Source organism: Pleurodeles waltl, chromosome 4_2 (genome assembly GCF_031143425.1).
Source record: "Pleurodeles waltl isolate 20211129_DDA chromosome 4_2, aPleWal1.hap1.20221129, whole genome shotgun sequence".
NCBI lineage: Eukaryota > Metazoa > Chordata > Amphibia > Caudata > Salamandridae > Pleurodeles > Pleurodeles waltl.
In genome coordinates, this window is record NC_090443.1 from 654,758,087 (window position 1) to 654,830,175 (window position 72,089).

The window sequence follows — 72,089 nt, forward strand, 5'->3', positions numbered from 1 at the left end:
AAACGAATTTAGCAATATTTCACTGTCAGGACATATAAAACACTTTACTACATGTCCTACCTTAACCATCCACTGCACCTTGCACATGGGGCTACCTAGGGCCTACCTTAGGGGTGCCTTACATGTAAGAAAAGTGAAGGTTTAGTCCTGGCAAGTGTGTACACTTGCCAAGTCGAATTTACAGTTAAAACTGCATACACAGACACTGCAGTGGCAGGTCTGAGACATGATTACAGAGCCACTTATGTGGGTGGCACAACCAGTGCTGCAGGCCCACTAGTAGCATTTGATTTACAGGCCCTGGCACCTCTAGTGCACCTTTCTAGGGACTTACTAGTAAATCAAATATGCCAATCATAAATACACTTTAGCACTGGTTAGCAGTGGTAAAGTGCTCAGAGTTCAAAAACCAACAGCAACAGGTCAGAAAAAATAGGAGGCAGGAGACAAAAAGATTGGGGATGACCCTGCATAAGCAAAAAAGTCGAACAATCTCCCTAACCCTTTCTCACAGACTCTTCACTCCTCCATATCTCCTTTACTCATCCCAACCCTCATCCTATTACTATAAACTCCCAATTAGCACTTCTAGATTCTTCCCTTTTCTATCCCTCCATTACTCTAGTCAATCCAACTAATAAACTCACATATTCTCTGCTCAAATTAACTCATAAAAATATTAAAACTGAACTCATATTTCCCTATACTAATACACCACTAATTTCTCTTGGGCTCCGAAGTAGCGTGCTACTCGCCGAAAAACGCTTTGATGCCTCAGGGATCAATGGTAGGAAGCGCTAAATAGTATTATTACAATACAATACAATTACAACACAATACTTTAAGGACCTAGTGTAGGAGGCTGGCATGGTTTGTAGTGGGCACCTTGGGTACTTACACCTTACACCAGGTCCAGTTATTCCTTATTAGTGAAAATTAGTAGTGTTCTAGCAGCTTAGGCTGATAGAGGTAGCTATAGCAGAGCAGCTTAGGCTGAACTAGGAAACATGCAAAGCTCCTGCAATACCACTTATAGTCACACAGTAGTTATACACAAGTAAAAACAGCACTCAGTGTTACCATAAATAAAGGTAGTTTACTAGGGTGACACAGTACCAAAAATACCTTAGAGACAATACTTCTTCTGGAGGTAAGTATTATACATAATATATACACTAGATGCCAAAATAAGGTAAGTTATTAGACATAGGATAATGCAAACAATAGGAAATGCCATAGAATGCAATGGGAGAAAACAGCTCTGGGGCGACACAAACCATATACTAAGAAAGTGGAATGCAAATCACAAATTACCCCCTAGATAAGTGTAGTGTGTGCAGAATCACTGGGAGAGTAAGAAAACAGTAATGGTAAGTAAATTACCTCACCCCAGAGCCCAGAAAAGCAGGAGTAAAGTTCTGCAAGTTTCTTTAGGACGCACTACAAGTCGTGATTAGAGTTATTGCAAGAACCAACCAAGTCTGCAAACAACAAATGGTGGATTTCTGGACCTGAAGACCTGCAAAGGAAGGAGACCAAGTCCAGAAGTCGAAAGAAGTTCCAGGAAGGACAGGAGCACCTGCCAACCCAGAAGAGAGTGCAAAAGCAATGTCCCTGGTTGGACAAAGACTGCAGAAATGCAGCCTAGGAAGATGTCAGTGGGTTCCTACATGATGCAAAGGATGTCCCACGTCATGAAGTTGGATGCAGGTGAGTTTTGGCACTGGATTCCTCCAAGAAGCCTTGGTTCTGGTAAAGTCACGTTTTCCATCAAGTGGGCACTATCTGGACCCAGGAGGGAGGAAGAGGGGTCTCTCAGCACTTCATAAAGCCCTTAGAGCAATAGTGCTCCGAGGTCGCAGGAGGTGAAGAAGACGCGGTGCAAAGGGGTACTGTCGTTCTGGGGGAAGGCAAGGCCTTAGCGCCTCCAAATTGAGACAGCAGGACCTCAGGACAGTCTGTGTCAAAGGTCCATCCTCTGTGTTCCAAGGAGTAGGCTTTTCGCCAGGAGAGGAGTCCAAGAGAACTGGTCTTCAACTTAGAAGGTGTCTGCTTCAGCAGGGGAGTGACACCGTCACCCTACGGGAGGTTTCTTCGGTCCTTCTGGTGCAGGGTGAAGCCAGGAAGTCCTCAGAGCATGCACACTGTGGAAACTGTTGCAGTTGCTGGCTGGAGCTGAAGTTGCAGAGGAAAATTATCCCTTCTGGATACTTTGTTGCGGTTACAGTGGTTCCTGTGGTTGATCCAAGGTCAGAGGATGAAGTAGTAGTTGCAGAGGATTCCTGCTGGAAACTTGCAAGTAGAATCTCAAGAGAACCCACAGGAGAGACCCTAAATAGCCCTGAGAGGGGGATTGGCTAACTTATCAGGTATGGACTTATCAGGAGGGGTCTCTGACGTCACCTGCATGCACTGGCCACTCAGAGTCCTCCAGAGTGCCCCCACACCTTGCAAAAGCAAGATGGCTGAAGTCTAGGACACACTGGTGGAACTCTGGGCACCACCCCTAGGGTGGTGATGGACAGGGGAGTGGCCACTCCCCTTTCCTTTGTTCAGTTTCGCACCAGAGCAGGGACAAGAAGTCCTTGAACCTGTGTAGACTGGCTTATGCAAGGAGGGCACCATCTGTGCCCTTCAAAGCATTTCCAAAGACTGGGGGAGGCTATTCCTCCCCAGCCTGTAACACCTATTTCCAAAGGGACAGGGTGTTACACCCTGCTCCTAAATGAAATTATTTGTTCTGCCTTCCTGGAACTGAGCTGCTTAGACCCCAGGAGGACAAAACCCTGTCTGTGAGGTGGCAGCAGCTGTATCTGCATTGCAAGCCTCAGAGAGCTGGTTTGGCAGTATTGGGGGTCCATGGTGGAGCCCCCAGGATGCATGGAATTGGCTCCCCAATACCATATTTGGAACAGGGGACAATTCCATGATCTTAGACACCTTACATGACTATATTTGGAGTTACCATTGTGAAGCTACATGTAGGTATTGACCTATATGTAGTGCACACGTGTAATGTTATCCCCACACTCACAAAGTCCTGGGAATCGGCCCTGAACTATGTGGGGGCACGTTTGCGAGTGTAAGGGTGCCCTCACACTTAGTAACTTTGCACCTAACCTTCATTAAGTTAAGGTTAGACATATAGGTGACTAGTTATTTAAGTGCTGAGAAAATGGCTGTGAAATAGTGTGTGCGCTCTACCATGCAGGCTGCAGTGGCAGTCCCGTCAAAGGGTTTGTCTGAGCTCCTTATGGGTGGCAAAAGAAATGCTGCAGCCCACAAGGATCTCCTGGAACCCCTATTCCCTGGGTACCTAGGTACCATATACTAGGAACTTATAAGGGGGGTCCAGTGTGCCAATTGAAATTGGTAAATGAAGTCACTAGCCTATAGTGACAAATTTAAAAGCAGAGGGAGCATAAGCACTGAGGTTCTGATTAGCAGAGCCTCAGTGACACTGTTAAGCACTACTGACAACACACACATTAGGCCACAAACTATGAGCACTGGGGTCCTGGTTAGCAGGATCCCAGTGAGACAGGCAAAACACACTGACATATAGGTTTTTATCTATGAGCACTGGGGTCCTGGCTAGCAGGATCCCAGTGACACAGTAAAAACACACTCACAAACACTCACAAACAGGCCAAAAGTGGGGGTAACCATGCTATAAAGAGGCTACTTTCTCACACCTAGTAAGTTGTGAGTCCTCTGGGATACCCTCGACCTACCTAAATGTGCTTCTCACAAAAACAGAAAACTATTTACTAGTGAGGAAGATCATCATATAAGTTACCTATACAACTTTAAATCATGCAGATGGTAAATAGGAGTATCCATACATGCATATGTATTTGTAAAGTAAAATCCTAGCTCGGCTGTGAGAGACCCAGCACAGATAAGATATTGTCATCAAAAAGGGGATACACAGTGTGGCCAGAGCTAAACGCTTCTGTCCAGCCAGGGACCTGGAAAACCCTCATTATGGTTGGCGACTGCTCCTTTGGCAGATAAAGTGCATGAAATATTAAATAATGATTGAGAAAGATCAACCGTGATTGCACTATATTTATTTATAGGATAAATCACATAGCACCTCAGGTAGGCCTAACACATTGCCAATGCTTTGCATAAAAATTGAGTTGGAGATGATAGGGATTATATTGTTCTTCATTGGAACATGCTAAATCAAGAAGTCATCTTCATACAATCCTTCCAAATTAAGAGTTTACTTTTAAATCACAGCAGTGGGAAGGGTCATCTCCAGCACATCAGCAGTTCATTTATCCATTTTGATTTTATAAAACCATCGTACATAGCGACAAGGCTAGGCTTTATCCGTCAGGGTAAATGCTAAAATGGTGAACCATAGTACATTCAGATAGACTGACAATTTAGCAAGATTCAGAGAAAGTGACAGCAGATAAAGGATAAAATTATTGGTTGACAACAGTTCTATGGGGAAATAAAGAAAACAATGAGCTGAAAAAAAAAATGAATCCACAAGGTATTCAATATTTTTATTTGTAAATAATGCCCCTTCTAACAATGTGTGTTACTGTTACCTCAAATGCATTGTTTTTTCCGATCATGAAATCACCACCCCTCTCACTTCCCTCCTAGTATTATTTTTACTTTTGGTGCTAATTACATCTCCTGTCAATGTACAGGGCATGTACATGTAGGATTCTCTTAGCAAGCCCTCCTTCTCCTGATCTTGTTTTGCCTCCTCCCCACTCCCTAAACGGCAAAGGTGTCCCGCCATTTTCTGCCAAAATGCTTGCAAGGATACCTTCAACATAGTATAAATTCAGTAAATATTATTGCATTAACATTTTTACCATGCAAAATAATGCATTAAAAAACATGAGTGTGCTTGCTCTTATTGGAGTTTGACACTACAATCTGCTCCATCCTCATACTTCCTAGATACGCGCAAAATTAAAATGCTATTATGTTTCTTCCTTTCAAGCATTTGCTAGGGTCCACCCGAGAGGTGGTGGTATAATGAAAACATATGATGTATTGCGAGGTCATCATTCACAGACTCTAAGCTATGAGCAAATTATTTTTTAGGCCTATTATTTCTATATCATGAAAGCCCCCTCCTGCAACCTTTCTCAAATTAAAAAATAGTTACACTGTAATAAGTGATATTTGTTCCACTGGCAGTGCTTTAATCCACCTTCCAATTAATTGCTTCAGATCTTCAGTCTGAGTAAAATATATTATTACAGGGAGTGAATGACATAAGAGCATGAACAAAAGACAAACATTTTGGATGTAGACATTATAGCAGAGAAGCACTTTCTTACACAACCCATTCAATTTCTACTGTGCGCTTAATGACGTTGTGCAAATAAGGAAGTAGAAATATTAGACATTTGTGAACTGGTTGATATATGGTGTAGGGAAAACCCAACATCAAGGGAATGCACATGTACCTGTGCTGTACATAATCATAACCTAGGACTGGCAATTGGCTGTCACTAGAGCTGTGGGCTCCTGCTTGATAGCAGCTAATCACATGACTCAGAGACTACTGAAACATTCACAAGGGTTTCTCAATGTACCGTTACCAGGTACACAATGTAATATAGACATATAGGGGGTCATTCTGACCTAGGCGGAAAAAGGCGCTTACCGCCGGTCAGAAGGCCGCCACAACACCACCACGGTCGCGGTAAACCGCCACGGTCATTCTGACCCTCAAGAGGCAAACCGCCAAAAACCCGACATCCACACAAGTCCGCCACACCAACGGCCAGCGTTAAACTGGCGAAGACCAAACCTCCACCGTCACGCCAACAGAAATACGCCCATTCCATTACGACCCACGAATCCACGCTGCGGTCTTTCAACCGCGGTATTCCATTGGCGGTACACACCGCCGCGGTCAAAATACACACACACTTACAAAACACAGCCACATTGGACAATTTGAAATACACACACCTGATACACATACACACAACACTCCCACACACCCAATCCAATATAAAACACACACCCACATCACCCACAAACCCCTACGACCACAAATCAGAGACGAAGCCCAGAGAGAGACAGCATAGAATACAGAACACCATCACACATAGGCACACTACACCATCACCCACACAACAACCACGCACAAAACACCACACACCACTACACTCACCACACTCATCACTGCAAACACCACCCCACACCTCATCCACACCACCCCATGGCACCCCCAAGACACCCAAGCTTCTCAGACGCAGAACTCAGGGTCATGGTGGAGGAAATAGTTCGGGTAGAGCCCCAGCTCTTCGGGACACAGGTGCAGCACACCACCATTGCCAGGAAGATGGAGCTATGGCAAAGAATAGTGGACAGGGTCAACGCTGTGGGACAGCATCCACAAAATCGGGACGACATCAGGAAGCGGTGGAACGACCTACGGGGGAAGGTGCGTTCCATGGTATCAAGGCACAACATCGCAGTGCAGAAGACTGGCGGCGGACCCCCACCTACTCCCCCAGAATTTACAGCATGGGAGGAGCAAGTCTTGAACATCCTGCATCCTGAGGGCCTCGCTGGAGTAGGCGGAGGAATGGACTCTGGTAAATCTAATCCCAACTACTTCATCCCCCCCACCCACCAGCATGCCAACTCATACCTCCACCCTCCCCCCACCCCCATCACACATCCTCCCTGCTAATGTCTCACCATCACAACCCACCCATCCCAACACCAAACCATGCATGCCACCACAAACCATCGACACCCATCACCTAAGCATGCCCACTGCACATACCCATCTCCCCCACAAACCGCCGTCACAACAGCCCCCACAAAGGAATGCCAGCACTGGGGTACACGGGCACCCACCCATTGCACGCTATGGCACACACAGAAGCAATAACCATACTCTTATACCCCTGCAGGACTCGAACGCCACCACACCGCCCAGGAGGGTCCAGAAATGTCCATTCCACCCCCAGAAAAGGCCCCCAGTGATGACAGCAGCTCTGTCTCCCTGGACCCAGATGACCAGCCCGGCCCATTGGGGACCTCGGGACAGTCGGTTCCCCTCAGACAGCTACAGGCCACAGCAGACCTACCCCCCGCTGGGAACACCAGCACAGCACCCACCCAGCGGGCCCATGCCTCTGTCTCCAGGACACGTCAATCAGCGGTGTGTCCACCACTACAGGGCACCCAGGTTAACCCACCACCCCAACAACAACAGGGACCTGGGGCATTGGTAGTGGGCACACGGTCCAGGGGACAGAGGCCCAGGGAAACAGGGGAACTGGGAGGTCTGCAGTGCGACAGGGGGGGGACAGGCCCAGGGAACCCACTCTCCACGAGGCCCTCACCTCCATCATGGGAGCATACCACCACTCCCAGGAGACGATGGCGACGGTCCTGGCCAGGTTCCAGGAGATCCAGGTACTGCAGGAGGAACAGTTTATGGGGTTCAGGGAAGAACTGAGAAACATTAGTTCCGCAATGGGCACCATCGTTGTGGCTCTCAACCAGATTGTCACCACATTGCGGGACCATGTGGCGCCACAAAGGGCCCCTGTCACTAGCATGGACCAGGAACAGGCTACCACCTCCGCCGGCGCTAGTGGACAGGAGGCCCCGACACAAGAACAGGCAACCAAAACCCCACCTCCTGCAGAAGAAGAACCACCCCGCAAGCGTGGCCTGAGATCTAGGAAGAAGACAGAGTAGGATGCCAAGACCCCCGCCAGGAAAGGATACCCCCTGATGTAATCCCACTGTCCCACATTGTCACCCTGTCCAACCTAAAACTGCCCCTGCTCCACCTTCCACAGGCATATGGACAATGCACCTGTGAGACTGAAAATCTGGACTCTGCCATGGACATTCCTCCACCATCACCCATCACCGATTTTCAACCATCTCCCAAAATTGAGCACTTTAATAAACACCCTTATTGCACACAAATAATCTGGAGTCTGCCTGTATTTTTGAAAATATGTATTAGACATAAACGTGCCAAAATGACCAGTTACATTGTGATGCCAACATACCACTGTCAGACAGCTGTAGTCCATGGGCAAACAAAGCAGAGGTCATGCAGTGGGGCCCACAGCTCTGAAATTGGAAGGGAAAGTCACAACTCTGTTAGCATACACTGGGTGAAAAGGACAGACAGGAGAGAGGCAGGAGACTGTAAGTAAATGTAAAATGCCGGTTTTGATTCTTACCTGTGTGTTATTGAAAATACTGCTGTATCACTGTGTCCCTGTTGTCTGTGTCGTCCTCTTCGTCTTCCTCCTCTTCACTCTCCGCAGGATCCACAGCTGCTACAACACCACCATCTGGACCATTTCCTGCAGAAAAGGCACCTGGCGTCGCAAAGCCAGGTTGTGAAGCATACAGCAGGCCACGATGATCTGGCACACCTTCTTTGGTGAGTACATTAGGGATCCACCTGTCATATACAGGCACCTAAACCTGGCCTTCAGGAGGCCGAAGGTGCGTTCGATCACCCTCCTAGTACGCCCATGGGCCTCATTGTACCGTTCCTCTGCCCTTGTCCTGGGATTCCTCACTGGGGTCAGTAACCACGACAGGTTGGGGTAACCTGAGTCACCAATTAGCCACACACGGTGTCTCTGTAGTTATTCCATCACATAAGGGATGCTGCTATTTCGCATGATGTACGCGTCATGCACTGACCCAGGGAACTTGGCATTTACATGGGAGATGTACTGGTCAGCTAAACAGACCACCTGGACATTCATGGAATGATAACTTTTTCTGTTCCTGTACACCTGTTCACTTTCTCGGGGGGGTACCAAAGCCACATGTGTCCCATCAATGGCACCAATGATGTTGGGAATATGTCCAAGGGCATAGAAATCACCCTTCACTGTAGCCAAATCCCCCACCTCAGGGAAAACGATGTATCTCCGCATGTGTTTGAGCAGGGCAGACAACACTCTGGACAACACCTTTGAAAACATAGGCTGAGACATCCCTGATGAAATGGCCACTGTTGTTTGAAATGACGCACTTGCCAAAAAATAGAGTACTGACAGCACCTGCACTAGAGGGGGGATCCCTGTGGGTTGGCGGATGGGTGACATCAGGTCTGGCTCCAGCTGGGCACACAGTTCCTGTATAGTGGCTCGGTCAAGCCTGTATGTCAGTATGACATGTCGTTCCTCCATTGTCGACAGGTCCACCAGCGGTCTGTACACGGGAACATTCCTCCATCTCCTCGCAAGTCCCAGCGGACGGTGCCTAGGAAGGACAACAGCGAGCACAGAGTCAATCAACTCACAGGTACGTTCCCACAGCTTGCACAGTACACGATTCTCAATGCATTGAATGGCTGGTATGAGTGTTGAAGCAAGGCCTAGGCATGTGTGACGCATTAGAAATTAAGCCATGTGGGCCCTTGAAATGGCGGCTGCCTGACCTGTGAAGTGCGACATTGGGATGTGAGGTCAATGCGCTGGCGTGGCACACCGTGGCAGTAGGCGGTCGAAGACTGCGGCGCAAAGACGCATTGGTTAACATTGAACCCTATGGGTTTCAGGAGCCAATGACGAAGTGCGCCGGCGGTCGTGGTACGCACCGCCGCGGACGTGACCGCCATTTTCTATCTGCTTAATCACTCGAGACCTGATCATCCACAGGAGAGGACCTATACTGCAAGTGCTGCTGTGACCTCGGTCTGGAAGATACAATGGCTGCTGCGACTGGGGAAAGGGCCCCTGCCTTCACTTCTGAAGAATTGGAGAAACTCGTGGATGGGGTCCTCCCCCAGTATGCGCTACTCTACGGTCCTCCAGACCAACAGGTAAGTACACTGGGAGCATGCTTTGGGAGCAATGCCTGGGTTGAGTCGGGTGGATGAAAGATGGTGGGGAGGGGAGCAATTGAGGCATGCATCAAACGACGGATGAGAGCATGTGCCACATGGCAAGGGTGGGGATGGTGGGCCACTCACATCGAGCATGCTGAAAATTATGACAATGTTATTTCTCCCCCTGTACTTGTGACATAGGTCAGCGCCCATCAGAAAATCAACATCTGGCGTGCCATCGCCAAGGACTTCCGGACCCTGGGGGTCCACAACAGACGGGGCACCCACTGCCGCAAGAGGTGAGAGGACATCCGCCGCGGGATCAGGAAGACCGCGGATGCTCTGCTGGGGATGGCCTCCCAACGTAGGAGGGGTGCCACTCGTCAATTGACCCCCCTGATGTCTCGGATCCTGGCGGTGGCCTACCCAGATTTGGATGGGCGCGTGAGGACATCACAGCAGACACAAGGGGGTGAGTACCAGCACATTCAGCTATCTTAGCGCGCAGTGGAGGTGTCTGGGTGGGGGAGGAGGGATGTGGGTCTCCCTAGGCCAGGGCGATTTCTGTAGGCTAGGCCCCTCTGTAAGGCATGGCCCTGTGCCCCCGCCCCCCACCTCTGTAGGGGGCCAAGTACAGCTATCCTTGGCCCTGTGTCACCTATGTGTGCAGTTGTCGTCCATTAGCTTGTAGGCCAAGTCCCAATGATTGAGTAGTGTACCCCAAGTGCGCGGCGTAGTGCAGGGGGCTTCTGTGTCTGCCCTCTCCGCCAACTGTGTTGCCAATGCATGCACTCAACATGTCTTTATTTTCTCCCCCCCCTTTTTTGTGGTCTTCCTGTTCATGTGGTCATTAGCATCATCAGGCGGAGGAGAAGTGGCATCGGAGCACGAGGGAGCTGCATCTCACATGGCCCTGGAGGGCCATGCAACCGACTCGGAGTTCACCAGTGAGACGGAGGGCGAGGGGAGCTCCACAATGGGGACACGTGGAGACATCAGCGACACAGACACGTCCTCGGAAGGGAGCTCCCTTGTGGTGGCGGCAACATCCGTGCCCACCGCAACAACAGGTACAGCCGCCACCCAGCGCACCAGCTGCGCCCTCCAAGCAGCCCCTCAGCGTTCGCCCCGTGCCCGCTCACACACGAAGGCGGGAATCTCCTTCGCCCCAGGCACCTAAGGCCCTGCCCCAGTTACCCCTGCTGCCCTCAGTGAGGAGGTCATTGACCTCCTCGGGACGCTCTTTTTTGGGCAGTCTACCCTTTTGAATGCCATCCAGGGGGTTGAAAGGGAGGTGCACCGGAGCAATGGATACCTGGAGGGCATTCATTCGGGTCAGGCTGCCCATCAGCGATCGTTCAACGCTCTGGCCTCAGCACTGACGGCAGCCATTGTCCCTGTCTCCTGCCTCCCTCCTCCAACTTCCTCCACCCAGTCCAACTCCCCTGTACCTCTGCCTATCCCAGACACACCTACAGACCAGCCTGCACACACCTCAACACCCAAGGGCAGCTCATCCAGACATAAGCACCACACATCACAGAAGCATTCACACAAGCAACAGGCACATGCAGACATACCAACAGCCACTGCCTCCTCTGTGTCCCCCTCCTCCTCGTCTCCCTCCTCCCTCCCTGTGACGTCTCCACTCACACTTGCATGCACAACATCATCAGCCACTACGTCCATCACCAGCACACCCACCAGAACACTCCGCACACGTGCAGTCACCACACCCACTGCCATTTACACGTCCCCTGTGTCCTCTCCCAGTGTGTCTGTCACCCACTTTTCCAACCCACCCAACAGCCATCCACCTCACGACAGCCTCCGTCACAAGCACCTGCACCCAAAGACACCAGACTTGACTCTCCTACAACCACATCCTCTTCCTCCACTCCCATACCCACTGCACCTACCCTTCCCACTGCTCCTAAAAAGTTTTTCCTCTCCAAAATTAACCACTTTCCATCACCTGACCCACCCCCTCCATCTCGTAAGAGTCCAATCAGCACCTCAGCCACCACAACCCCTGGACCTACAGGGACCATAGTACAGGGATATTGGAGTCCACCACCTTCAGGGGCAGCTACATCGGCCAGCAGTAAAGGAACAGCCAGCCCACCTCCTGGGAAAAAATCCAAGAAAGGCAAGGGCCGGCGCGAGAGGCCAGAGACGGCAGCCTCCAAAGGCACTACCCTGGCACCGTCAGGAAGTGGGGTGCCACCTGGCACATCTACAAAGGGAGGCAAGGGCCACAGAGAATCACGGAAGGATGGCAAGGGCAGCACGGCCGACAAGTCCGGCAGCAGGCGAGCTGCCCAGGAGGGCCCCACCAGCCCCATTCCGGGTGTGAAGGAGGACACCCACGGGCCCGGGACTCCAGCACAGGAGGGCCCCGCAAGCGAGAAGTCGGATGGCGAGTGAACTCCATATATTGCCCGGATATGGTGCCCTGGAGACACATGTCAAGAACCGCTGAACAGGGCCCTTCAAGACAAGAACCGCTGAACAGGGCCCTTCAAGACAAGCACCGCTGAACAGGGCCCTTCAAGACAAGAACCGCTGAACAGGGCCCTTCAAGACAAGAACCGCTGAACAGGGCCCTTCAAGACAAGCACCGCTGAACAGGGCCCTTCAAGACAAGAACCACTGAACAGGGCCCTTCAAGACAAGCACTGCTGAACAGGACCCGTCAAGACAAGAACCGCTGAACAAGGCCCTTCAAGACAAGAACCGCTGAACAGGGCCCGCCGTCTCAAGAACCGCTGAACAGGGCACCGCCGTCTCAAGAACCGCTGAACAGGGCACCGCCGTCTCAAGAACCGCTGAACAGGGCACCGCCGTCTCATGAACCGCTGAACAGGGCACCGCCGTCTCAAGAACCGCTGAACAGGGCCCTTCATCTCAAGCACCGCTCCGCTGGGCACCGCCGTCTCTGCACTGCTCCGCTGGGCCCTTCATCTCAAGCACCGCTCCGCTGGGCCCTTCAACTCAGGCACCGCTCCGCTGGGCCCTTCATCTCAAGCACCGCTCCGCTGGGCACCGCCGTCTCTGCACCGCTCCGCTGGGCCCTTCATCTCAAGCACCGCTCTGCTGGGCACCGCCGTCTCTGCACCACTCCACTGGGCCCTTCATCTCAAGCACCGCTCCGCTGGGCCCTTCATCTCAAGCACCGCTCCGCTGGGCACCGCCGTCTCTGCACCGCTCTGCTGGGCCCTTCATCTCAAGCACCGCTCCGGTGGGCCCTTCAACTCAGGCACCGCTCCGCTGGGCCCTTCATCTCAAGCACCGCTCCGCTGGGCCCTTCATCTCAAGCACCGCTCCGCTGGGCCCTTCATCTCAAGCACCGCTCCGCTGGGCCCTTCATCTCAAGCACCGCTCCGCTGGGCCCTTCATCTCAAGCACCGCTCCGCTGGGCCCTTCAACTCAGGCACCGCTCCGCTGGGCACCGCCGTCTCTGCACCACTCCGCTGGGCCCTTCATCTCAAGTCCTGCTCTGCTGGGCCCTTCATCTCAAGCACCGCTCCGCTGGGCCCTTCATCTCAAGCCCCGCTCCGCTGGGCCCTTCATCTCAAGCACCGCTCCGCTGGGCCCTTCAACTCAAGCACCGCTCCGCTGGGCACTGCCGTCTCAAACACCGCTGGCCCATTGGCAGAAGGGGCAGGCCCAGATCTGTGTCGGTGTAGGAGGCTGGACAGGCTTGTAGTGAGTACCTAGGGGTACTTGCACCTTGCACCAGGCCCAGTTATCCCTTATTAGTGTATAGGGTGTCTAGCAGCATAGGCTGATAGATAATGGTAGCTTAGCAGAGCAGCTTAGGCTGAACTAGGAGACGAGTGAAGCTCCTACAGTACCACTTAGTATCATATGCACAATATCATAAGAAAACACAATACACAGATATACTAAAAATAAAGGTACTTTATTTTTATGACAATATGCCAAAAGTATCTCAGTGAGTACCCCCCAGTATGAGGATAGCAAATATACACAAGATATATGTACACAATACCAAAATATGCAGTAATAGTATTAGAAAACAGTGCAAACAATGTATAGTTACAATAGGATGCAAGGAGACACATAGGGATAGGGGCAACACAAACCATATACTCCAAAAGTGGAATGCGAACCACGAATGGACCCCAAACCTATGTGACCTTGTAGAGGGTCGCTGGGACTATTAGAAAATAGTAAGGGTTAGAAAAATAGCCCACCCCAAGACCCTGAAAAGTGAGTGCAAAGTGCACTAAAGTTCCCCAACGGACATGGAAGTTGTGATAGGGGAATTCTGCAGGAAAGACACAAACCAACAATGCAACAACGATGGATTTCCAGTCGAGGGTACCTGTGGAACAAGGGGACCAAGTCCAAAAGTCACAAGCAAGTCGGAGATGGGCAGATGCCCAGGAAATGCCAGCTGTGGGTGCAAAGATGCTGCTACTGGACAGTAGAAGTGTAGGTTTCTGCAAGAACGACTAGGGCTGGAGACTTCTCCTTTGGATAACGGATCCCTCACGCCGTGGAGAGTCGTGCAGAAGTGTTTTCCTGCCAAAAGACCGCCAACAAGCCTTGCTAGCTGCAAATCGTGCAGTTAGGGTTTTTGGATACTGCTGTGGCCCAGGAGGGACCAGGATGTCGCCAATTGCGTCAGGGGACAGAGGGGGCGTCGAGCAAGACAAAGAGCCCTCTCAGCAGCAGGCAGCACCCGCAGAAGTGCCAGAAGCAGGCACTACAAGGATGCATGAAACGGTGCTCACCCGAAGTTGCACAAAGGAGTCCCACGTCGCCGGAGAACAACTTAGGAGGTCGTGCAATGCAGGTTAGAGTGCCGTGGACCCAGGCTGGACTGTGCACAAAAGATTTCTGCCGGAAGTGCACGGAGGCCGGAGTAGCTGCAAAAGTCGCGGTTCCCATCAATGCAGTCTGGCGTGGGGAGGCAAGGACTTATCTCCACCAAACTTGGACTGAAGAGTCACTGGACTATGGGAGTCACTTGGACAGAGTTGCTGGATTCAAGGGACCTCGCTCGTCGTGCTGAGAGGAGACCCAAGGTGCAGTTCTTTGGTGCCTGCGGTTACAGGGGGACGATTCCGTCGACCCACGGGAGATTTCTTTGGAGCTTCTAGTGCAGAGAGGAGGCAGACTACCCCACAGCATGCACCACCAGGAAAACAGTCAAGAAGGCGGCAGGATCAGCGTTACAGAGTTTCAGTAGTCGTCTTTGCTACTATGTTGCAGTTTTGCAGGCTTCCCGCGCGGTCAGCAGTCGATTCCTTGGCAGAAGGTGAAGAGAGAGATGCAGAGGAACTCGGATGAGCTCTTGCATTCGCTATCTAAGGAATCCCAAGAGACAGAGACCCTAAATAGCCAGAAAAGAGGGTTTGGCTACCTAGGAGAGAGGATAGGCTAGCAACATCTGAAGGAGCCTATTAGAAGGAGTCTCTGACGTTACCTGATGGCACTGGCCACTCAGAGCAGTCCAGTGTGCCAAACCACTCTGTTTCCAAGATGGCAGAGGTCTGGAGCCCACTGGAGGAGCTCTGAGCACCTCCCAGGGGAGGTACAGGTCAGGGGAGTGGTCACTCCCCTTCCCTTTGTCCAGTTTCGCGCCAGAGCAGGGCTAAGGGTTCCCTGAACCGGTGTAGACTGGCTTATGCAGAAATGGGCACCATGTGTGCCCATGAAAGCATTTCCAGAGGCTGGGGGAGGCTACTCCTCCCCTGCCTTCACACCATTTTCCAAAGGGAGAGGGTGTAACACCCTCTCTCAGAGGAAGTCCTTTGTTCTGCCATCCTGGGCCAGGCCTGGCTGGACCCCAGGAGGGCAGATGCCTGTCTGAGGGGTTGGCAGCAGCAGCAGCTGCAGTGAAACCCCGGGAAAGGCAGTTTGGCAGTACCAGGGTCTGTGCTACAGACCACTGGGATCATGGGATTGTGGCAACTATGCCAGGATGGTATAGAGGGGGCAATTCCATGATCATAGACATGTTACATGGCCATATTCGGAGTTACCATTGTGAAGCTACATATAGGTAGTGACCTATATGTAGTGCACGCGTGTAATGGTGTCCCCGCACTCACAAAGTCCGGGGAATTGGCCCTGAACAATGTGGGGGCACCTTGGCTAGTGCCAGGGTGCCCACACACTAAGTAACTTAGCACCCAACCTTTACCAGGTAAAGGTTAGACATATAGGTGACTTATAAGTTACTTAAGTGCAGTGTAAAATGGCTGTGAAATAACGTGGACGTTATTTCACTCAGGATGCAGTGGCAGGCCTGTGTAAGAATTGTCAGAGCTCCCTATGGGTGGCAAAAGTAATGCTGCAGCCCATAGGGATCTCATGGAACCCCAATACCCTGGGTACCTCAGTACCATATACTAGGGAATTATAAGGGTGTTCCAGTAAGCCAATGTAAATTGGTAAAATTGGTCACTAGCCTGTTAGTGACAATTTGAAAGAAATGAGAGAGCATAACCACTGAGGTTCTGATTAGCAGAGCCTCAGTGAGACAGTTAGTCATAACACAGGTAACACATTCAGGCACACTTATGAGCACTGGGGCCCTGACTAGCAGGGTCCCAGTGACACATACAACTAAAACAACATATATACAGTGAAAAATGGGGGTAACATGCCAGGCAAGATGGGACTTTCCTACACAACCCCCCCAAACGAAGGACAATAAGACTAGCCATGACCTGATGAGTCTTCATTGTCTAAGTGGAAATATCTAGAGAGTCCATCTGCATTGGAGTGGCTACTCCCAGGTCTATGTTCCACTGTATAGTCCATTCCCTGTAGGGATATGGACCACCTCAACAATTTAGGATTTTCACCTTTCATTTGTTTTAGCCAAAGTAGAGGTTTGTGGTCTGTCTGAACAATGAAGTGAGTGCCAAACAGGTATGGCCTCAACTTCTTCAGTGCCCAGACCACAGCAAAGGCCTCCCTCTCAATGGCAGACCAACGCTTTTCTCTAGGGGTCAACCTCCTACTAATAAAAGCAACAGGTTGATCCTGGCCCTCAGAATTAAGTTGTGATAGGACTGCCCCTACTCCTAATTCAGATGCATCAGTTTGGACATAGAATTTTTTAGAGTAACAAGGGCTTTTCAGGACAGGTGCAGAGCACATGGCCTGCTTCAGCTCCTCAAAAGCTTTCTGACAGCTAGCTGTCCACAATACCTTTTTAGGCATCTTTTTGGATGTGAGGTCATTAAGAGGGGCTGCAATGGAGCCATAGTTCTTAATGAACCTGCTGTAATACCCAGTGAGGCCTAGGAAGGCTCTCACCTGAGTCTGAGTAGTAGGGGGAACCCAATCTATAATAGTTTGGATTTTCCCCTGAAGTGGTGCAATCTGTTCCCCACCAACAAGGTGTCCAAGATAAACCACCTTCCCCTGCCCTATCTGGCACTTTGAAGCCTTGATAGTGAGGCCTGCCTTTTGCAGGGCCTCTAAAACTTTCCATAGGTGGACCAGGTGATCATCCCAACTGGAGCTAAAGACAGCTATATCGTCCAAATATGCTGCACTAAAAGCTTCCAGCCCTTGCAGGACTGTGTTCACCAACCTTTGAAAAGTGGCAGGTGCATTTTTCAATCCAAAAGGCATTACTGTGAATTGGTAATGGCCTCCAATGGTTGAAAATGCAGTTTTAGGTTTAGCATCTTCTGATAATTTGATCTGCCAATACCCTGCAGTCAAATCAAAAGTGCTTAGATACTTGGCAGATGCCAGTGTATCTATGAGCTCATCTCCCCTGGGTATAGGGTGAGCATCAGTTTTGGTTACCTGGTTGAGACCTCTATAATCTACACAAAACCGCATTTCTTTCTTTCCATCCTTTGAATGAGGTTTAGGTACAAGTACCACAGGAGAAGCCCATGGACTTTCAGAGTGCTCAACCACTCCCAGTTCTAACATTTTCTGCACCTCTTGCTTTATGCAGTCCCTGACATGGTCAGGCTGCCTATAGATTTTACTTTTGACAGGCAAGCTGTCTCCAGTATCTATAGTGTGCTCACACCAAGAAGTGGTACCTGGCACAGTAGAGAAGAGTTCAGAAAACTGACCCAGGAGATTTATGCAATGGTCTTTCTGCTCAGCAGTAAGACAATCAGCCAAAACTACACCTTCCACTAGAGCATCTTGTTCTGTGGAAGAGAAGAGATCAGGTAGAGGATCACTGTCTTCTTCCTGTCCCTCATCAGTTGCCATGAGCAGGGTGAGATCAGCCCTGTCATAGTAGGGTTTCAGGCGATTGACATGGAGCACCCTAAGGGGACTCCTGGAAGTGCCTAAGTCAGCTAAGTAGGTGACTTCACCCTTCTTTTCAACAATTATGTGGGGTCCACTCCATTTATCTTGGAGTGCTCTTGGGGCCACAGGCTCCAAGACCCACACTTTCTGCCCTGGTTGGTACTGAACCAAAACAGCCTTCTGATCATGCCATTGCTTCTGGAGCTCTTGGCTGGCCTGAAGGTTTTTACTGGCCTTTTTCATATACTCAGCCATCCTTGATCTGAGGCCAAGTACATAATCCACAATTTCTTGTTTTGGAGCTTTTAAAGGTTGTTCCCAACCCTCCTTGACAAGTGTTAGTGGACCCCTAACAGGGTGTCCAAAGAGGAGTTCAAAGGGGCTGAAGCCCACTCCTTTTTGGGGTACCTCCCTGTAGGCAAAAAGGAGGCATGGTAAGAGGATATCCCATCTCCTGCGGAGTTTTTCAGGAAGTCCCATAATCATGCCTTTGAGAGTTTTGTTAAATCTCTCCACCAGTCCATTTGTTTGTGGATGATAGGGTGTAGTGAACTTGTAAGTCACACCACACTCCTTACACATGGCCTTTAAGTAAGCAGACATGAAATTGCTTCCCCTGTCTGATACTACTTCCTTTGGGAAGCCCACCCTGGAAAATATTCCCAGGAGGGCCTTTGCCACTGCAGGCGCTGCAGTGGTCCTTAAAGGAATTGCTTCAGGATATCTTGTGGCATGGTCCACTACCACCAAGATAAACCTATTGCCTGAAGCAGTAGGAGGGTCAAGGGGGCCAACTATGTCAACCCCTACCCTTTCAAAGGGAACCCTAACCACAGGCAGTGGAATAAGGGGTGCCTTTGGGGTGCCACCTGTCTTGCCACTGGCTTGACAGGTTTCACAGGACTTACAAAACTCTTTTGTGTCCTCAGACATTCTAGGCCAATGAAACAAGGGAACAAGCCTGTCCCAAGTTTTCATTTGTCCCAGATGTCCAGCTAGGGGAATGTCGTGGGCTAGAGTTAGGAGGAACTTTCTGTACTCCTGAGGAATCACTAACCTCCTGGCAGTTCCAGGTTTAGGATCCCTTGCTTCAGTGTACAAGAGGTTGTCCTCCCAGTAAACTATGTGAGAGTCACTGACATCCCCATTAGCCTGTTTGACAGCTTGCTGTCTTAGACCCTCTAGTGTGGGACAGGTATGCTGTGCCACACTCAGCTCCTCCCTGGCAGGCCCCCCTTCACCCAAAAGCTCAGCAGTGTCTGCTTCCAGCTCCTCTGGTGTAGGTTCTGCACAGGGTGGAAATTATTATTCCTCAGAAGTAGAATCCACTGTAGAGGGAGGGATAGTAGGAAGTGTTTTACTTCTACTAGCCCTAGCTTTAGGGAGCACTTGGTCCATTGTTCCAGGATCCAAGTTTCCCTGTCCTTTTTGCTTTTTGGCCTGAGCCCTGGTTAAAGCAAAAATATGCCCTGGGATGCCCAGCATTGCTGCATGGGCCTCCAACTCCACATCTGACCAAGCTGATGTCTCCAAATCATTCCCTAATAGACAGTCTACAGGTAAATCTGAAGCTACCACAACTTTCTTTGGACCAGTAACCCCCCCCAGTTGAGATTAACAACAGCCATGGGGTGGCTAAGTGTGTTGTTGTGAGCATCGGTTACTTGGTACTGGTGACCAAGTAGGTGTTGTTCAGGGTGGACCAGTTTCTCTATGACCCTAGTCACACTGGCTCCAGTGTCCCTGTAGGTCTGAACCTCAACACCATTTATTAGGGGTAGTTGCTTGTACTTATCCATGTTAAGGGGACAAGCAACCAAGGTGGCTAAATCAATAGCCCCCTCAGAGACTAACACAGCCTCTGTGGTCTCCCTAATCAGACCAACCCCAACTAAGTTACCAACAGTGAGCCCAGCTACTCCCTTGGATTGGCTATTAGTTGGTTTTCTCCCACCACCACTGCTATTAGTAGGGACACTAGGTGTAGCAGTAGGGGTTGTAGTGGTAGGAGGCTTGGTGCTTTTCTTTGGACAACTGGGATCTGTTGTCCAATGGCCTTTTATTTTACATAAATAGCACCATGGTTTCTTTTCTTTGTTTTGATTAGAAGAGGATTTGAGCCCACCACCCCCACCAGAGTGTTTTTGTGGGCCTGATGAAGACTCATTTTTAGATTTGTCCCCACCCTTGTCAGAAGACTTACCATCCTTCTTCTTGTTGCCATCTTTGTCACCCCCTGTATGAACTTTTCTGTTCACCCTTGTTCTGACCCATTTGTCTGCCTTCTTTCCCAATTCTTGGGGAGAGGTCAGATCAGAGTCCACCAAGTACTGGTGCAACAAATCAGACACACAATTATTAAGAATATGCTCTCTCAGGATCAAGTTATACAGGCTGTCATAATCAGTAACTTTACTGCCATGTAACCACCCCTCCAAGGCCTTCACTGAATGGTCAATGAAATCAACCCAGTCTTGTGAAGACTCCTTTTTGGTCTCTCTGAACTTTATCCTGTATTGTTCAGTGCTTAAGCCATAACCATCCAGGAGTGCATTCTTAAGAACTGTAAAATTATTGGCATCACTTTCTTTCACAGTAAGGAGCCTATCCCTACCCTTTCCACTAAATGATAGCCATAGGATAGCAGCCCACTGCCTTTGAGGGACATCCTGTACAACACAGGCCCTCAAGTGCAGCAAACCACTTGTTAATGTCATCCCCCTCCTTATAAGGGGGAACTATCTTGTGCAGATTCCTAGAATCATGCTCTTTTGCAGGATGACTATTGGGAATACTGCTGCTGCCACCATGGGTTTCTAAACCCAGTTTCTGTCTCTCCTTCTCTACTTCTAAGGACTGTCTATCCAAATCCAGCTGTTGCTTCTTGAGCTTCAGTCTGGTTTGTTCCGCTCTCAATCTATTGAGCTCCCTTTCTAACAATCTGTCATCAGGGTGGGTGGGAGGGACATGTCTTGAAACAGAAGTATGGTGAGAATGGACAGAAGGAGACCTGTCCCTTACAGAGGGCACCCTAACAGCTTGGTTAACAGAAACATCACTTCTACTGTGGTGAGAATGAATGCTCTTGCTATGATGTGAGACAACACTATCTGTATGGTGTGACTCTACATCAGTACCAACTATGCTAGACTGTCTAGTAATGGGCAGGCTCTGAAGTTTCTTTCCTGAATCTTTTCCTAGGGGTGTCCCTGGATCAGATTGGGAACCATTAGCTACTTTTTCAACAGATAGGGCCCTTCTGGCCTTATCTTGTTCTCTAAGCATGTTAAGCAATAATTCCAAGGAAGGATTCTTCCCTACACTCAAACCTCTTTCTACACAGAGACTCCTTGCTCCTTTCCAGCTAAGGTGGTCATATGCAAGTTTGGACAGATCAACATTTTGGCCTGTGCCAGACATTTTAGAAAGAGTTTAAGTGACAGAAAAAGTGATAAAAAAGTTTTTAGAGCTTTTAGAAAGACAGAAAAAAACACTTTTTAAACTTTTAAGAACTTTTAGAAAGTTTAGAAGTACTTTTCAGCACTTTAGAAAAGAGTGAAAAGAGGAAATGCTAAACTTTTTAGTTATGTGTACATACACTGAACTTGTTTTGTATATTTTTCTCTTATGAAAAGTACAATGACAAGAGTGGTAAGTAGTCTCAAAGCACTTATCCCACCGCTGCACAACCAATGTAGGAGGCTGGACTGGCTTGTAGTGAGTACCTAGGGGTACTTGCACCTTACACCAGGCCCAGTTATCCCTTATTAGTGTATAGGGTGTCTAGCAGCATAGGCTGATAGATAATGGTAGCTTAGCAGAGCAGCTTAGGCTGAACTAGGAGACGAGTGAAGCTCCTACAGTACCACTTAGTGTCATATGCACAATATCATAAGAAAACACAATACACAGATATACTAAAAATAAAGGTACTTTATTTTTATGACAATATGCCAAAAGTATCTCAGTGAGTACCCTCAGTATGAGGATAGCAAATATACACAAGATATATGTACACAATACCAAAATATACAGTAATAGTATTAGAAAACAGTGCAAACAATGTATAGTTACAATAGGATGCAATGGAGACACATAGGGATAGGGGCAACACAAACCATATACTCCAAAAGTGGAATGCGAACCACAAATGGACCCCAAACCTATGTGACCTTGTAGAGGGTCGCTGGGACTATTAGAAAATAGTAAGGGTTAGAAAAATAGCCCACCCCAAGACCCTGAAAAGTGAGTGCAAAGTGCACTAAAGTTCCCCAAAGGACATAGAAGTCGTGATAGGGGAATTCTGCAGGAAAGACACAAACCAACAATGCAACAACGATGGATTTCCAGTCGAGGGTACCTGTGGAACAAGGGGACCAAGTCCAAAAGTCACAAGCAAGTCGGAGATGGGCAGATGCCCAGGAAATGCCAGCTGTGGGTGCAAAGATGCTGCTACTGGACAGTAGAAGTGTAGGTTTCTGCAAGAACGACAAGGGCTGGAGACTTCCCCTTTGGAGGACGGATCCCGCACGCTGTGAAGAGTTGTGCAGAAGTATTTTCCCGCCTAAAGACCGCCAACAAGCCTTGCTAGCTGCAAATTGTGCGGTTAGGGTTTTTGGATGCTGCTGTGGCCCAGGAAGAACCAGGATGTCGCCAATTGCATAAGGGGACAGAGGAGGAGTTGAGCAAGACAAAGAGCCCTCTCAGCAGCAGGCAGCACCCGCAGAAGTGCCAGAAACAGGCACTACAAGGATGCGTGAAATGGTGCTCACCCGAAGTTGCACAAAGGAGTCCCACGTCGCCGGAGAACAACTTAGGAGGTCGTGCAATGCAGGTTAGAGTGCCGTGGACCCAGGCTGGACTGTGCACAAAGGATTTCCGCCGGAAGTGCACGGAGGCCGGAGTAGCTGCAAAAGTCGCGGTTCCCAGCAATGCAGTCTGGCGTGGGGAGGCAAGGACTTACCTCCACCAAACTTGGACTGAAGAGTCACTGGACTGTGGGAGTCACTTGGACAGAGTTGCTGGATTCAAGGGACCTCGCTCGTCATGCTGAGAGGAGACCCAAGGTACCAGTGATGCAGTTCTTTGGTGCCTGCGGTTGCAGGGGGACGATTCCGTTGACCCACGGGAGATTTCTTCCAAGCTTCTAGTGCAGAGAGGAGGCAGACTACCCCCACAGCATGCACCACCAGGAAAACAGTCAAGAAGGCGGCAGGATCAGCGTTACAGAGTTGCAGTAGTCGTCTTTGCTACTATGTTGCAGTTTTGCAGGCTTCCCGCGCGGTCAGCAGTCGATTCCTTGGCAGAAGGTGAAGAGAGAGATGCAGAGGAACTCGGATGAGCTCTTGCATTCGTTATCTAAGGAATCCCAAGAGACAGAGACCCTAAATAACCAGAAAAGAGGGTTTGGCTACCTAGGAGAGAGGATAGGCTAGCAACACCTGAAGGAGCCTATCAGAAGGAGTCTCTGACATCCCCTGATGGCACTGGCCACTCAGAGCAGTCCAGTGTGCCAGCAGCACCTCTGTTTCCAAGATGGCAGAGGTCTGGAGAACACTGGAGGAGCTCTGGGCACCTCCCAGGGGAGGTACAGGTCAGGGGAGTGGTCACTCCCCTTCCCTTTGTCCAGTTTCACGCCAGAGCAGGGCTAAGGGGTCCCTGAACCGGTGTAGACTGGCTTATGCAGAAATGGGCACCATGTGTGCCCATGAAAGCATTTCCAGAGGCTGGGGGAGGCTACTCCTCCCCTGCCTTCACACTATTTTCCAAAGGGAGAGGGTGTAACACCCTCTCTCAGAGGAAGTCCTTTGTTCTGCCATCCTGGGCCAGGCCTGGCTGGACCCCAGGAGGGCAGATGCCTGTCTGAGGGGTTGGCAGCAGCAGCAGCTGCAGTGAAACCCCGGGAAAGGCAGTTTGGCAGTACCAGGGTCTGTGCTACAGACCACTGGGATCCTGGGATTGTGCCAACTATGCCAGGATGGTATAGAGGGGGCAATTCCATGATCATAGACATGTTATATGGCCATATTCGGAGTTACCATTGTGAAGCTACATATAGGTAGTGACCTATATGTAGTGCACGCGTGTAATGGTGACCCCGCACTCACAAAGTCCGGGGAATTGGCCCTGAACAATGTGGGGGCACCTTGGCTAGTGCCAGGGTGCCCACACACTAAGTAACTTAGCACCCAACCTTTACCAGGTAAAGGTTAGACATATAGGTGACTTATGAGTTACTTAAGTGCAGTGTAAAATGGCTGTGAAATAACGTGGACGTTATTTCACTCAGGCTGCAGTGGCAGGCCTGTGTAAGAATTGTCAGAGCTCCCTATGGGTGGCAAAAGCAATGCTGCAGCCCATAGGGATCTCCTGGAACCCCAATACCCTGGGTACCTCAGTACCATATACTAGGGAATTATAAGGGTGTTCCAGTAAGCCAATGTAAATTGGTAAAATTGGTCACTAGCCTGTTAGTGACAATTTGAAAGAAATGAGAGAGCATAACCACTGAGGTTCTGATTAGCAGAGCCTCAGTGAGACAGTTAGTCATAACACAGGTAACACATTCAGGCACACTTATGAGCACTGGGGCCCTGACTAGCAGGGTCCCAGTGACACATACAACTAAAACAACATATATACAGTGAAAAATGGGGGTAACATGCCAGGCAAGATGGTACTTTCCTACAGTTGGGCAGGGCTGCACGAAGCACTCTGGGCACCATGCCTCCTCCAGAACCAGTGGAGTCTGTAATCCACTTGAGAGACTGTGGCTTTGCACTCCCCAGGATGGCACAGTGGGCAATCCACCCACTGTAGAGACTTGAGAGACTGTGGCTTTGCACTCCCCAGGATGGCGCAGTGGGCAATCCACCCACTGTAGAGACTTGAGAGACTGTGGCTTTGCACTCCCCAGGATGGCGCAGTGGGCAATCCACCCACTGTAGAGACTTGAGAGACTCTGGCTTTGCACTCCCCAGGATGGGACAGTGGCCATGGAGGCCCCTCGTGGATCTGGCGTTGTGGACTCATGTGGCTGAGGTGCCTCCCCTTCCCTTCCCCCTGAGGTGCCTGTAGTTTTTCTATCTGATGCCCCTGCAGTGTTCTCTCCAATGGATTCGGGTCTCCTGTGTGGGCTTTGCCCATGTGTTGAGGCCCATTGGCCCACGTACAATGACTGAAACCCAATTTGGACAGGACAATTTACATATGTGTATATAGTTATAGATGTTGGAAATAATTTTTTACTTAGCCTTACAATATATTTGAATTTCATGATAATTTTATTTTGTCTTGGCATTCTTCCGGGGGGTTTGGGGGGTGTCACTCTGAGTTGTTGCCCTGCATTGATGTGTAGGTAGTTGTGGGTGATGGTGGGTGTGTCGCGTATGTGTGTGCCCGTAATCTTTTCTCCTCCCCCCTCCCCTGTGTCGTAGGTGCAGTACTCACCGTTGTCTTCTGCGGCGGCGTTCGTGCTCCTGGTAGAGGAGCAGGTAGACAATAGCTGGTAGGATGTGTAGTTCTGGTTCCATGCTGTCCAGATTCCTCGTGGGGTGTGTAGAGGTGAGCGTTTTCCCGTTCGTAGTCTGTTTCCGCCGTGTTTTTATCGGCGGGGCTCCCGCCCCGGAAAAGGTGGCGGATTGGTGAGTTGTGATAGGGTGGGCGGTACATTGTCTCCCGCCTGTCTGTTGGCGGTGACCGCTGCGCGGTTTGTTTGTCCCACCGTGGCAGTCGTTGTGTTAAAGTGGCGGTCTGTGTTGGCGGTTTCCGCCAGGGTCAGAATTCCATTTTTTTGACCGCCTGCCTGTTGGCGGGTTGGTCGCCGCTTTAACACCGACCGCCAGGGTTGGAATGACCCCCATAGTGCCTTCCTGCTGGGGCTTTGTTCGATCCAGTATTTAAGAATTAAATGATGTCTGCAACGCAATAATATTTCTCCCTAATTCAAACTTGATGACCAGTGCAGGAATGATCTGGGAAGCATTTAAAGGTTGTTACACCTGACAACCTTGATGTGATCTCTTCCCCAACTTTTCCCATCCCTCTTCAACTTTTCTGACCTTGTTTTTGCTGGCTTTAAGACTCCATGCACTTTACTACTGCTAACCAGTGCTCAAGTGCATTTGCTCTCTCCCTAAATGTGGATTTGTGGGCACATTTCTTCCTTCACAGGAATCAATGCCTGGCAATTCAATGAATCTTTGAACCCAGCAAAAGGGTATGGAGAACAAGTCATCAAATTTCAATACAAACCAATACAATTACTCATTATGACCAATGTGCCTTGCGTGGAAAACTAAAGTCAAAAATAAAGTTGAGGGATTTTATTACATGCTTAGACTCAAAGTCATGTAGACAACTCCCAAGACAAAGTTATAAAGATACAGAATCACCAAGGGCTGAATAAAACAACAAAAAAAGTTAAAACAAACTAGCATTAATAAAACTAGGGATTCCACAAATACAGTACAAAACATCGGCAGAAATGCCTGATGTACAGAAAACAAATGCTGCTCAGTTTTAATAAGCATTAAGGTCATTTAAATCTTATGAGCACACCTACTGTGGGCAAGGGTAAACCCCACAAATTAGCCAATCAGGGAGTAATGTGCTGGGCGGAATATATGCGGTCCAAAAGAATTTGGAAAAAGAATATCTTGGGCAGCAGGTTACTAACTAAAGTGAGCAAAAGGTAAGTAAAAAATGGAAGGCGTCAGCATTTCTGAAGCGAATCATGAGTCTTCACCTCTGGGTCAGTGGAAAATACTCTAAGTCACAGAAAGATATTTCAAAGGGGCAGGTAGAGAGGACAATACCTCTCAGAGTCCAGATGGGTTCAGCAAGCAGAATGGGATAGGGTAGACTGCTGGAAAGGACAGCTCCTTTCCTGCATCAGGTTCTTCTGACTATGGTCCAGCTGGGAAACGGTATAAAAAAAAATCATAGGGCAAGATGATTCATCAGTCTGTCGTTCCACATGAGGTGGAGGATGTAACATCCAATAAAAAAAAAAAATCATGAGATTCAAACTGAAACATGGGTACAGATTCTCAGGTTTATCAGGAGAGCAGTGTTTAACTCTACTCTTCCATGAAGGATTGCAATAATTGTATATTTTGACAGTCCACAGTCCTAAATGTTCCATCCTCCAAGATGACTTTCCAGGCTTACTATGTGTAGAACAATAGGCATGTATTACCAAGCTACCATTCTCATGAGAATGAAATCTGAAAGAAATGTTCATGTCAGCAAGATGACTAGACATTTTATGCACAAACACAGGGCAGAAACAAGCCTCACTTAGGCTAATGCAAGTAGATTAAAATGTCACATAAAACACATATAACACACAAATTAAAAATTCAAAGTTAATAAACTTCCATGAGAATTCATGTTACAGTATTTTTCAAATGAAAAGGGCTCTATTAATACATTTCTATCAATGTGGCGCAGAGCTACATTTCTCTAAATTTGCATAAGAATTTAAAACATTTCTCACCAGAAATCTAATATTGTTGTAATGCAGACTATTAGTGTACTCTCTAAAATATAACATAATGACAAATTAAATCTTCAGACACATAATTTAATCTCTATTCTGCATAGGTTTTGATAGCTAGTCTAGAGTGAATACACACTAATATGGCTTTTCAGTCCATCACTTCACAATCAAACTATTAGTACCTTGATTAACATAATGCATAAAATGTCACAAATAGATGACCCCTTTGACATGAGGGACAGAACTAACATTTCTATTACATCACTATTAGTGGCTTATCCCCCATTGACATATTTAATTTACTTATATGTCTCCAGTAAAATGCACTATATTGCCCAGGGCCTGTACATTAAGTGCTTCTTTTGGGCCTGCAGCACTGATTGTACTACCCACTTAAGTTGCCCTTTAACCATGACTCAGACCTGCAATTGCATAGCCTGTGTGTCCAGTTTTACACTGCCATGTCGACCTGGCAAAGTAACTCTTTTGCCAGGCCCAAGCCTTCCCTTTTTAAGCATATAAAGCACCCCTAACATAGGCGCTGGACAACCCACAAGGCAGGGTGAAATGTACTTAACATGCAGGACAGGTACCTTTAAGTTTTACGTGTCCTGGAATTGAAAAACTCCCATAGTCATTTCTCACTACAGCAAGATCTGCTTCTCCCATGGAATAACATTGGGATTGCCTTACTACATCTTTTAAGTGTAATTCACAATCTGGAAGAAATACATGTTTCCAGTTTGGTGTCTCTGGAATCACAATTTAAGATCACAACTGATGGTGAAGTCATATTTTAAATTGTAATTCTGAAAAGGCCAATTTTATGAAGCTGGCATTTTCGTACCTTAGTCATTTGATGCCTGCTGCCTGTCTTTGGACACATGTCTGTAGTGGGATGACAGCTGGGCTTTCCATATTCCTCCTAAACAGCCACACACAATGGGAGCTTAGTTGTGACCTTATGGGTCTTCCACATCCTGATGGGCCATCCTGGGCAGGATTAGAGGGAGAAGCTGAGAACAGCCTCACACTTATACATCAATAGACTGTGTCCTCTCCCCACACAAAGGGCTGCATAACCCCCTGTGGTGAGCCTGGAGCCAGGATATGAAGGTCAGGATGTCCATGCACATCAAAGACCTGTCTTTGAAGTCTTCACCACTTCGAAGGCCAAACTGGATATAAGAACTGGACCAACTGAGCACCCTTCTGGAACTGTGCATACTCTGCCAGGAAGGACTGCTGTGCTGCTACAAGGACAGCCACTCTACTAGAACCAGCTGACTGGTTTCCTGCTTGAAGTCTCAGGGACATAAAAGACTTCCTGCCAAGCAACATATACACCTGGAATCTTCCATCTGTGAGTTTCCCCTCCCATGTGGTGCCCCTCACGGCCCAGGACCCTTGGAAGTGGGCTGAAGGTGTTTGCTGCAGCTGAAATGTCTCATTGCACTGCTGTGTGGATAGGTACCAGCACATTGCCCCTGTCGTCAAGATCAGAACCAACGCATTGACCCACTTGTGTGGACCGGAGTTGACACATCATGTCTACAGCGTGGATCGACTTTGGTGCATCGCCTTCGGAACTGCCGCATCTCTGACCAAAATGAAGGTACTTTTGTTCAGAGGACCTCAATGGGTCCCCATAGCCAGCCTGCGGCCCATTGTGGTCAGCCCGAACTTTTGACTTTGTCCCGGTCAGGCATGACCAGATATCCCCTGTTGGAGCTTCTGGTTTCTAAGCGCTATTTTACAGTTTAATCTTTAAAAGTTCATATATTGTCAGCGAGACCAAATCCTCAGGGTTCTCGCATCGTTGCCACTAGGCCCACCTTCTGGCAGCTCCAACTCTACAAGCCTTAACAGCACAGAGTCTTATAGTGGCCAAGTGGGGGGTAGGGAGTTATAGAAGGGTACAGCTGAGAAGGAGACCTGTGGAAACAAGAATCACAGATACTACAGAGAAATATCAATTTACAGAACTCTTCAGAATCTGTCAACTATAAAATCCAACAGTCGCTTGGAACAATAGTATATCATAGCGCCCTTTATAAGTTTCAAGAAATGAAAGGTTAACACGGTATTCACTCAAAGAAATTTTACTTCACATATCAAACACTTTCCAAGATACACAATTTCAGTTTGTGTTCGTATTTTACATGAACCATAATCAAATATTCCCTTGAGTTTGAATTATTGCCTTAGCTTTTATTCATAACCATTTAAACCTCTTCTGAATAACCGCGCTTATACAATGTATCCCTGTCGCTACCGAGCGACTCCACAAGTAAGCAGCTGAAGTTGAAAAGTGACCGAGAGAAAGCGGTAACGCTCTAACAGCAAAACAAGTGCTTAGTTTGTTATTAATTTAAATATTTACAGCTAATTACTACTTTCTCCAAAAAAAAAGAATATCAACCTTTAAACAGTTTTATCAAATCAGAAAACAGATGATGGAAGCTAGAAATCACCATCTGTCTTACTGCCCTGAGTGTCTGCTACTCGCTGCTTCAAATGCCTCAACACAGGGAAATCCCAGGTGAACAAGCAGGAACATGGAAACACCCGACTTCAAACAGAAAAGCTCCGGTCCTCACAAGATCCTCAGAATATTGAACAGTGAGAAGTGTGCAGGGTCACTTAAATAGACTTGTGCCCCCCCCTAGTGCCACACCCAAAGTGTCCCGCCCCAAGTACCACACCCAAAGTGCCCCGCCCAATGTGCCACGCCCAAAGTGCCTCACCCAAGATGACTGTTATAAAGATATTTGTGACCAATGCCATGATATAAAGATAATGCACGTATAGTACGCTGCAGCAGCTACTAGATTCTTCAAATGGCAGTTTCTGGACTATGACTGTGTGGTGGAAACAGTAATGCACGGATTCTGGCACCAGGCGGGCCCTAGAGCGCGTGCGCAGCCATGGTGTTGACATATATTAAGTTCTACTTATTGGATGTTTGTTATTTTGGTCTTATTTTATTTACTAAATTAAGTTCTATTTTTCTAACCAGGTGTGGTATCTTTTTATGTGGTGTTTTCACTGTTTTACTGTTTGAAGTGATGCATACACACTTTACACATTGCTTCTTGAGTTAAGCTCAACTGCTCTGTGTCAAGCTACCAGAGTGAGCACAACATAATTTAGGGTGTGTTTGTGACTGAAACTGAATGGGATTTTGGTTCCTGCTTGATCAGGGTTCATGCCTCTGTCAACCAGAAACCCAATTTCTAACAATAGTCAACCATAACTGCCTGTTAGAGGTGTCAGAACAAGCAATGCATTTATCCAGCATCATTCTCAATTGGTTCACCTCCATTTCACAACATTGCCAACAATAAATCAAACTAGGAAACTCAGCGTCTAACACAGCCTTGTCATAGTGGGAATCCTCTAATGTTCAATAATCTCCCACCGCTTTTCAACTTGTACTTAGAACCACTGAATGCTGATGATTCCCACGTCATCACAGGAAAATATCACATGACCCAAAGACACACTGGTAAAAGCACAATCCGGGCTGGTAAGCAACCATATTGGATGGAATCCTGTGGGTGGGCTCAGCCAGACATAGGCCCTCATTATGTACTTGGCAGTCAAAACCGCCATGCCGGCGGCAGTAGAAATTTCTGCCATGGGCATGGCGGTCTTGACTGCCACATAATGTACACAGTGGGGACCGCCACAGATGGCCTTCCACCACCGCCAGGCTACCACCAACAGGCAGCCTGATGATGGCGGAATGCTTCATCCGCTGCCCTCCAGATAAAGAACTCTTGTTCCACCAGCCATTCCCTGGAGGGTTCACCCGCTATGGAAGGGCAGGCGTGAGGGGTGCTCTGGGGCCCACGTGCAGAGCCCCGTCACGCAGGTCATTGCTCGATTTATGGGCAGTGAATTGCGTGACAGGTGCTGCTGCACCCACCGCACAGCAGCATTGACGACAGCTCCTTGTGGAGCTGTCGGCAATGTCCCGGCCCAGCATTCCTCTGGGCCGGCTGGCAGAAACACTGTTTCTCCCAGTCGGCCCAGCAGAATGTTAATTGTTCGGCCGGCGTGGTCTCAAGGGTGCTGGCGGTCTGTGATAAGACCGCCAGCATGAACAAGGCAGGGATTCCCGCCGTGTTCATAATGACCCCTATAAACTTTTAGACTGAATTTTTGCCGTCTTGGATTTTGAAGGAATGTTTCTCTCTGGGATTGATTTTTGTCACACTTCCCAGGAAGCGGTCACTCAAGAGGATGGTGGACTGCACATGTTTGGACAGAGCCCCCACCTCTGCTTTCTACCCCAGGAGCAAGGATAAAATTGGCAGGCCTGCACCCCACCGCCGATCCCTACATGAACAAGACAAGAAGAAGAAGGACTGCCCTTCTGGACCCCTGACATGCACCTGGACACTGTACTCAGAAGGACTGCACCAGCAGTAGTGGTAGAGCCTCATCACTAAAAGTAGTTTGTCTGTCTTCTACTGCTTCAAGAAGGGACAGGTAGAAAATACTTGACTAGAGTCCCCAGCTTCAAGCCCTGAAGAAATTCCCCAGCTGACCAGTGACCAGTGGTATTTTTTGGATTTGAGACAGGTGCATTCTAGCAGTTGGAGTCCTAACCCTCAAGGAGCAACTCAGAGCTTCTGGAACCTTGGGGTGAGTTGTGGACTCCTAAAGGACCTTCAATGACCTTCTAGAAGAAGTTTGGAAAAGTTTGGAGAAACTTTGGAAAAAAGCTGCATAAGTAGACCAACCGGACATCCTCAGTCAAGCCGGCTTATCTCAACCTCAATCTGGCCTGGCTTGCAGGTTCATCCTGCTGAAAAGCTCCAGAGTCCCAGACTTCCAGGATTTCACCAGGGGCTCGTGGAAAGGCAATCTGATGACATTCACTCTAACTCGGCTTGCTGTGAAGGGTCATTCGACATTGGAGAAAAAAAGTTCCCAAAAACATTCTAAGTCCGAACATAAACGCCCTCATTACAACCTCAGCGGTCTTCTCTGAAGACCACAGAGGCAGCGGGTGCTAGAATACCGTGCTGGTGGTATTTCTGGCTCCCTATTTTGACTTTTCTGCTGGGCCAACGGACGGTAACATGCGCGATGGGGCTATGCCTAGGGGCCCCTGCACTGCCCATGCCTAGTGCATGGGCAGTGCAAGGGACCACAGGGGTATCCCAAGCCCTCCTTACCGCCAGCCTTTCCATGGTGGTGTTTACCGCCGTGGCCAGGCTGGCGGTCGGGACTCATAATCCCCAGGGCAGCTGGGCCGGCGGTATGGGCCTGGCTATTGCACCATGGTCATAATAGCTGGCGGAACACTGCCAGCCTGTTGGCGGTGTTGCTGCCAGCTTACCACCGGCCGCCAGGGTCGTAATGAGGCCCAAAATGTTGGCCAGGGCTTTCTATGCGGTAGGTCCAAGGAAGACTCCACGGAGATCGACTTTAATTTCAACTTGGTCCCGCAAGGAGATTTCCATCATGAAAAATCATCTAAGTCTGAAAGCAGAATCCATGGCCAAGTTATCCTGCAATTTGCATCCAAAGATGGCTCCAGGGAGGTTGGATTCGACTTGTAACTTTGTCCTGGTCCAGAATGTGTTCCAGAAAAAGGCTAAGGCCCTCATTATGAACTTGGCAGTAATCACCGCCAACCGCCATGGCGACGGTGAACAGAAGAGCCCCAGTGGTGGTAGACTGGACACTGCCTAATAATGATGCCAAAAAGTCAAACCTGCAAAAATCCTGCAACCTCCACCCACCGCCAGGGCCTACAATGGCAGAAAGATAGTACACCCCACCCCGCCACCACCATGCAGACAAATCCTCCCCCCACCAAATAATGAAGCACAAACCAGCGTGGCGGATAGTGGATGCCGAACGACCATTGGCGGTACAGACCGCCTAGACCAGCAATGGGACCTACCAACATCAAATGCACACATTGGCAACTTTGAAACCCACACACCTGACACACATCCACAACAGTATAAAACACCCACACACACAACCCACAATCCTTTGCATCGACAATAGCAATACTGAGATTGACAACACAACATGCATACACAGAACACAACATAACACAAGTCAAATCCAGAAATACACCACCAAAACACATACAAACCCCAAACACCTTTTCAAGCCACACACACAACCACACAACAGCACCCTCACCAATACACCCACAACCCACCACCCACAACACACACCATGGAACCCCCTAGACACCCCCACTTCACAGATAGAGAGCTAAGGACTACGGTGGATAAAATACTCAGGGTCGAGCCACAACATACGGAAGAGGTGGAATGACCTGTGCAGGAAGGTTCGGTCAATGGCATCCAGGCACAACATTGCCGTACAAAAGACTGGTGGCGGTCCACCACGTACACCCCCCCAAATACACCGACTTGGAGGAGAAGGTCCTGGCTATCCTGCACCTGGAGGGCCTCACTGGACTGGAGGACTGGATTCTGGTAAGTCAATCACTATACCTAAACATTCACCCCACCTATAATGCATGTATTTCCCCACACCTCTTACTCCCACCAGGACCCCAAACGCAGCCAGTCCACAAGACCAACATCCAACTACCCTGCATGCCCACTATCCCACAAACAGACCTCCATCCTGCCCCCTGTGCACAGTCACCTACTTCTGCATGGATTCCTAGTGGCACTACAGCACCCACAATGCACCTCCATTCCGCACATAAAATGCAAAGAAATGTACACAAAGGGACCTTGCATGCCATGACAGAGGAATATAAGCACAAAATAGGGCAGAGCAGTGCATTAATTGCTGAAAAAGTACCTGACACCCACATGTCCATTCCCTCCCACAGGCACCACCACCTATGCCCCCCGAATGGAAACGTCAACGAGTGCTAGTGCCCCACATGAACACAGAGGCCCCACTCAGGGGAGTGCAGAGGGATGTATGGAAATTGAGGAATATCCTGGGCCATCACACAGTCCTGGGCTGTCACCCTCCAGCAGCCCCACCCAGGATACCACTGACAGCCCTACCAGCCAGCAACCATCATCAGCTCTGGCCAAATGACCCCACACCAGTGTCTCCTTGCCTCGGACTGGTGGCCCACATGTACAGAGGCCAGAGTCTCCACCCATCAACAGGCAGGATGATGAAGGGCCCCGTGCAAGTGGGACTGCCAGACCTGTGCAGGGGACACAGGCACAGGGAGCTAGGGCCTGTGGGAGAGCATCAGTGGCCCAGGGGGGTGGCCAAAGGATGGATGCTGCAGCCCAGGAGGTGATATCTGAGGTCATAGGAGCATACCACCATACCCAGGGCAGGATGGGCCACATCCTGGCCACGTTGGAGTAGAATCAGAGAATGCAGGTAGCACACTACCAGGAGGCCATGGAGCAATACAGACAGCTCAATGCCACCATGGCCTCCATTGCAGGGGTGCTACAGCACCACTACCACAGCCTGCCTGAGTCCTCCACCCACCTGTAAGCCCCCACCACCAGCCACGACACTGCCTTGCCCTCTACATCTGCAGCAGCTACTGGACTGGTGGTACTGCCAGAGGACACACCGGAAACCAGCAACCCTATCCCTGCAGCCCAGCTCCAGGCACGCAAACCTGTCCTCAGACCCAGACATGCAACTGAAACACCAGCCAAGACCATGCCCACTGCTAGTAGGTGACTGCACTGAACTGTCTCCCTTGTGTGCCACTGGGATCCCTTGTTGACATGCCACTGCCATCACACTATCGACCAATGGCCACATGGACCCAAACCCAGTGCTACCAACAGCTGAGCTTATGTACCTGAATAAGGATATGCACCATGTGCCCCCTCCCTATCACTTGCCCACGAAAAATGTCATTTAATAAATACACCTATGCACTCAAATTGTATTTCCCTCATCAATATGAGATATCAATTGTGATTGTGTATGCATTAGCCAGTCAATTTCATAATCATACCTTTATTGCAGGAGGGGATCCAACACACTGTAGTGTCTGAATTATGCCACACTGTACATAATATTGGGTTACCTGGGACATGCCACTTCAGTCATCAGTTAACAGTGTCACTGACTATAGACACCACATTACCAATTATATGAGTCAGACTGAAACTATGCAGTGAAGACATCAGCATCATTGAACAGTACCTTATAGTCACTCGAATAATAGGCGGATCAGCTGGCTTCTGGAGTTGATACCTTCCCCCTCTTCTTCCTCACCATCACTCACATCACCCCTCTAAGGTTGCTAGTCTAGTTGGACAGCACCCTCCTCTTCCAGAAGGGGGATAGCTTTCCTCACAGCCAAGTTGTGCAGCAGGCCACCACTATCTTACACACCTTGTCAGGGACATAGCATAGGGATCCCCCAGAGAGATGGAGGCAGCAAAATCTAGCCTTCAGGGGACCTATAGTGCGCTCAATCACCCTCCTAGTACGACCAGAGGCCTCATTATAATTCCTCTCTGCATCTGTTCTGTGATTCCTCTCAGGTGTCAGGAGCCATTTCAAGTTGGGGTAGCCCGAATCACCGGCAAAAGTGGGCGAAACATGACCTTAATAAACTGACTTTACATGCACATAGCCTGGCTGTCAGCTATATCCAGATCCAGTGTAATACACACTCACCTAAGAGCCATCCCCTTGTAGTTGTTCCATCAAGTGTGGTACACTGCTGTTTCTCAGGACAAAGGAATCATGGACTGAGCCTGGGAACCTGGCATTGACATGTGATATGTACTGGTCAGCAGGACACACCAATTGTGTATTCATGGAGTAATAGTTCTTCCGATTAATGTATACCTGTTCATTCACTCTTGGGGATAGGAGAGCTATGTGGGTTCCATCAATGGCACCTATCACACGGGGGATGTTAGCAAAGGCATAAAATCCAGATTTGATGGTGGGGATTTCAGCCCTTTGGGGAAACTGGACATGTGTTTGCAGGTGTTGGACGAATGCTTCCAGGAATTTTGACAGGATGAGGCTTAACATTGGCTGTGAGACCCCTGTACCCATGCTCACTGTCACCTGAAATGAGCCTGTAGCCAAAAAATGGAGTACATATACAATTTGCACAGTTGTAGGGAAGGCAGGTTGATTCTGATTAGCTGGTTTAAGTGCACGATCCATTAATGCACAGAGGTCATGGACAGTAGCTCTACTGAGTCTGTAGGTGACAATGATGTGACATTCCTCCATAGTTTCCAAATCAACCAGGTGTCTGTAAACAGATGGGGCCCTCCCTCGCCACATGGATCTGTACTTCTGGGGGAGGAAAGAACACATATTGAGTGTAAACATACACTGTCATCACATGATGTCACTGTAAATTTGTAAGTGCAACTCATAGGTAACACATACAGATGCAAAGTATGAAGTACACCGTCAGGCATATGTGTGCTGAGTTAACTCTGTCATAATGGCATCCCAATGTGGACACAATTCCAAAGATGGGTACACGTGAGGATCCTAGACTCATGTCAGCAAGCTACTAAGGTTGGAGATTTTGAGGCCCTGGATGAGGCCCCTGGCCTGGCTATGGTGATGTGGTGGTAGCAAATTGGCAGCCTCCTGCCATCCAGGTACGAGAGAGTGGATGTGACTTCATTCCGCTGGCGTTAGTCGTCATGGCGGAAACCGGTGTTCACTGCCGTGCACCAGATTATTGGATTACATGGTTGTCAATGGGGAACCTGGGTCAATCATGATCACTGCAGGCGGTGATGGAGCACACCGCTGCAGTACCTACGCCATTTTGTCAGACCTTTGACACTTGACTCCTGATACCTGTGCAGGCTAGTACTCCACTGCGTGTGCTGCTGTGTCTTGACTCTGGTCCCTGAGATGGCATGGGTCACGGGGGAACGGGCCCCGGCCTTCAGCAAGAAAGGAGCTGGAGAAGCTGGTGGACAGGGTCATACCCCTGTATGCTAAGTTGTATGGGCGACCAGAGGAGTAGGTGAGTTGGCATCTGTCATCCTTCGATGTGTGTGATTGTGGCGGATGCATGTATGCATGTGGGTTCAAAGTGTGACTGCCCAGCCGTATACTGTCTGGCATGTTGTGTATGTGAGCTGATAACTTGCCTTTCAACAATGGCCATTCCATAGGGAGCAACATGTTATCTATATTCGGTACACACATACTGACTTCTTTTTTTTGGCTCCGTGTGTCCCATGCAGGTCAGCGCCCATCAAAAGAAAGGCCTGTGGCAAGCCATCACCAAGGAGGTGCAGACTCTGGAGGGTCTACAACCAACGGAGCACCCACTGCAGGAAGCAGTGGGAGGACCTGAGGCGCTGGGCCAGACTGGAGAGGTTCAGCTGGGGAATGCCTCCCAACGAGGAAGGGGTGCCCATTGGACCCTGACCCCACTAATGGCTCGCATTCTGGCAGTGGCCTATCCTGATTTGGATGGGCGCTTGAAGGCAGCACAGCAGCCACAAGGGGGTGAATACTTACACTGTTGTGATACTGCTGAGATGGATGGAGGTTGGTGCTGTGGTATGTATGCATTCTAGTGCCAGGCACTTGGACAGGTGTGTTCCTGCAGTCCTGCCCCTTAAGGTCCCTGGACTGGTGTGAGGGCTAGTTTGGGCAGGCTCTATAGGCCCATGGGGGGGTCCCCTTTCTGTCTTCTTGTATGCTTTGTGGCCTCATGGACTTGTAAGTGCATTGGCTGGGCATAGTCTCTCATGGGTGTACTCCTCACAGTGTATTAGGTCTGTGTTTTATGTGGGTTATGTGGTGTATTCTGGGGTAATGTCCACTAGTCAGGGGCACAATCATGACGTGTGTTGTAGGTGCTGCGTGTAGGTGTGTGACCTGGATGGGAGCGTTTGTGGGCCAGAGATGTACATATATTCAGTATTTGACAAAGTTCTCCCTTGTTTTATCTCTCTACCCCTGTGCTCTTGTGCCCTTTGTGTTCATTAGCATCATCTGACGAAGGAGCTGTGGCACATGCGAGTGGGGATGCAGCAGCCCACGGTTCCAAGGAGGCAGAGTCAAGCGACGCCAAGGGGACCAGTGGGTTGGAGGGCGAGGGGAGTACCACAGGGGAGGCAACTACCACTGAAGGTAGTGACTGTGATACCTCCTCCGATGGGAGCTCCCTGGTGGTGGTGGACCCTACTGGGCACACCCATTCTACGCCATCTTCTGTCTCCCCCATGCCATCACCACCCTCCCAGTTGCATCCCACACAGTTGCCTGTGCCCGCTCACCCAGGAGTGGGGGCGTCTCCTTCACCCAAGGCACCTAACCCCTGCCCCAGTGAGCCCTGCTGCCCTCACGGAGGAGGCTATTGACCTCCTGAGAACCATCTCTGTTGGGCAGACAACCATTGTGAATGCCTTCTAGGGGCTAGCATTCCAGATGCAGCAATGAAATGCGTACCTGGAAGGCATTTACGGTGCTATGTCTGGCCTACAGAGATCTTTTCAGGATCTGGCCTCCTCTTTGACGTCATCCAGTGTCTCTGGTCTTTCCTTCCCCCCTCCCACCACCTCTACCCCTTCCAACACCCCACTACCTTCACCCATCCTAAGCACACGTACAGACAGCCATGGAATAAGAAGCACGTAAACAAACATAAGCACCACACTTCCCACAACAGGCAGGCACATACCCAACATATTAAAGCACACACAACAATATCCACTTCTCCCAGTGTGTCAACCTCTCCCACCACCCTGTCTGTCACCTCACCATGCACACCCACAAGAACTCCACTCTCAGTCACTGCTGCTGCCCTATTTATGCAGTCACCACAACATCTGACATCCAGACATGCACCCCAGACCCCACACCTGCACTCACCACAACTACATTGACAGACACTTGCAGCACACTCACCAGACCTGCAGACACCCAGACAACATCCATGTACACTGGCAGCCTGTCTTGTCCCACTGTCTCCATCCCCTCCTCCCAAAACACTCAAACATTTACAGACATCCACACCACACACATCCACCACACATCAGCATACTTTACAGGCACATGCATTCATGTCCAGCACATCTACACCTGATACAAGCATTCCCTCAACCTCCACTCCCACACCTGCCTCCAAATCCCCTCCAAATGCCCCTAAGAAGCTTTTCCTCTCCCGTATCGACCTGTTCAAACCCACTGGCCCACCCGTCTCATCCCTAAAGGTGCCCATCTCCTTGCCCAGTCCACTCCTTCCACATACAAGTCTGCCCCAGTCTGCCCATCCTATTCCCGTGCCCCTTCCCCAGGGAGAAAGAAGCCCCGTGTTGGCCCAGGTCCCTCTGCCACCCCCCGGTCAAAGCCCACTCCCCCACTTTCCAAGGGTAAGCCCAAACACCCTCCACCTCTCAAACCTAAGCCCATGCCCCCCCTTCCAGACATAAGTCCACACCCCGCAAGCCCCTGCCCTTGTTCCCTGAGGTGCCTGGCTGCCAATTGATGTCCTTTTCGAGTGGAGTACCCTTTGCATATGTGGGAGTCAAGTTCGGCCTGTTTTGGCCCTTCAAGATATTTGTAATGGATTGGCCAATGGCCTCATATGGGCATGACATAATGCCTTTGTAAATAAAATTTCAGTGCCCAGTAGTGCTGTTGGCACAATATGGTGACGTTGTACAGCGTTTCACTATTTAGGGGTGATGTGCACATGTGTGTACTTTGGTGCAGGTCTTTGTTGGCTTATGTCCGGTAAGTACATTTTGTTATGGTATGTTTGGCTTGGGATGTGGGAGGGGTTGGGGGTGCGTTACAGGGTGGGTGGGGCGCATGAGTAACTGTGACCTTTCTTCCCATGTGCATTAGGTTGCGGTACTTACCGTCGTCATCTTCGTTGGCCGTCACAGTCCTGGAGGCATATGGCAAGGAGCAGCACTGGCATTATTTCCAACTCACTCTCCATGTTTTTGTTGGCGTGTTCTGTGTGCCTCCGGTGAGTGTGTCCTTCTATATTGTTCGTTTCCGCCATGCTTAGACTGGTGGTAGTTCCCGCCCCAGAACTGATGGCGGTCTTGTGTTTTATTATTTGGTGGGCGGGTAGGGCCTTTCCGCTGGCCTGTGAGTGGCCTCCTCCGTCCTCATCGGGAGTACAAATATGGCGGTGTGTGGATGGACCGCTACTTGTTTCTCATTGGCTTCATTATTTGGTGATCCGGACTGCCAGCATGTTGGTGTTAGTCACCGCCACCACCAGAGGGGCGGTGTTTACCGCCATGTTCATAATGAGCACCTAAATCAGAAAGTAAAACTTTGACCAAGGCCTCCTGCTCACTGCAGCCAAGCAGGGCTCCATTGTGGTCATCATCAAATTATGACTTTGCCCCAGTCGAGAGCGACCAGATGTCCAGATTAGGTTGTATGCGATAATCAGCATTTAATCTTTAGAAATTGATATCTCTGGTTCCTTTATTGGATTTTGACTTTTTTGTGTTATTTTGAAGATAAAGATATAATCTATTTTTAAAAATTAGAGTTGGATTTTTATCTTGTTTTGTGATTTACTTATTAACTGTTTTGTTACTTTTAAATGCTTTACACACCTGCCTCCTAAATTAAGCCTAACTGCTTGTGGGCCAAGGTACTAACGGTTGAGCTGGGATTCATTTATTGAGATCCTGCAAAAGGACTTAGTGGGGGTTTGTGGCCTTTTGCTAAGTGTAGGTGCTTACCTGCCCTTACCAATAATCCACTTTCCAGCACTAGGTATGATTTGAGCGAGGTTAACAAATCTTTTCAACCAGTATGAGGGGTAGAATGGTTAGGGATTAAAACTCACACAACAACTCAAAATGACAGTCTGACCCATTTGGCCATACAAGGAAACTAATGCTAAGATTCTCAATTATGGTCAACACAAAGCTATAAAGATACAAAATCACCATGGGTTGACCAAGGCTTTGTAAAAAGTTTAGATGAACTAACACCAAAAGGACTAAGCACTCAACAATAACAAACAAAACAGTTACAGAATTGGTGATCTGAAAACAAACGCTGGTCACTTCTTTTAAGCATAAGGGCAATTTAAAACTCATCTAAATTAGCAAGCTAGGACAAATGAAATCCCTACAAATTTGACAGGTTTTGAGTTAACACGTGCTGGGCTAAAACACATGAGGGCAAAAGGCAAAAAGAAAATAGAGGACGACATTTTTGGGGGAAAAACAACATCTGGGGCCAAATGTAACTAACGAAGGTTGGCCAAAGGTAGGTAAAAAGGGAAGGCATCAGCATTTCAGAAGCTTGGTCAAGAGTCTTCTCCTTGTGTCAGGGGAACATTTCAAAGTCTAAGGAAAGATAGAACATGAAGGTTAGGGGTATCCAGAATCCAGAGAGCTTATTCTAAAGAGAAGGGCTAGAAGAGTCCTCAAGTTAGATCTGCCACTATTCAAAGTGAGGAAAAGTAAATTAAGGTTCAAAATGCATGATGATTTGACAAGTGATCCTTCCACACGAATTAGAAGGTTTAACTGTCCAATCACAGTTCATCATCATGCAACAGTCCCTTGAAACATCAAGAAATATTCCCATTACAAATATGGAAAGGTATCCATCTGAGCTAATCTGTACGGTTTGAAAGAACTGTGTTTTTCTTTTCCACAGATCCTCAATGTACTTGGTTCAAGGATGCTTTCTCAGGCTCACTATGTGTAAAACAACAGGACATCTATTTCCAAGCTAACACTTCATGGGAACAAAATCTGAAAAAGTCATGTTAGCAAGAATGATTAAACATGTTCTACATGTTTCATGAAATATTGCGCTGGAGGCCTTCCTTAGGCTAACTAAAGTTAATTAAAATGTTTTATTCATTTATGTCAGTTGGAGCACATATAGGTGGTCATTACAACCCTGGCAGTCGGTGTTAAAGTGGCGGTAAAACCGCCAACAGGCTGGCAGTAAAAAAAATGGAATCACGACCGTTGCAGAAACCGCCAACATAGCAGCCACTTTAACACTCCGACCGCCACAGCAGTACAAACAAACACCGCGGCGGTAACCGTCAACAGGCAGGCGGAGGACAAAGTACCGCCCACAGAATTACAAAAGTCCAATCTGCCACCTTTTCTAGGGCTGATTCACCGCGAACAAAAACACGGCGGAAACAGGACTTGGAAGGGAAAACGCTCACCTCTACACACCCCATGAGGAACCAGGACGCCATGGAACCGGAACTCCAGATACTCCCTGCCTTTGTCTTCCTGCTCCTCTACCAGGAGCATGAACGCCGGCGGCGAAGACCACAGTGAGTACTGCACCTAAGACACAGGGGAGGAGGGAGGAAAAAGAGAGCGACACACACACGCAACACCCCCACCCCCACCCTCACCCACGACAACACACACACTAATACATCATGATACATTACAGTTACACCCCCCAACCCTGCGGAAGTATGCAAAGACAAAAGGAAATTAGGTGAACGATTGCAATCTACTAAAATTCAGTATTAAAAAAATATAGATACACTATTAACAAATATATACACCAATAATATAAGTCCAAGGTATTCCACCATTAAAGTCCGTGGACCACTGGGCCCAAAATGCATGGGCGAGGCCCATACTCGATACCCAATCAAAATGGAGAGAACACTGCTGGGGCATCAGTTCGAAATACAACAGGCACCTCAGGGGGAACGGAAGGGGGGGGCAACTCAGCCGGATGAGTGCACAACACCAGATCCACAAGGGGGCTCCATGCCCATTGATGTATCCTGGGGAGTGTAAAGCCACAGTCTCACAAGTCTCTCAAGTGGGTGGTTTGCCTACTGCTTTATCATGGGGAGTGCAAAGCCACAGTCTCACAAGTCTCTACAGTGGGTGGTTTGCCCACTGCTTTATCCTGGGGAGTGCAAAGCCACAGTCTCTCAAGTTGATAACAGTCTCCACTGGTTCTGGAGGGGGCTTTGTGCCCAGAGTGCTTTATCCTGCCAGGGACTGAGGTACTGGATGTCTTTCTCCACTGGTTCCGGAGGGGACTTTGTGCCCAGAGTGCTATATCCTGCCAAGGACTGAGGTAGTGGATGGGATACTCCACTCTTTCTGGAGGGGCCTTTGTCCCCAGAGTGCTTCATCCTGCCAAGGACTGAGGTATTGGATGTATCTCTCCACTGGTTCTGGAGGGGGCTTTGTACCCAGAGTGCTTCATCCTGCCAAGGACTGAGGTAGTGGATGTCTCTCTCCACTGGTTCTGCAGGGGGCTTGGTGCCCAGAGTGGTTCATCCTGCTCGTGGCGGCCCCAGTAGCATTGGAGCTTTTGGCACTCATTGGCCTGCGGTGCTGGTGGCGGCGGTGTCCTGTGAAGTGGTGCTTGTGGCCGGGGTGTCCTTGGCAGTGGTGCTTGTGGCGGCGGTGTCCTTGGCAGCCGTGCTTGTGGTGGCGGTGTCCTGTGAAGTGGTGCTTGTGGCAGCAATGTCCTTGGCAGCGGTGCTTGTGGCGGTGGTGTCCTGTGAAGTGGTGCTTGTGGCGGCGGTGTCCTTGGCAGCGGTGCTTTTGGTGGCGGTGTCCTTGGCAGCGGTGCTTGTGGCTGTCTTGTCCGCTGTGCAGGTTTTTGGCAACTTGCCTGTCTTGGATGGTGGCGCAGCTGTCTTCTCACTCCCAACTGTACTCCTGGGAGAGGCTTTGGTGGTAGATGTTTTGCCTTTCTCCCACCGGGCACTGCCCAACTTTTTAGGTGGGTCCGTGGTCTGGCTCCTTGGCACACTTGCTGCCCTGCTGCTTGGTGCACTCCAGAAGCCGGTTACTGCTGGCACCACTGTGCCCAGTGATGTGGTGGCTGAGGTGCTGGGTTGGGACCTGGATCGGCGGGCCCTAGGGGACTGAAGGGGTGGGGGAGGTGAGGGGAAGAGGTCAAGGTTGGACAGGAAAAGTTTTTGGGACACACTGGGACGGGTAGATGGAGGGGGTTTGGGAGTGGAGGAAGAGGTAGTGGTTGTAGGAGGTGTACGTTTGCTGACTTTGGGTGAAGGTGCATGGGCTGGAGGCTGTCGTGAGGTGGATGGCTGTTGGGTGGGTGTGTGGCTGTGTTTGTGTACCTTGGGAGGTGGGCTCACAGACACACTGGGAGAGGACACAGGGGATGTGTGAATGGTAGTGAGGGTGGTGAGTGCAAGTGAGCGGGGTGTGGTGATGGGTGTGCTGGTGATGGACGTAGTGGATGAAGATGTAGTGCATGCAGGTGTGAGTGGAGACGAGACTGGGAGGGAGGAGGGAGACGTGGAGGAGGGGGACACAGTGGAGGCAGTGGATGTTGGTATGTGTGAATGGGTATGATGCTTGTGTGAGTGTCTGTGGGATGTTTGTTTGCCAGAGCTTCCCTTGTGTGTTGAGGTGTGTGCATGCTGGTCTGATGGTGTGCTTGGGATAGGTTGAGGTACAGGGGTTTGGGTCTGGGTAGAGGAAATTGGAGGGGGAGGCTGGACACAGCGACAATGGCTGCAATCAGTGCTGAGGCCAGAGTCTGAAAAGCTCGCTGTTGGGCTGCTTGACCAGAATGAATGCCCTTCAGGTATGCATTGGTCTGTTGCAACTGCCTCTCTACACCCTGGATAGCCTTCAAAATGGTAGACTGCCCAACAGTGAGGGACCTGAGAAGGTCAATGGCCTCCTCACTGAGGGCAGCAGGGCTGACTGGGGCAGGAGCTGAGGTGGCTGGGGCGAAGGAGATGCCCACCCTCCTTGGTGAGCAGCCACGGGGCTCACGCTGAGGGGCTGCTGGGCGGGCGGTGCTGGTAGGGGGGTGGTGGCTGTATAGGGGGGCCGTCCACCGCACGGGAGCTCCCATCAGAGGAGGAGTCCGTGTCGCTGGTCTCAGCTCCTGTCCCCGCCGTGGAGCTCCCCTCGCCCTCCGTCCCACTGGTGGCTTCAGACTCCGTTGTCTCGCCCCCCAGGGCCATGTGGGATGCAGCTCCCTTCTGCTCCGGTGACACTGCTCCTCCGCCTGATGATGCTAATGCACACAAGCACAGGGAGACCACAAAAAGTGGGGGGAAGACAGAAGAAAGACATGTTGAGTGCATGCAATACTGCTACCGTTGGCAGACACTACAGACACAGGAGCCCCCTGCACTACGCCATGCACTTTGAGTTCCCTAATTAATCACAGGGACATGGGTTACAAGGCCTATGCCCGATTGCTGCACACATGGAAGTCACAGGAGCCTGACTAGGTGTAGTTAGCTCTGAACACAGGTGGGGTGGGGTGCCACATGGCTTGCCTCACAACGGGACCTTGCCTACTAAACTCGCCCTGGTCTAGGGGAACTCACAGCCCACTTCCCCCATCCAGACACCTCCACTGCACGCAGAATCAGCTGAATGTGTCTGTACTCACTACCTTGTGGCTGCTGTGATGCCCTCAAGCGCCCATCCAACTCCTGATACGCCACTGCCAGGATCCGGAACATCAGGGGGGTCATGGTGCGCAGGGGCACCCCTCCCACGTTGGGAGGCCACCCCCAGCTTGGCCTCCGCCATCTTCTTGCTCCAGCGGCGAATGTCTTCCCATCTTTTATGGCAGTGGGTGCTCCGTCTGTGGTGGACCCCCAGGGCCCGGACTTCCATGGCGATGGCACGCCAAATATCATTCTTCTGGTGGGCGCTGACCTAAAGGAATAGTACAGGGGAAAAGGAGAAGATATAACCGTCCGCACCGTCACAGTCATTGGCCCACATCCCTACCCTTGCCATGACGCACATGCACTCACTGTCATTTCATGCATGCCTCATTCTCCCCCCGCCCATCTTCCATCCACACCACTCCACACAGGCATTGCCCATTCGGCATACTCAAAGTGTAGTTCCCTCTTTGTCTGGAGGACCGTAGAGTAGCGTGTACTGGGGAGGACCCCATCCACTGGTTTCTCCAACTCCTCCGTGCTGAAGGCAGGGGCCCTTTCCCCAGACACATGAGCCATTATCTCTTCCAGACTGAGGTCACAGCAGCACTTGCAGTGTAGGTCCTCTCCTGTCGAAGATCAGGTATCAAGTTATTGAACAGAGAGAAAATGGCGGTCACGTCCACGGCGGTGCGTACCGTCACCGCCACCGTACATCGTCATTGGCTCTTCGGACCCATAGGGTCCAATGTTAACCGATGCAGGATTGCACCGTCGTCTACGACTGCCTACTGCGACGGTGTACAAAGCCAGCGCAGTTACCTCATATCTCCATGTCCCACATTACAGGTCAGGCAGCTGCCATTTCAGGGGGCCACATGGCATTAATTTTAAATGCGTCACACATATCTAGCCATTGCATACACACTAATACAGGCACATAGCGGTTTTAAAAAATTGCGGAATAAAGTTGTGTTAACGTACCTCAGTGTTGGTTGACTCTCTGCTTGCTGTTCTCCTCCATAGAGCACATCCGCTGGGACAGATGAGGATATGGCGGCATCCTCCAGTGTACAGACCGCTGGTGGACCTTTCGACAATGGAGGAGCGACAGGTAATTGTCACCTACAGACTTGATCATGCCACAATCCTGGAACTGTGTGCCCAGTTGGAGCCACACCTGATGTCAGCTATCCGCCGTTCCACAGGAATCCCCCTCTAGTGCAGGTGCTGTCAGTACTCCATTTCCTGGCAAGTGGGTCTTTTCAAATGACAGTGGCCATAGCATCAGGGATGTCCCAGCCTATGTTTTCCAACGTGTTGTCCAGAGTTTTGTCTGCCCTGCTGAAACACATGCGCAGCTACATCGTTTTCCCTCAGGTGGAGGATTTGCCCACAGTGAAAGGTGACTTCTATGCCCTGGGACATATCCCCAACATCATAGGTGCCATTGATGGGACACATGTGGCCTTGGTCCCCCTCGCAGGAGTGAACAGGTGTACGGACCCGGAAGAGTTACCATTCAATGAATGTGCAGATGGTGTGTTTGGCCGACCAGTAGATCTCCCATGGGAATGCCAAGTGTACTGGATCAGTACATGACGCTTACATTTTGAGGAATAGCAGCATCCCTTCTGTGATGGGGCAACTCCAGAGGCACTGTGTGTGGCTATTAGGTGAGGTAATGGAGCCTATACAGTGTGACTAGGTGACTGGGTCTAGGGATGTCCCTAAGAGTTTGTGTATCTCACAGATTTCCCTCGACATTTGCAGGTGACTCTGGCTACCCCAACCTGTCATGGCTACTGAGCCCAGTGAGGAATCCCAGAACAAGGGCAGAGGAACGCTACAATGAGGCCCATGGGTGAACTAGGAGGGTTATAGAGAGTACCTTCGGCCTCCTGAAGGCCAGGTTCAGGTGCCTCCATCTGACAGGTGGTTCCCTATTCTACTCACCGAACAAGGTGTGCAAGATCATCGTGGCCTGCTGTGTGCTTCACAACTTGGCTTTGCGACAACAGGTGACTTTTCTGCAGGAGGATGGTCCAGATGGACGTGTTGTGGCAGCTGTGGAGCCTGTGGACAGCGAAGGAGAGGAAGCAGAAGAAGAGGACATTGAAAACAGAAACACAGTGATTCATCAATATTTCCAGTGAGACACAGGTAAGAAGACATCACTGCCTGCTACATCTGATATAATTGTTCACCTCTCTTCTGTCTGTCACCTTCACCCAGTGTATGGACCCTGAGTTGTCACTTTCCCTTTCAATTTCACAGATGTGGGTCCCACTGTTTGACAACTGCTTTGTTTCCTCATGGACTAGAGCTGTGTGACATAGGTATGTTGACAATACAATGGATATATCATTTTTACACAGTTATTGCAAATGCACATTTTCGAAAACACAGACTGACTCCAGATTGTTTTGTGCTTTAAGGGCCAGATGTATGAACACATTTTGCCATAGACACAGAATGGGTAAAACCCACATCTGGCCCTAAGGGTGTTTATTCAAGTGCTAAATATTGGAGGGGGTTGTAAAATGGTCAGGGGTGATGGTGGAGGAATGTCCATGGCAGAGTCAGGTCTATTATTCTCACAGGTGCATTGTCCAAAGGGGCATAGGAAGTGGAGCTAGGGTAGTTTAAAGATGGACAGGGTGACAAAGTGGGACAGAAGAATGACAATCCGGGTGGTCTCATTTAAAGGCGGGGGTTTTGGCATTGTTCTCTGTCTTTGTCCTGGATCTCAGGGACCGCTTGCGGGGTGGTTCTCCATCTGCAGGGGGTGGGGTGCTGGTGTTGTGGTCCTGTGGTGGTGCCTCCTGTCCACTAGCGCCGGCTGAGGTGGGGGACAGTTCATCATCCAGTCTAGTGTCAGGGGCCCCTTGTTGTGCCACAGTGTCCCTCCTGGTGTTGATGAGTTCCTTCAGCACCCCTACAGTGGTGCCCAGGGTGGAGTTGATGGATTTGAGATCCTCCCTGAACCCCAAATACTGTTCCTTCTGCAGCCGCTGGGTCTCCTGAAACTTGGCCAGTACCGTTGCCATCGTCTCCTGGGAATGGTGGTAGGCTCCCATGATGTTGGAGAGGGCCTCGTGGAGAGTGGTTTCCCTGGGCCTGTCCTCCCCCTGTCGCATAGCAGCCCTTCCAGTTCCCCTGTGTTCCTGGGCCTCTGTCCCCTGAACCGTGTGCCTACTACCACTGCCCCCAGGTCCCTGGTGTTGTTGGGGTGGTGGGTTAGCCTGGGTTCCCTGTAGTAGTGGACACACTGCTGCTTGACTTGTCCTGGGGACAGAGGTATCGGCCCGCTGGGTGGGTGCTGTGCTGGTGTTTCCAGAGGGGGGAGGCTCTGTGGTGGCCTGTGCCAGTGTGAGGGGAATCGACTGTCCCGAGGTCCCAGATGGGCCGGACTAGTCATCTAGATCCAGTTGGACAGAGCTGCTGTCATCACTGTGGGCCTTTTCTGTTGGTGGAGTGGACATGTCTGGACCCTCCTGTCCGGTGACATTGGGAAGGGGTCCTGCAGGGGTGTAAAGGCATGATTATTGCATCTGTGTGTGGCATGGTGTGCAATGGGTTGGTGACCCTGTACCCCTGTGTTTGCATTCTTGTGTGGGACCTTGTGTGATAATTGTTTAGGGGTGTGTGTGTTGGTATGTGCAGTGGGCACGCATTGGTGATGGGTGTCCATGCTTTGGTGTTGCATGCAGGGCTTGGTGTTGCAATGGGTGGTTTGTGATAGTGGGACATATGTGAGGAGTTGGAGTGATGGGGTGAGGGCGAGGGTGAGAGTATATGATGGCACGAAGGTAGGGTGGGGGTGTAATAGATAAGATTTGACTTACCAGAGTCCATTCCTCCAGCTACCCCTGCGAGGCCCTCAGGATGCAGTATAGCCAAGTCCTGCTCCTCCCATGTTGTTAGTTGTGGGGGAGGTGGTGGGGTCCGCCGCCATTCCTCTGAAACGCAATGTGGTGTCTGGATACCACGGAACGTACCTTCCCCCGTAGGTCATTCCACCTCTTCCTGATGTCATCCCATGTTCTTGGGTGCTGTCCCACTGCGTTGACCCTGTCCACAGTTCTGCACCATAGCTCCATCTTCCTAGCTATGGTGGTGTGCTGCACCTGTGATCTGAATAGCTGTGGCTCTACCTGGATAATTTCCTCCACCATTACCCTGAGCTCCTCCGCAGAGAACCTGGGGTGTCTTTGCGGTGCCATGGGGTGGTGTGGGTGATGTGTGGGGTGGTGTATGTTGTGTTGTGTGGGGTGATGTTTAGGGGTGTGTGGTATTTTGTGTGTGGATGTTGTGTGAGTGATTGTGTTGAGTGCCTGTGGATGCTAGTTTGTAGATGGTGGTGTCTCTCTCTGGCCTTCAGTCGCAATTGTGGTCATAAGGGTTTGTGGGTGATGTGGGTATGTGTTTTATATTGTATTGGATGTGTGGGAGTGGTGTGTTTATGTGTATCAGGTGTGTGTATTTGGAATTGTCCAATGTGGTTTTGTTTTGTAAATGTGTGTGTATTTTGAGCGCGGCGGTGTGTACCGCTAATGGAATACCGCTGTTGAAAGACCGCTGTGTGGATTCGTGGGTCGTGATAATGTGGGCGTATTCCTGTTGGCGTGATGGTGGAGGTTTTGTTATCGCCAGTTTATCACTGACATTTGGTGTGGCGGACTTGTTTGGGTGTCTAAATTTTGGCGGATTCTGAGCTATGGGTCATAATAGCTGTGGCGGAATTCCGCGGCCGCAGCAGTGTGTTGGTGGTCTTCTGAACGGTGGTAAGCGGCATTTACCGCCAATGTTGTAATGACCCCCATAATGTTTAGCTCATAAATTCATCATTTAGAAACTTTGTCAATGTTCATATTAAAATAGATTTAAAATGAAATAACTCTGTTAATACATTCCCCTAACTATGATGGGCATCTACATTTTCGACTTTTGCATGTAATATTTAAAACACTTTCTTCTAGAAATTCATTATCGTTTTAGAGCAGACTATTAATTGACATTATTAAGAGTCACATGAAATCAAAATGAATGATTATACTTAAAGTTTTAGGCCTATGTCACATCACTTAAAATCACTATTCTACAGCTAATGCACTTTGATATAAGCTTTCAGTGCACCACTTTGCAATTAACTAGTTACAACGTCAAATAACAAATGATAACTGTGATATCAAAGTAGCAGTAGCATTTCTGCTATATCACCAGTCAAAGATTGAATCAACAAAATCCCTTGGGATTACCCATTTGAGAAACACAGATAAACTCATAAACTCTGCAAACAAACATAAGCTGATATACTGGCTTTGCATTTCTTCAACTCAACCTCCTGAAGAAAGTATAACCTTTCACCCCACTGCCAAACTTAAAGACTGAAGTACAATCAATGATAATGTACAGATTGGATTACAGAAGTGCAACATTAACTGGTTTATCAGAATGTAGCTTGGTTTCAATCAAAGTGACTTTTAATGCTGCTGTAAGCCTGGTGACATGAACAAGTCAATTTGAACATATCACACTCTCCCTAAAATCTCTCCTTTGGGCTCCCTGTAGTAGCTTGTATCCAGTTGTAGATAGCATGAATGATACACAAAGACCAACGCCAGGATGAATGGAGATACCTCACAAAAATACTCAAGATCTCATACGGTATATGCACCATGAGAACTATTAATTCCCTGTTGCTGGAACACCCAAGATCCAGAAAAATTAAAACCTATGCCCCCATTCTACAACTCTGCTCCAAGAATATAGAATTCTCTCCCACTGACGCATCAATAGGCACCTTCAAAAAAGAGGTCAACGGGATCCTACAAACTAGACCTAGGCTTATGAGTTGCATAGACGAGGAGACTAACTCACACACAAAGTAGTATGCAGAGACACTATAACACAATATCAGGACGGTGTCTCTTGTTGAATAAGTATTTTGCTCCAGTGCCCTTTGCTTGTTGTTATAGAATAGTATTTGGCATTTAACAGTATGTTTTATCTTAATTTTTGCTGTCAGGTGCTCAATGCCATGATGTTATTATTTTGAAAACATTATGTAACAAGTTTTACTGATCTTTGATCTATCACATTTTGTCACATTGGTCATGTTTATGCTTTATAAAACTCTCAAAATGTATAAATAAATAAATGTATTACTTTTGTTAGAGGATATGCATACCTAAACAATTTGTTACTAAACACATAGAACCCATTTACATAGACCTGATAAAGAGGTGCTAGTGCTAGAAGATGGATATGAGTACTTCTGGGATATATTATTATTGACCTAAATACAATCTAAACTCATGGAGAATAGAGAGGTGGTAGATAAAGAACTTAACTACCTGGCGAAATAGTCCAAGGCAATACTGTATGGAGAGGGTGAAAGCCTTGAAGAAAACTCCAGCTTGTTTGTTACATTGACCCTGGGTTGCAAATTACATTATAAAAATAATAACAGAAAAGGTTGATTTGGTGTATGAAGCAGAGCAAATTACATTGGAATTCACCAAATTCAGTACTGAGCTATAGAATTCTGTAAAAAACCTTGCATGCTAAGAAATGAATTAATACTTTGACAACATTGCTCGGGTGTTTTTAGAAGATGCCCACTGCCAATTACCCATCTCAACCAAACAGATAGAATGGGTAGCTAAAAACATGCCTGGAAGCTGAAACCCTGGTAGTGACGCACTGCCCAAAGTCCATATGCTTTTCCCATAACACACAGACAGAAGGTAGCTTATACTATCCCTCAAGGGTTAACTTTTGTTTTAAAAATTTATGGAAACAAGAGAAACTCCCTTAACATTGTGAATCATACTGGACCTCGTTCGTCATAAATACTGACAAGATCCTTGCCAGACTGCTTCCCCTGCCCCCAAACCTGGTTCTGTGAGATCAATCATGTTCTATTGTGGGTTGATCCACATTGCCTAATCTGTGTATGATCTTCTCCCTAATTCACCAGTTAGACCCACAAACCAACATGGTGGCAGAATTTATGAATGCAACCAAGGCTTTTGACTCCTTAGGGTAGGGTTTTCTTTTCACATCTCTCAAGTAGAGTGGGGTGGGAGGCACATTTAAATGTTGTGTTGAACTATTTTATAATAGCACAACTCCACAAATTAGGATGACTCCCATTATATCATCAACTTTCAAACTAACAAGAAACATGAAGCAGAGATGTCCCCTTTTCTCTTTAATTTTTGCCATTGCTATGGAGCTCCTAGCCAGCACGTTCCAGCAACACAATTCATATAAAGGCTTTTACTTTACATTATTGCTGCGATTCTCTATACAGAATATATACTGCAATTCATCAGGGAACCTGGCACCAACAGCTTCCGCTTCAACTCTGAATTTAGTTACCTTTCAGGCTTATCTATAATTGGGCGATATCTTAGATATTCATACTGATACTCCTCAAAATGTGATTTAAGTTTCTCATTATCATGGTGCAAATGTTCAGGACATTATTTAGGAATATTCATGAGCCACATTGTATATTTAATAGTATGTAAAAACTATGGTACTGCCATGAGAAAAACAGAGGAGCAGGTACACCATTGGGTTAGCCTAACAATGGTGGGGTTTGTTACCCATGTCAGAAATACAGGTATAGAATTGGGTGTGGCATTCTTACCTCTCAGTACACCAACATTGACAAGGTGAAAGCACAGTTTAGAGAGAGTCTCTTTTCAACACCTGACAGCTGTGGCACAAGCAGCAGATTAGGGTATTATTTAGTTTTCAAGTCAACTGAGTGAGGATGGTTGGTAGATCTTTAGCTTAAGTAAGATAAGTGGGTAGTCAGACAGTGCTAATCCCCGATCTCAATGTGCTTTGTGCTGGGCACCACCTGCACTGTAACAAGAAAGTAATTAAACCGGACATAAGTCTAATGTGAGGTGGAAAAACGTGTATTCTGTGCTGGGAGGGTGGTGTACATTCCAAATAGCCACTAAGACAAGGTCTACAGTCCACTCCAACCTTGCCTTAGATATGGACCATTCCTGACCCCTTCCTGACCCATCCTTTGTACCAATTGAGAAAGAGTCAACTTCATTACTGTATTCATGTTCCCTTCAACCAGAACCTCAGGATCTGGTGAGCATATGATTTGCCAGATTGTTTCTCTTAGTAACTTTTCCTGGCTGTTATTGTCAGCATAGATGCAGCGACTGTATAAGTATAGTTGATCATGTAGACTCGTACTGCCTGCAGGTGCCCAGGAATTTCAGTAATAGAGCTTAGCACCTTCCCCCTGAATTTGTTTGTGAGTAGCATTGCAACCCTTCTTTCTACATTGAGACCCATACAGACAAATTGCCTGAAGAACCAGCCGGTTCAGAAGTGGCTCTTATCTTGTTTAGAAGATGAGACTCCTGTGGGAGGCAAATGTCATAATTAGAAGCTCTTAAACATTTGAAGTAGGGAGTGCCTGGAGCATTGAGACCCTGACATTAAAGCTCAGGATCCATAGCATCAGGGACCATCAGTGTGGTCTATAGCTCCTTCTGATGGAGTCAGGGTGTCTCCCTCCCCCAAATTGAAGAATGTCTTTCATAGTTAGTCGAGTGTGGTGGTGCCTAGTACTGTATGCCAGAATTATCACCAAGAGAAACAATGAGAACAAACTACCTCAACACCTCCACCCCAATTGAAGTCCCATCTTCTGGAAAATAACTTTTTATACCAGTTCAATAGGTTCATGGTTAGCACAAGCATTCAAAATATGTTTGCAGTTGCTCCCTCTGCCCCACATCTACCATGCTACCTCTAACACTCTGTGCAGGTATAGCCTCTTTGCCCAGGTAGCCAGGAGTCAGAGCAGGCCCCCATCAGCCAATAAGTTGTGTTCTTCAATCCTTCCCTTCAACATCATGCATTTGCAGTTTGTCCCAAACAGCTTTTCCACTGTATTGCCTCCTGCGATGGGTAAAGTATTGATTTATTTATGCAGAGCCTGTAGCAGTCTCCATAGAGAGGGATCGTGTTTGTGCACTCCATCGACACCTTGCTCCTTTTGAGTTTTACTGCTTTTTCTTGATTGCATTAGTGAGAATGTCTCTGAAGTCAGAGTACTTCATGTGTTTGTAGAAAGCCATGATTTCCTTCTGTCTGTCTAGTGTGGCCAGTGAGACATCTTTCCTGTTTGCTGGGTGGTCGGCACATCTTCACATTTTGCTTGACCGAAAAAAGGCTCCAAAAATATGTTCTCCCCGAAAAGCCTCACCAAACATGGCTGACTGTCATACTTTGATAATACATTTTAGGTGCTGACAATATATGTGGGGGAAGGAGGACTGCTGCTGTTAATTTGCACTGGGCCCCTTCTTCACAGGCTCAATGCCTCCCATCCAGCTTATTAGAAAGATGAGTAGTGAGCTTTGCTTAATGTGTGAGTGCTCAATAACCTTTATGAGGGGGGTAGCATCTGCCTCCTGCCAGGTTTTTGGGATCACCCCAGGGCTCAGCTCCCCATCTAGGGTTAATTGTGATGCAGGTAGTCCGCTGCTCCTGGGGCACTTTCAGGAATTTGTGTAGATCACTCCACCACTTTGTTCTAGTATAAAAGATCATAGTCCTGACTGTGATTCTTGTGCAGCCTGAGTGTGACTGCATGATAAAGCACTGAAGGCCAGGTCGTGCTGTGATGGTCACACTTTAGCAGCCAAAGGAGAGGGCAGGCCTGCTACTTATCTAGTTTCTATGGAGTTGCCTCGTGAATTTCAAGCAGGCTCACTCATGAGCGTCCACCAAACCACTGCACAGGTTGCTCTCTGCACAGTAAATATTAAGAAAAAGTAACTTGTTGAAAGTTACCCCATACCTGCCTGAATTGTCCAAAGGATAATTAGCATAAGTGTCTGCCAGCACCAAACCTGTGCTCAAGCCCAGGAATACATGTGAAGGAGGTGTGAAATGCATCCTAGGAGCAAACATTAGGCGGACGTGAATGGTAGAGATGACTCCTCCTAACTTCACAGAAAATTCAGAATGGGGGCTGTGGGCATCCTGTTGCCATCACACTGTTGAACACTGTTTGCAGTTCTGTTGAGCTATATGTAACACTTGGGACACATTTGAAAGGGAGAGAACAAGATCCTCAGAAAATTCTTGTTTCTCCTGTCAGGTCGATAAAAGATGCTGCTTTTGCCCTACCAGGCTTTGTCTCCAGGGTTGTTGTGGGTACAGTGTCTACTTCACAATAGATTTTGGTGTTTGATGTGCGAAGACACTGGTGCTTTCCCTATGACACTCCCACACACATCTCAAGCCCTAACAACCCAAATTCAGTATGAACGTAGATTTTCATCATCTTGAAAGCGTCTTGGCACATGGCATGTTTTGCCTGTTTGTAGTAAGACAATCAGAATCTACTGAAATAGTGGGTAGGGTTGCCCTTGGGAACTTTTACCCATTAGTTAGGCATTGAATAGGAGTCCATCCCACCCACTAGCAGATGCCAAGTATAAATATGGCCCTCCGAAGCATCTTCATTGGAACACTGCTGGACATGCTAGAGCATACCAGTTGGACTGAACCTGCTGCACTTGACAAATGTGACCTGGGAGAAGGCCTGTGGAGTTTAGATCCCCATACACTTAAACTACAAGGACAAAAAGATCTGCAAGGAGCATAAGACTGATGCTGTGGTCGGCTGCTGTATACAAATTCCTGCTGACCGGTTGCAACTGGACCACACTGGACTTTGTTGTTATACTTTGCGAAACACCTTGAGATTCTCTTAGTGCTCCCCTGAGGGCCTGGGGGACTTTGGAAGTGTACTCTTGTGGTTGTGTGAGCACCAATCTGAATTGAGTAACTTTTTCCAAACTTTTTCTTCAGAGCTTCAAGGGAGCGAAATGTGAAAAGTATCTGACTGGCAGTTTTGCATTGAATTTCGGGGTTCTCCCATGTGGGTATGTATTTTATCCTTAAAAAAATGTCAAAGGGCCTAATTCAAATTTTGGTGGAGGGGTTACTCCATCATGACAGTGACTGATAGCCCGTCTGCCAAAATATAAACCCCACAGGATATAATGGGATTTATATTTCAAGGACAGGCTATCTGTCACTATTGTGCCAGAGTAACTCGTCCACTGAAATCTAAATCAGGTTTAAAGTCTCTTTTCAGATTTGAACTTAACAAATTTTTTCAAACTTCCTAACTTCAAGGTCCTAGCAGGGTAATCTACTTGATTTATCCAACACTTGCTATTTTGTAGCCAGCCTCACATCACACCTAGGTTTCAGTATATTAACTACTATTAGTGCTTTGTGCTTTTTGGCACTATTTTCAATAAAATATTTACAGATTAACATGTCCAGTTCCCTTTACTGGATCTCTGTTGCTTTGATATTATTTTTTCCTATTACATTCTTCTCCATTTTAATAAATTGAAATGGGTTTTTTATTATGTTTCTTACTTTTCTGACTTTTTAACTCTTTTGTTACTTTTAAATGCTTTACACATTTTTCTTACTTTAAGCCTGTTTGCTCTGTGCCACAGATACTAGGGACTGAACTCAGGTTTAAATTATTGAAATGTTTGATTCAACTAAACAGGATAGTAACTTTGTTACTTGCCATGGACACAAATCCTCCACCACTTCTAAATCACCTTCTCAGATCTACTCACAATATGTAGCTGCCTCCATTAGACAACTCCCACCTTGTGAATGAGAGCTTTTGACATTGATTGGGAATACATGCTCTACTTAGTGTCATTCACAGTGTGCCATCATTTATTTTTAATGCAGCCTTTCCCTGTAATAGGCAAGGGATGCTTTTAAAAAACGTCTGCATTCTGGGAAGGTGAATGAAAATCTGCTGTCCCATGTAGGCTTCTGTCCCTGCCTTTGTGGTCATTCGTAAGTATTCACAAAAAGAATCCTAACTCATATATATTAACCCCTTTGGTGCCCTGGACGTAATGGTTTTGTCCTGGGCAGTACCGCTTGGGTGCTCAAGATGTAGCTGTTACGTTCAACTAGGGGACCACTGGGGAAGCACTAGCACTCCTGGGGACCTGGCACCCCCTCCCCTGGGCAGGGATGGAAGGGGAATCGCTTCCTCTTCCACCCCGCCCCCCTCACTGCCCTCTTGACGTCTGCCTCATCAGAAGACTGCCCCTCTGCGCTATAAGCTCAGCTTCCAGCACTGATTGGAGGAGAAATACAAAAGCATTTCTCCTCCGATCACGTGGAGGGGCCAAGAGAGGCATGAAAGGAGAGGAATTCCTTTCCCCTCCTTTCATGTCTCTCAAAGCATTTCTGGTGCTGGATCGCAATGTGATCCAGCAGCAGAAATGCCCACTAGACACCAGGGATTTTTTGTTTTTGTAATTGAATGAGGGGAGCGAACCCTTAGGCAAGGGCCACTCCCCAGGGGGTCAATTTATTTTTAGACCATTTCTACCTCCCTGGGGGCAGATGGGCATATTTTTATTAGGCCAATCTGCCCCCAAGGGGGGCAGAAATCACTAGACCCCAGGAAGTTTTGTTTTTTATTCATGTTCATACATAAAGGGAGAGGCCCCTTGGGCAAGGACTGCTCACCAGGGGCCCAAAATATTTGGAGGACTTTTCTGTCGCCCGACCTGGGGGCAGATCGGCCTATTATAATTAGGCCGATCTGCCCTCGGGGGGCAGAAACCCCTAGACACCAGGGATATATATTTGTTATGTTTACTTTTTTTTTATATGGGGAGGGACCCCTTAGGCAAGGGTCGCTCCCCTGGGGGCAAAATTTATTTAGGCCATTTCTGCCCCCATTAGGGGCAGATCAGCCTATTTTTATTATTAAAACCACTAGATCCCAGGGATTTTTTTTTTTCAGTTTTACATGAGGGGAGCAACACTTTAGGCAATGGTAGCTTCACAGGGGGGCAAATTTGTTGTAGGTCATTGATTGGCCAATTGTAATTAGGCTGATCTGCCCTCGCGGGGGGAGAAAACCCTAGACACCAGGGATTTCATTTTTTTACATGTGGGGAGCTACCCCTTAAGCAAGGGTCGATCACCTGGGGGGGCATATTTATTTTAGGCCATTTCTGCTCCCCTTGGGGGCAGATTGGCCTATTTTTATTAGGCCGATCTTCCCCCAAAGGGAACAGAAACCACTAGACACAAGGGATATATTTTCTTTTGCGCCAATTTCACTCAAGGGGAGTGACCCCCTTAGACAAGGGTCGCTCCCCTGGAGGGGGAATATTTGTTGTAGGCCATTTCTGCTCCCCTTGGGGGCAGATCGGCCTATTTATATTAGGCCAATCTGCCCCCGGCGGGGCAGCAACCACTTAGGCACCAGGGAATGGTGTGTGTGTATGTGTGTGTTTTGTTTGGTGGGCAGCCCCATGGGCAAGGGTTGCTCCCCATGGGGGCACATTACTGTTGGGCCTATTTTTGGAAGGCCCATCCACCCTCAAGGGGGGGCAGAAAGCCCACCAGAGACCAGGGAAGATTTTGTTTCCAAAGTAAGTGTTTGGGGGTATGGTCACACCCCCATCCCAAATGAATGGGGCCAAAGTTGTTCTGCCCACTAGTGGGCGGATGGGACAATTACCCCCGATCCACACCCTAGGGGTGGGGGGGCAGAAAATCTTCTAGATGCCAGTGAATTAAAAAATAAATTGTGGGTGGTGGCTACCAACCAGTATGGGCCTCATTATGTCCCCACCCCAACTGAAGGGGTTAACAGTCTTTAAGCTCTCCCCCGCAAACTGAAACATCTTATCGCATGGCAAGCAAGAGGACATTTGATTATTTTGGGTTTTGGTTTTACATTTGGGCCATGAGAGCTTGGCTAACTCTCAAAATCATCCCATTTGGAATGGTGAGGGCTGCACTTTTTGGACTTTGGGACGCTGGCATGTAGAAAAATCCACATCTAAAAATTAAACATCTGGGTGAGACCAAGTTGGTGTGCTTCACATACACCCCGCACCATTTTCTCACCCACAGTGCCCTGCAAACCTCCAACTTTGCTGGAAATCACACATTGTTCCCACATTTTTGTGATTGAACTTTCCAGAATCTGCAGGAATCCACAAAATTCCTACCACGCAGCATTGTCTCATCTATACCGATAAAAATTCTGCTGCACTTGTCAGCCTAAAAATGTTTCTTTTCAAACTTCCCTTTTAGACCTGCTTTGGTTCCCCCTTCAATTTGTACATGTTTTCGGATCTTCCCTGTCAAAGGCACTTGGCCCACCTACACAAGTGAGGTAATGATGGGAACGTTAGGTAGTAGGAAATTTGTCCTTGTGCGGTGATCCCACACAGAAATGTGGGAAAAATGTGATTTGTTAGCTAAATTTGAGGTTTGCTCAGGATTCTGGGTAAGAAAACATTGAGGGATCCACGCAAGTCACACCTCCCTGGACTTTCTGGGGGGTCTAGTTGTCAGAAATGCTGGGTTTGGTAGGTTTCCCTAGATGGCTGCTGAGCCTAGGACCAAAAACAAAGGTGTCCCCCGCAAAAACAGGTAGTTTTGTGTTTGATAATTTTGATGTGTCCTGATAGTGTTTTGGGGCATTTCCTTTCACGGGCACTAGGCCCACCCACACAAGTGAGGTATCATTTTTATGGGAAGACTTGGGGGAACGCTGGGTTGAAGAAAATTCGTGGCTCTTCTAAGCTTCTAGAACTTTATGTCACTAAAATGTGAGGAAAAAGTGTTTGGCTAAATTTTGAGGTTTGCAAAGGATTTTGGGTAACAGAACCTGGTGCGAGCCCCACAAGTCACCCCTGATTTCAATGTAAAAATGTGATGTGTCCATGTTGCGTTTCCTGTCGCGAGCATTAGGCCTGCCCACGCAAGTGAGGTACCATTTTTTATTGGTAGACTTGGGGAAACACAGAATAGCAAAACAAGTGTTCTTTCCCCTTGTCTTTCTCTACATTTTGTCCTTCAAATGTAAGACAGTGTATAAAAAAGACGTCTATTTGAGAAATGCCCTGTAATTCACATGCTAGTATGGGCACCCCGGGTTTCAGAGATGTGCAAATAATCACTGCTTCTCAACACCTTATCTTGTGCCCATTGTGGAAATACAAAGCTTTTATTGATACCTATTTTTCACTCTTTATATTTCAGCAAATTAATTGCTGTATACCCATTATAGAATGAAAACCCATTGCAAGGTGCAGCTCATTTATTGGCTCTGGATGCCTAGGGTTCTTGATGAACCTACAAGACCTATATATCCGAGTCCAGCAGATGTAATGGTATATTGCTGTCAACAATCTGACATTGCAGGAAAAAGTTACAGAGTAAAACGTTGAGCACAATGGCTGTTTTTTTTCACCTCAAATTCAATATTTTTTTATTTGAGCTGTTAGTTGTAGGATCTACACAAATTACCCCTTGCTGAATTCAGAATTTAGTCTACTTTTCAGAAATGTTTAGCTTTCTGAGATCCCGCATTGGTTTCACACCCATTTCTGTCACTAACTGGAAAGAGGCTGAAAGCAGAATTTTTTTTAAAAATGGGGTATGTCCCAGTAAAATGCCAAAACTGTGTTAAAAAATGGGGCTTTCTGAGTCAAGTCTGCCTGTTCCTGAAAGCTGGGAAGCTGATGATTACAGCACCACAAGCCCATTTCCAGGGAAAAAAACACAAGCCTTCTTCTACAGCCCTTTTTTCCCATTTCTTTGGAAAATAACGAATATTTTGCTGTATTTTGCCTAATTTCTTGGTCTGCTTCAGGGGACCCCACAAAGTCTGGGTACCTCTAGAATCCCTAGGATGTTGGAAAAAAAGGACACAAATTTGGTGTGGGTAGCTTATGTGGACAACAAGTTATGAGGGCCTAAGCATGAACTGCTCCAAATTGCCTAAAAAAAGGCCTGCCATCTGAGAGGAAAAGGCCTGGCAGTGAAGGGGTTAACATATGAAGTAAATTGTTATTTTTGTAAGTCCTTGTGAATGATGGTTTGGGTTAACTGATTTGTAGAGCACAAAGATAAAGAGTCACTTATTAGCTGCTGTCTAAAAAACATTCAGTGCTTTGTAACATAACCTCAATATATTGTGGGGGTCATTACAACCTTGGCGGGCGGCATCACCCCTGCCGCGGGCATTTGGATATCCCCGCTGGACCGGCGGGGATCACGGCCGCAACATAGGAGCCGGCTCCAAATGGAGCCGGCGGTGTTGCGGCCGTGCGATGGGTGCAGTTGCACCCGTTGCGCTTTTCACTGTCTGCGTAGCAGACAGTACAAAGCTGCATGGGGCCCAGTCAGGGGGCCCCTGCACTGCCCATTCCAGTGGCATGCGCAGTGCAGGGGCCCCCAGGGGCCTCACGACTCCCCGTTCCGCCAGCCTTTTCCTGGCGGTGCGAACCGCCAGAAAAAGGCTGGCGGTCGGGGACTCGTAATCCCCTGGGCAGTGCTGCCCAGGCGGATTATCACCGCCGGGGCAAAAGTGGCAGAATACCGCCGGCCCCGGCGGTGCGACTGCGGCGCTTCCGCCGCGGTCGTAATACGCCTGGAAGCACCGCCAGCCAGTTGGCAGTGCTTCCGTCATTTTAGCCCTGGCGGTCTCGTACCGCCAGGGTCAAAATGACCCCCTGTGTCTCTTTATATCTTTCAGAGGATCTGATCAACTTCCTCTCTCTTTCTCCCTCTTTCCCAGTATTTCTCTTCATTTCTCTCTTTCCCTCCCTCTCCTTCTCTCGTGAGATATATTACCATATTCTTGAGACATATATAACAACCATTTGCATTTTCTTATTTGAAAGTAGTCTGAACTGAAAAAGTACTACCTGGACTTCTCAAACGAGGAACCATTTGTCAAAGTGCTTAGCCAGCCGCCACTGACAGACTATATCACTTAGAATATTGTAATGATAAAGTGAAGGAAAATTTGAAGGCACTTCAGCATGGTTTTATAAATACTGCAATTTTTTAACGCACTTGAGGAATGGCTTAAATGCAGTTTAGATTGCTTTAGTAACACTGACAGTCAAAACACCAAGCACACTTCAAAAGGGATTAGCATCCATGCAATTGTCTATCCGCAGCATGTCACAGTAAAGGACCCTTTGCGTGCACCTGGGGAGCCTAAGCATATTTTACTATGTTTAGAAGTGCACCATAAATCACAGAACAATGCAGACAGCCTTTAAAAAAAAATGCCCTTTAATATTGTTACCCTCAGTCCACTTGGGTTTAAATAGAAACGACAGCCACTTACACTTCATTAAATATTGGAGTGATAGAATAAGGAATAAAATAATTTCAGGCAGGGAAGAGTTGAGGGGCACATTTATTAAAAAATCACGCAGATTGATAGGGAAAGGGCAGGGATGCACGGTATTTCACATTATACAGTACATTCCTATCTTTTTCCATTGCTGGCACACAATGGGTTGCTTAGCGCCAAAGCAGGCACCCTTTCTCCATGGTGCAAGAGTGCCTACATTGCAGACCGTATACTTTTTGTGCAGGAAGGAGCACATTCCTGCACAAAAACAATCCTCTTAGGCATTTTCCTAATATTATGGGGGTCATTCTGACCCCGGCGGTCTCAGACCGCCGGGGCCAGGGTCGGCGGGAGCACCGCCGACAGACCGGCGGTGCCCCGCAGGGCATTCTGACCGCGGCGGTTCGGCCGCGGTCAGACAAGGAAAACCGGCGGTCTCCCGCCAGTTTTCCGCTGCCCTACAGAATCCTCCATGGCTGCGGAGCACGCTCCGCAGCCATGGGGATTCTGACACCCCCTCCCGCCATCCTGTTCCTGGCGGGTCTCCCGCCAGGAACAGGATGGCGGTAGGGGCTGCCGCGGGGCCCCTGGGGGCCCCTGCAGTGCCCATGCCCATGGCATGGGCACTGCAGGGGCCCCCGTAAGAGGGCCCCACAAAGTATTTCAGTGTCTGCTATGCAGACACTGAAATACGCGACAGGTGCCACTGCACCCGTCACACCTTCCCACTACGCCGGCTCAATTCTGAGCCGGCGTCCTCGTGGGAAGGTTGATTTGCCCTGGGCGGCCGCCCGCCAGCCCAGGGCAAATCCCAAAATACCCTCAGCGGTCTTTAGACCGCGGAGCGGTATTTTGGTGGGGGAACTTCGGTGGGCGTTAGAATCACCCCCTATGTGTGCTTAAGCACACATAAGAAGAGGAAAAAACAAGGAGAAATGTTTCTCCTTGTTATGCCTCACCTGGGGAGACGTAGCATTTTGAAGCATTCTCTTGCCTGCCATTAATGGTAAATCTGAGAATGTGCCAACATCCATGGGTGGATGTGTGGGAACACCCACGCTCCACCCATGGAACACCTCCCTGGGGCAGAGTAACTCAAAGCAGTGATTTAGAGCTGCGTTGTGTTTCTCTAGATTTATCAAGCCATGCCAACCCACACAAGGTGGCCTTGTGTGGCTTGATAAATCTTACTTAGTAGTTGCATTCCCTTGCACCTCATTGCGGAGTGCAAGAGCAACGCAACTGCATAAAAAATATGCCTACGGTCGGTGGAACTATGATGATACATGTATGTGTCATTGCCACCAATACGTATGGGTGCACGTCTTCCACTACCAAGGCACGGCATTAAAAGTCCTCAAGTATAGGTTTGGGAAAGCAGCACACACTGCCACCACATGGGGTTGGCACATGAGAATGGCAATTAATAACAATTTCTGTTTGCAAAATATGCAGTATCTGTCCACTCTTTTTTGTGCCTTTATACACACATGTCATTCCATTTGCACACATTAAAAACAAATGTACTCTGGTTCTGCAGTTTAACGGCAACATCCAAGTTGTGTGAGATATTGACTTGCATTGTTATTTCATTGTTAAATGTGGCTTCATGTTCTCACCTAGCTCTGTTTTGGGAACTGATAGTATGGCAAACAATGAAGAACTTTGATATTAGAAATATCGCATTTTGTACTGGTTAAGCAGTTACTTTTGCTATTAGCTTTGGAGTAAATTTTGCTCTTAAATTTGGAGTAAGCTTGCCCTGGCAGTTGGATTTGAAGGTGGAGAGGACCCAGGAAGTACTTTCATTTAACTAATTTGCTGTGTGTTAGCCCTGCCAGCCTTAGGGTGGTCACCCCTAATTTTTTGCCTGCCTCCCTCCACTTTTTAGATACTGTTTTTGCTGGTTTTAAGACTCTGCACACTTTACCACTTCTGACCAGTGATTAAGTGCACATGCTCTCTCCCTTTAAACATTATAACTTGGATCATTCCCAATTGGATTATTTAATTTACTTATAAGTCCCTAGTAAAGTGCACCATATGTGCCCAGGGCCTGTAGATTAAATGCTACTAGTGGGCCCGCAGCACTGATTGTGCTACCAACTTAAATAGCTCCTTAACCTTGTCTCAGGCCTTCCATTGCAAGGCCTGTGTGTGCAGTTTCACTGCCAATTCAGCTTGGCATTTAAAAGTAATTGCCAAGTCTAAAACTCCCCTTTTTCTACATTTAAGTCACCCCTATGGTATGCCCTAGGTAACCCATAGGACAAGGTGCTGTGTAGGGAAAAGGCAGGACATGTACCTATTTAGTTTACATGCCCCGGTAGTGTAAAACTCCTAAATTCATTTTTATACTGCTGTGATGCCTGCTCCCTTCGTAGGCTAACATTGGGGCTACCCTCATATTCTGTTTGAGTGGTAACTGCTGATCTGAAAGCAGCTGGAAGGTCATATTTAGTATGGCCAGAATGGTGATACAAAATCCTGCTGACTGGTGAAGTTGAATTCCATATTACTATTTTAGAAATGCCACTTTAGAAAGTGAGCATTTCTCTGCACTTAAATCCTTCTGTGCCTTACAATCCATGTCTGACTGGGTTAGTTGACAGCTCCCTTGTGCATTCACTCAGACACACCCCAAACACAGGATACTCAGCCTCATTTGCATACATCTGCATTTTGAATGGGTGTTCCTGGGCTGGGAGGGTGGAGGGCCTGACACTTGCATTTCAAAGGACAGTAGCCTGCCCTCACACAAAGGACTGCCACACACCCTATTGGAACCCTGACAGACAGGATTGAACTGAAAGGGGACCTTGTGCACTTCTAAGCCACTCTTTGAAGTCTTCCCCACTTCAAAAGCACATTTGGGTATTTAAACAGGGCCTCTGCCCCTACCAACTCAGACACTTCCTGGAGAACAGAACCTGAACCAGAACCTGCATCCTGCCAAGAAGAACTGCCTGGCTGCTCAAAGGACTCACCTGACTGTTTTCTGTGAAGGACTGCTGCCTTGCTGTTGCCCTGCTGTCTTGCTGCTCTCTGGCTGTGGTGAGAAGAGCTCTTCAAGGGCTTGGATAGAGCTTTCCTCCTGTTCCCTGAAGTCTGAGGACCAAAGAGACTTCATCTCTACAAGAAGGACTCCTTGTGCAGCAAAAATCGATGCACAGCCTGCCAAAAACGACGCACATCCTGCACCTCAGTGAAAAAAACACTGCGCGCAGAACCGGAATGAGGCAGCCTGACTTTGCAACGAGAAGATCAACGCAGCATCAGCGTAGCGACCAGAAATTCGACGCACGGCCCACTGGATCAACGCACACCCAAGCCAGAACGACACAGCTCGACTTCCAGAGAGGAATCGATGCAGCGCCTGCCGTGTGGTAGAAATTTCCACACAACGCCCACCAGATCAACACAGCCCCTGTGATTTCGTCCTGTCAGCTCTGGAAATCCATGCAGTGTCCCCGGGGCATCCTAAAATCCCACAACCCGAAGAGGATCCACAACCGAGTGCGGGAAATTGACGCACAGCCATCCCTGCGTGACAACTAAACGACGCACCACTGTGTACAGCCCGAAACATCAACGCACACCTCCTTGTTTTCTACGCATCTCCTCCTCTAAGGTTCTTTGTGGAGATTTTGAACACAAACCAGGTACTTTGCTCTTCAAAGAGACATTTATTGCTTTTAAAAGACTAAAGACACTTTATAGCACTTTTCCAATGATATCTCAACATATACATATTGCGTTTTAATCGTTTTAACCTGCATCTTATCAGATAAATATTGTATATTTTTCTAAACACTGTGGGGTGTATTTTTGTGGTGCTATACTGTGTTATTGCATGCATTATTGCTCAAATACTTTACACATTGCCATCTAAGTTAAACGTGACTGCTCAGTGCCAACTTACCAGAAGGTGAGCACAGGATAATTTGGATTGCGTGTCACTTACCCTGACTTGAGTGAGGGTCCTTGCTTGGACGGGGGTAACCTGACTGCCAACCAAAGACCCCATTTCTAACACTGTGCAATAGGTGCCTTTGCAAATCTGAGCCGCCGTAAAAGCGCTGAAAGGAAGATAGCTATACAGATTATGTTGGATGTAAGTCTGCTTGAGTGATTGAAGTTAAATATTAAATGCTGCCCATAACGCATATTTACTGTATGATGCAAAAGGTTATTAAAAAGGCTTATAATAAAAAAAGCTTTCCCTGGCAGTGATCAGCACCATAAAACTCAAAACTATGGCTAGGATCTTGCTGAGTACAGGCACTGTGTAGGTGCTGTTCGCCACTTCTTTGATGGAGCAGTTCATTGTGAGGAGAGTTACATGGCAAGAGTATCCAGAAGCAAGAGAAATTACAAAAAAGCTGTTAGTGTCTGCTGGCAGGGGTGGGACCAAATGCACGCATAAGACACAGACTAGGTAGGAAGGCTCTGAAGCCCCGAAATCAATCATTCACCAAAGTCCTTACCATTGGTAGGGGGCACTTCCTAGTTTTAAAATTTGAGGAGACCCCATAATGGAATTGCATTTTAATCTAAGCAGTCATAAATGATGCTCAATTGATACCATCATCCTCACTCCAAAATGACAACATATAGGGCCTGATTTATGAAAATTTAGTGCCAACTTTACGTCATTTTTTAATTTAAAAGCAGTGCAAGCGTACAAAATATAATTATATTTGGTAAGTTAGTGCTTGTTTGCATCATAAAATGACATAACTGCAGCACTAACCTTTCATAAATCAGCCCCATAGTCTATAAAATAGACCAATGACAGTGTTTGATTAATTATGACTCAACATATACAAAAGATTGTATCAAAAATAAAGAATACATTGTACCCCACTGTCAGCAAGAGAGGGGAACCATGGAATGTCAGAAAGCAAGATGATTGGACTCTCAGTTGGACTATTGGTTTGGAAAAGCAGGACAGAGGAGCCACACAAATAACATTTGGATTGTCGGTATTTGCTAAGAACATGCACGATGACCAATGGGTATTGTAACACAATGCATTGCTTTGTTACTGAAATTCAAGTTTAAGAGACCTATTGACATTCAAAAAGGCTATGTGATAACACCCACAATACATAATCTGGGTGGTTACCAATCATCTAATACCTATGCAGTTGTCTGAAATTTCAACAAAGTCCAAATTTGCTTCATGTCATCACACTATTCACCTGTTCTTGTTGCACATGATGGGCCTAGTCACACAAGTGAGGAACCAGTGTGTGAATATTGGGTAGTAGAAATAGTTTGGATCCATGCAGATTCTGAAGCAATACCTTACAGAAATGCAAGAAAAATTGACAATTTTTGCCAAAGGTGTAGGTTTTCAGGACTTTTTGTTAAGAAACTGTTGTAGAATCTATGCAAGTCACACAACCCTGGTCTCATGGGTGTGTTTAGGCTTGAGAAATGTCCAGGTTCAGTAGGATTCCTGTGTCTGAGCCCAAATACTAAAACTATCCACATTGCCATAAATAAGTAAATTGTGAAGCCAACTTATTTGCTATGACCTTGTTGTATTTGGGGTACTTTCCTACAGTGTGCTATAACTCCAAATACACAAGTGGGGTACCATTTGTATTTTCGAGAAAGTTGAAAATTCTGAATAATAGAAGATTGTTGTTAACAGTTGAATTTCTCCCAGGTTTTGGCTTCCAAATGAATGCCAGGTTGAAAGAAGGGCTCATTTTGCAAAATGCTCTCTGAATCACATTACCCCAACTGCACAAAGGTACAACTAGCCACTATTCCAAAACTCAGTATCCTGGGTTCATTTAAAAAAAGCAAAGCTTTCATGCATCCTGATTTTTCATTCATTTGATTTTACTTTATAAATTCCTTCATGGCCGGTACAAAATGAAATGAAATAATTATAAGGTGCTGCTCAGTTGTTGGCTTTGGGTGCCACGTGTTTTTGGACTACCAAGAACAATGTATATCCCTGTGACCAGAGGGGGCTGATGAAAATACTAATATAGTACTTTTGTAAATCAACCAATGAGGCAAAACATTACTGATGAAAACATGGTCACCAATCACTATTTTTCCTGAATATTTTCATTTTTATATTTCAATGGTGTGCTTCATTAGAAAACCCATGAGTGATCTACATGAATGACTCCTTGTGGAATTTACATATTTTTTAGTTTTCAAAAATGCATAACTTTCCAGGTTCACCCGTAAGTTTCCTATCTGTTTCCTCCACAAACTCCACAGAGGTAGAAATAGCAAAAAATAGGAATAGTCGATTACTGCTTTGAAACATGCAAAAATAGGGATTATACCTTCTACTCCACACCATTTAATTCCTACACAAGGATCAATTACATACTAATTTCTGGCACTGGCACCTATACACATTTGATAGATCAAACAAATATTTCTATGAGGCTACTCTTTGACCACTCCTGTATAAACGCGGTCCTAGCCGGTACTTATTCCAAAGTCCACACTACGATACAGTGCTTCAGTAATGATGTTTGAACCAAACCAGACAACATAACAAAAATTGAGGAAACTATATCAAATTATAGTCTTGACAACAACTCACAGGACATAAACATAGAGACATTTTGGGATGCTCTCAAACAACTCTGAGAGGAACCCTATTAACATGAAAGCTTAAATCAACAAAAAAATAACACCTTACTAGTGCAACTTGAAGAAGAAATTAAACAACTCAAAACAACACACATAAAAAATCTAGATAAAATTACTCACACACACAAAATATGAATTCAACAAAATCTTAGGTGAAAATGCTGGTGTGTGGATTAACAGATTCAAAGGCCTCAAACTGTGTGAAGCTAACAAAGCTGGCAAAATGTTGGCGTCATACCTCAAACACAAGAAAAACCAAAAGGAGATAACCCCCAGATAATGTTGGACACTTTCAGGCAATTTTACGAAACTTTGTATAGTGATGATCAAAAGTGTACTCCAGATCAATATACTGATTATCTAAGCAAACTAAATATACCCTGTTTATCTGAGGTAAACAAAGCGTTCCTATCCAAACCAATCTCCCTAATGGAAATTATTACTGTCGCAATTGATACTATTAAAGAAAGCAAAGCTCCTGGCCCAGATGGCTTTACAGCCAAATTTGAAAAAACATTTGCTCAATCACTCAAAATGACCATGTTACATTTTGATAAATATTTTTCAACTTCCTTCATTATTAGTGGTCCCACAGCAGAGACCAACATTCTAATGATTCCCAGGGATGGGAATGATCTATTAGTCCCCAAAAACTACAGGGCCTTCTCATTAATAATCCTGGATTCTGAAATATATGTGAAAATTCTATCCAAATGTCGTAACTTTTTTTACCACAATTAATAAACAAAACAGAAGTCAGATTCTTAAAAATAAAACGCATGCCCAATGACAACCACTGTCTCCTATGCCACATCCTGGATAAGGTAAAAACATCTACATCAGCTTCTGAAGTGATAGCACTAGACTCTGAAAAAGCATTTGATATAGTATCATGGACCTTTCTTGGGAACAATCCCTTAAAACATTTAAATTTGAGGATAAGTTTATAAAAATAATGATGGCCTTTTATAGTAATTCAAGTGCCCACATCTGAACTAATAGATCCCTTTACCAACCATTTAAATCGATAACTGCACCAGACTGGGTTGTGCACTTTCACCCTCCCTCTTCCTTTTGGCTCCTGACCTTCTACTCTTAGACATAAAAAGCAATCCAGATATATCAGGAATCAGCTTCCACAGCAAAGTGATGAAAGTGTCTGCATAAGCAGACAACATATTAATTGTCACGGACAATCCAAAGCCTTGAATCTTTGCTCTCATGGAAATTATTGAACAATAGTCAAAAGTCTCTGGTTATAAACTGAACAGAGAAAAGTCAGAAGTTAAATCTCTTAATTCCTATGGCACGAAGGACATATTAGGACTCTCAGGCCTATCTTGGCAACCCCATTATATCAAACACTTGGCATCGCATGCAGATCTGACTTGATAGATACTATAAAACTCAATGAAAAACTCATCCTTTAAAAAACATCAAACCTTCTAGAAAATTGGTTGTGTAATTTCATTACCTGGCCGGGCCGAACAGAAACTATAAAAATGATGATTACCCCAATAATTAACTTCTTAATCAGTATGCTACCTCTTTTTCTCTCAGACAACTTCCTCCAATAAATTAGATAAATTAATCACACATTTTATCTGGCAAGGTAAAAAAGCTAGGATAGTAAAGAAAAAGCTTTGCCTGCCCGATACTGATTCCATACACCTGACCATTATACTCCCACCTGGCTGGAAGTTGAGAGAACCATCTTGAACAACTTAGACCCTGCAACTCTACTCACCACTTCCAAGTACATACTTCATAACACTAGAAATGCCCTATTAATTATTGATATTCACAATAAAATTCTCGAACCTAGTCTCTATCTGACACAACCTGGACATCACATGTGAAGGCTGTACCTCTATTGGGACCCATGGATCAACAAAGGCATTTTTTTCCCACAACAACTAGGCTCCAGAACATTTCCCCTGTCCTGCTCAAACTTACAATCAGTCGTACAGGCCCACAACATATACATTATTTACATTAAGACATCTTCCTTTCCTCAGTGACATGTGACTCATGTTCAATCTTTAAATCTTATTGTTCCCTTTTTTCTATTTATTTAAAGTTTTGCTTTGTCCTGTTATGTTCTAAAAAGCAATAAAGATTGTTTTGAAATCCAAAAAGAAACATGCAAAAATTTTGTAATGTTCTTTACAACTCTAATTGTTCCTGAACGCTTGAAAGATGGTGCCCTTATCACAAAAAAACCTTTGTTGATGCACTTTGTAGGAAAACATATTTTCATGCACAGCACTTTATTCTCATTTTTCAAAAAAAC